At 45.2% G+C, this 72,089-nt stretch overlaps 2 protein-coding genes across 2 annotated transcripts; one reads left to right on the top strand and one right to left on the bottom strand.

Moving 5' to 3' along the window:
• Positions 1-12,125: 12,125 nt before the first annotated feature.
• On the bottom strand, positions 12,126-15,790 carry SNAI2 (snail family transcriptional repressor 2). Its single transcript, XM_004275024.3, has 3 exons — positions 15,589-15,790; positions 14,355-14,900; positions 12,126-13,416 (listed from the first exon to the last, which is right to left on the bottom strand). The coding sequence occupies exons 1-3, from the start codon at positions 15,665-15,667 to the stop codon at positions 13,235-13,237; spliced, it is 807 nt and encodes a 268-aa protein (XP_004275072.1). The 5' UTR covers positions 15,668-15,790; the 3' UTR covers positions 12,126-13,234.
• A 33,178-nt stretch (positions 15,791-48,968) lies between these two features.
• On the top strand, positions 48,969-58,476 carry PPDPFL (pancreatic progenitor cell differentiation and proliferation factor like). The gene is given in 6 exon segments (XM_033437689.2): positions 48,969-48,993; positions 48,996-49,022; positions 50,142-50,219; positions 50,322-50,405; positions 50,728-50,799; positions 54,215-58,476. Coding segments are annotated over 6 exon segments (291 nt in total). The 3' UTR covers positions 54,220-58,476.
• The last annotated feature ends 13,613 nt before the right edge of the window (positions 58,477-72,089 follow it).

Genomic DNA, 72,089 nt, shown 5'->3' on the forward strand with positions numbered 1-72,089 from the left:
AGGAGGACGCATGGAAAGCTGTGATTTATAATCACAGGCCCAAGAAGACAATCAAGTGTGAAATTAGAACATCAGCCTGAAACCTTGTGTTGATACTGCATTATCCTAAACGTGCAGACCGCAGACATGCATTATTAGGCATAGGTCTAAATTATTATTTGAATTTAGCAAAGGGAAACCAACAACGGCTGGTCAGTGTGCCTGCCCAGGGCCCCTGCCTGCCATGGTCCTTGCCGCTCTCCCGGCCCGAGTTACCCCGGAAGCCCACCCACTGGGCCTGGTGGGAGGGGTAGTTAAGAGAACTCCTGGTAGAATGCTACAAAATCTGTTTTTTTCCTTAAAAAGTTTTTTTTTTCTTCTTTAGTTCCTTTCTCTATAACTTGCTCTGGGCAAAATCCTCTCGTCAGGCTGTGGGATACATTCAAAATGAGCAGCAGAAATGACAACTTATCTTTATTTCAACATGGAAATGTGGTTTCTCCAGATGTTTCTAATGTTCCAAATAGGGATTTTCAAAGACTGAACGTTGCATCAAGGCTGCCAGCCTGAGAGACTCTACACAGTGACGGCGCTTCTGCAACACACACACACACGCACACACACACATACACACGCGCGCGCACATACATGCACACGCGCACGCACACACACTCATACACACGTGCACATGTGCGCGCACACACACGTACACGCCCCTGAAATGTAGATAGGAACTTAGATCTGTGCGCAAGTAGAGATGACTTGAGGGAGACACACTTTTTCTTCCTGGATGTAGTTCGACACAGACACTGGGCAGCTGCATTTTTTGAAGAACCATTAAGTGCACGAAAGAGCCTTAAACAATCCGGAGCATGTAGTGCTGGGTGAATCATCCCGAAAGCTGGTTTCCGAGACCACAGAAGGCAGGGGGACAAGCTGGGAGAGGCGCAGAGAGCCTGCAGCACACCACAGGAAAGTCCCATCTGCGGTCCCGCCCCCGCATGTACGGGGGAAGGAAAAGGTGGCAAGAGGGAGAGGCTGGAGACAGGGAGATAGAGCAGGCACGCGGGGCTGGAAACATGGCTTTAGTTAGAGCGTTTGCCGTTGTTTAATCATGATGAACTTTTCTGCCGGGGGCAGACCTGGAAACGGTGACCAGAGCGTGAGGGCTTGAAAAATGCACTGAGGTTGTGACAGCTGTTGGCTTCCCTGCCCCACGGGAGACAGCCGCTGATCGTACATCGATGTTCATCTGTGATCTGCGCTGCTTGGCTTCAAGGTGTCTTAGAATACCTTTCCGGGCTTACAGTGAGAAGCTAAGTTATTCTCACAATCACCAGGTCACGGCTACCTTGGGACAAAATAGTCCTCCGTGCAGTAAAAACTTTCTGCTCATCTATTCGGCCCCAGGAACATGTAGGGTGTTGGGAGGTAAAAATGTGGTCCCAGTGTCGACCCTTAAAGAATTCACAGTCCAGTGAGGAGACGGGCACAGAGGCAAACAACTGTCGCGTGAACTGTGTGCGGTGTGCCGTGGGGATAAGAACCCCGTGCAGGTCTGGGAAAGTCAGAGGAAGCTCTTTGGAAGAGGAGGCAGTTGAACTGGGTTCCAAGAACATGTGGGAATGAGCCAGATGGACACAAGGTAGGAGGGGGACCAGCGGCAGGAGGTACAGGACGTTCCAGGGTTTAGTCTGTTTAGGAAACTATAGGAAACTGTTCAGTATTTCTGGAGCACACAAATATAACATCAATCATTTAGTCATTGAGCAATCAATAAAAGCTTATGGGTTTGGGTAGTGTCTTATGTTCAGAAGTTGCCTTTGGTGTCACGTGCTGAGGAAGGTTTTTCTTTTTCATGACTGTATTTTGCTATATCAGAGGCAGATAGAGAGCCTTCTCTGCCATCCTTTCCCCTGGTTAAAGAGCAGGGTGGGCTCTTTCCATGAGAGCATGGCAAACACATGATTGCTCATTCAATGAACTCATGTTTCCCCTGGAGTTGGGCCAGTGGGCCAGAATTGCTCTCATGTTAATTTTTCCTCGTTCATGAGGATGGAGCCTAAAGCCACAGCCGTATCAGATAGTCCCCGTTAGAGGGGTCCAGGCTTGGGTCAGAATTACTTGAATGTCCCCACATGATCCCCAAGTAGACAGTTTCTGGATTTTCGAAGATTCACTGATCTTGGGGTACAGGGTCTCCCATCCTCTTTCGGTGAGTTGGGATTCTGTGAAATATTGACAGATTATCCAACGTGGCTGATGAATTGGCCATGGTGTTTTTGTGGTAGAAATGTCAATTTCCTGGGATCTCTTTATATATATTTAGTAAAAGCTATTTGTGACGACATATGAATTAAACAGCAGCTCACCACTTCTTCATGGTCTTCTGAGTGTTTACTTATTACTTGACAGAATGCAATATTGTGATTACTGGATATAAAAAGCTCGTTTGGCCAATAAGAAACGGTATTGACGTGTTGATATGGTTTATCATATCGTGAGCCTTTCTTTTAGCTGACGTCTTCTACAGATGCGTCTGGGGTTCGGATCCCACTGTGTTTGGTGGGATTCATGGCTGATAATGTTGAGCATTGGCTAATCTCAGTGTAAAAGCCATGAATAGTTTTATTTTTTTAAAGATTTATTTTATTCAGGTATAGTTGATTTACAATATTGTGTTAATTTCTACTGTACAGCAAAGTGATTCCGTTATACATATATATACATTCTTTTCCATATTCATTTATTTAGTTTTAACTTGTTATGGGAAAGAGAGTAAAACAGGGACCTGAACAGGTACGCGTCACGTTGTTTCTTCTCTTGTGAACAGTAAGGGTGGGAGGATGTCACTTCGCTGGATTAAGCAGGTTGGCTTTTAGGAAAAAGCCCAAATGGACACCAAGGATCACAGTATGTCAAACTCCAAGTAGGTTTGCTGCCAATGGTCAGCTCAGCTGCGCTGGTGAAGGGTGTGCTTGGCTTGGGAGGAACTCAGAGTGAAGCCCGTGGCCCGTGGGGCCTGTCGACCACCTCCGGAAAGCAAGCGGGCCAGCCCTCAGCCCTGCCTTCTCCTGGTTGGGGTTTTCTGGCGCCGGAAATGAATAAGGACTTTCTGAAGATGGAGTCATCTTCGTTGCCATGGCAGCTGCGCACGTGCTTCACTTCCAACCCAAGTGTCAGTATGTGCTGGTAACTCACTGCCCTTGTGCGGCATCCAGCAAAGGCGGGGGAGGGTTGTCAGGTGGAATTCACACATTCGTGAAAAAAATAAGTGAGAAACCCATTTCTAATCTTCCTTTTCAACTCTGCTTCAAAATACTTCTCTCCTGCACATCATTTTAATCCTCCTGATTGAACGAAAATGATTTTGGTATTAAAAATCACTTTATCTTTTTTTTTTTTTTTTTTTTTGCGTTACACGGGCTTCTCACTGTTGTGGCCTCTCCCGTTGCGGAGCACAGGCTCCAGACGCGCAGGCTCAGCGGCCATGGCTCACGGGCCTAGCCGCTCCGCGGCATGTGGGATCTTCCCGGACCGGGGCACGAACCCGCGTCCCCTGCATCGGCAGGCGGACTCTCAACCACTGCGCCACCAGGGAAGCCCTAAAAAAATCACTTTATCTTTGACATAGACCCAGATAACAGGTAAAGCACATGGAGAGAAAACACAACAGGAAGAGTCAGACTCGGTCACAGTGTTCTGTCCTTTGATTTTCCAAAGTGTTGATTTCTTTCCTGTTTGCAGAAGTCATCTATTCTCACATATAAGTGTGCACATTATATAAGGGCATCAGACAGGAGGTGAAAAGTTTCAAAGCTCTTGCCAAGCTCATTGGATGAAGAGCTTTTTGTATGTTTCTGTGGTTTTAAAGTCTGAGAAACCTCATCTTGACTTCTCAGCTTCTGGCGTTATCGTGGGTGGGGCTTTGAGGCTGGTGGGCCACTAGCTAGAGACTGATCCGTGATGATAAAAGGGTAGGTGCTCTGATCACACCCCTCTAAGGTGACTTTATTAACAGTGACAAGAGCAGGTGAGAAAGGCTGATGAAGAGGGAGGAGTGTCTCTCTCTAACAGACCCAGAGAGAATCACATTCTCGTTGACTTTCTTCTTCAAGTTCAACTCGAAGAAAAAAATGTGCTGAATCCGCTGTGCGCTCCTTACCCACCCGGACTCAGGAGCAGTCCACGCCGCAGCGAGGCCACATGTGGAGCCTGGACAGCCGGGCCCAGAGCCCCGGGAGCCCCACTGTGCTCTGTGCTGGGACCACAGACCAGAACGGCCTCGATTACAACGGGGCTGTGGCCGTCAGTTCTTTTTAAAACGTCATAACATTGATGTTTATGTTGTCCAACATCAATTTCCGAAGGACAAATGAAAAGGCAGCCCCTTCCTTGTTTAAGATCTGAAATTGAAAAAAGAGAATGGCTGTCTTTAAAATGGATCAGGACACCTTCCTGGAAAGTCGCCTGGGCTGTTCCACGTTGGCAGGAGAGAGGACCAAGCTGGCGTCCCCTGACGAGGCTCCCGCCCTGGGTCCGGCCAGCACCCTAGCAGCAGCTCCACCCCGGAGGCCTCCAGATCTTCCTAAATTGTAAAACTCCAAAAGTTACACTTTAGAATTGCCTTTTCTTCTAATTCTTTTTTATTGCCTCAGGAAAGCAGTAACACAAAAGATCCTTTTACATCTTCGATTTAAAACACAGAATCTAAGAGGGGCTTGTCTGGCTGGGTTCATAGAGGGAAATCTGTAGCTGATCAGTGTTTATCCCACCAGTAAAAGCCCAATTATTCCAAACGAGTTCATTCATTGTAGCTTATAAACGCAAGAAAATGATTTAACAATACTAATACATGGGGAAAGATGCCTGGACTCTCACCCAGTTTAATTTTATAAGGAAATCTTTGCAGCGATGGTAGCTATCCTTTTCTTTCTCTTTCATTCCGTAAAATCGTTGCTATCGTGCAGGGAAGCTCTGCTCCCACCTCTCCTCCACTCTGAATTTTATACCGTATCTTTTCAGCTTAATTTCAAACCCTTTGAGAGCCGCTATGCTGTAGAGGAATTTATAAAGAGTTTGGAATCGTTCAGAACAGGTGTGTGCTGTTTCCTTTTCAGCTTTTCACTGGGAGGTCTTCTCCAATCCCCCTTTCCGTCAAGTGCCTAGTCCCTGCATTGCTTGGCGAATAGTAGGACGCAGTGAACGGCAGTGAGAGAGAGGATTCTGAACTCGTCCACGACCTGCAGCAGCTGGGCCTCTGACCCCTCCCTTCCCAGGACCCTGCCCTCCTCAGAGGTGGTCCCAGACCACCTGCACCAGCCTCACCTGGGAGCCTGGGAGAAATACAGGCTCTTGGGGCCCCTGCCAGCCCGCTGATGCCGAGCTCTGGGGGTGGGACCAGCAGTGTGTGTTTCCACCTACCTGATTCCGATGCTCTCTCAAGTCTGAGAGCCACCAAGCAGCCTGTGCTCCCCCAACCCTGCCACGGCCCCTGGAGGTTCCTTCCGCTCTGTCCACCTCACCCCCGATGCTGCAGAGACACGGGCTGGGCCCCTCCGTCTGTCGGTCTTCAGGACACGCGGAGGCTGGAAGGGCCTCTAGTCCCCCCGGAGCTATGGCAGATCCAGACGTCACCCCCATTCCTGCTGCAGGAGATGGGAAGGGGGGCCGTGGTCAGCATGCTTCAGTGGGGGACCAGGTGTGCGTTTTAGGCCTGGACTCAGCAGAATGCCTTTACCCACAGTGCGTATAACTTACGATTGCGACCAGGGCAGAGGAGCAAAGCCCGACGCGCACGCGGGACAAGCACAACTGGAGAAGGGCAGAACCGCGCAGCTCCACGGACGTGCTAACACCCAGGCGCCCTCTCTGCCTCTGCCCCTGGGTCAGCCCGCGGTGTCTGTCCCACCATCGGGGAGCAGACCTCCTAGCAACCAAGCAAAGCTCAGGTTAAGCAAGATGGGGCTGTCTGGACCCGACTGATGGCCACCTTGAAGAGGACGCCCACACTGGGCCAGTGCAGCACCTAGTGATGCTTTATGGCATTTTGCACGGTATCACCCCCCAAACCTGACATTGGTTCTTACCTATTTCTTTAGGTAATTCCTGCTGAACTTGCCCTGTTAGGATTCAAACCTTACTTCATTTAGAGTCTATAGGCTTAGGACGACGTGATCTCCATTCTATGTTGTTTTGACAAATAAGGTTTTAAAACAAGTTTACTCTATAAAATAAGAGAACCCAAGGTCATCAGTACATTGTCAATAATATGAAATTTCTTCACCAAACAGTAACTAACATAAGAAATAGGGAATCCTTCATTACACATACAGCTAACCCTTGAACAACGTGGGTGGAGGTGAGGGGGTGCCGAACGCCCCACAGGTGAAAAATCTGTGTGTAACTTCACAGGTGGCCCCAGTACCTGTGGATTCAACCAGCCGCAGATCGTACGGTGCTGCAGTGTTTAGTGAAAACCATTCACTAATAAATGGACCTGTACAGCTCAAACCCGTGTGCTTCAAGGATCAGCTGACTACCATTACACGTTATTCATTCCACAATACACTTCGCAAGTAACACGATTCTCAACTTAATTATCTATCATCCTTTTATTGTATTTCGGATAAGTTTGGGTATTAGGAAAGAAAAACATTTAAGAGAGGAAAGGGTTACTTGTCATCAGTTCCGAGAAAATACTTTTCTCCTAAGAATGTCTATTTGCAATTTTACATAAATATTAATCAGTAATACAGAATTAACTTAAAATGACATAGTAAAGGTAACTAGAGAAAACTAGAGAAAAAAACCCATCAACTAATTTCCACTTGGCAGAAAGTCAAATACTTTTCAAAGATACAAGGTAATCAGGCAGGAAACGCCTCCGCAGCTGCTCCCCGAGGTGGCCACGGGCATCCCGGGAGGAGGCCCAGGGGAGCTGCTGGGTGCTGAGGGCGTCCAGGCTGGACCACACCTCTGGGTCCTGGGGGCCACCCCCAGGTCAGCCTTGCCAGTGTGGTTGCTTTTCTCCCTTTGGGGTGAAAGCACAGTTAGAAGCCTATCTGCAGAGAGCAGGGCCCAGCCTTGGGGTGTGAGTGGAAGGAGCCGGTGTGTGTTTCTGGGCCCAGAGGTGGAGGAGGACTGAAGCCATAGTCAGAGCGTTAGAGCGTCACTCGCTGTGCAGATCAGGGGGCAGGTGGGTGGTATGGGCAGGGCGGCCGGGAGGAGAGGCGCCGCTTCCGTGGACGTCGTCTGCCGTCCTCAGCTTGTGCGGGGAGCGGGCGGGCCGGGAGCTGAGCGTGGTCACAGCCCGGCTCCTCGGGGTGAGGTTCCAGGGTCAGCCTCGTGTCCATCACCTGGAAGCTGGCTCGAAATGCTCAGGCCCGCTCCCGACGCCCCGCTGAGACCCAGGGTGACCCCCCGCACACGGAGGTCTGACAGGTGGGGGCTCCGATGGACCTCGGGGCCTGCAGCTCCGCGAGATTGTGTGGCCCGAGTGGTGGCCTCTTTCACCAGCTTTTCTGCCGGATCTGAATAAAAGCGCCGCACGCCACCGGAGAGCGCTAACCCTCTACGCGTCTGCTGGGTCGCTCAGAACTAATAATGTTATGACCATTCGCTGTCTTTGTTAAAAGAGTGTCTCGCAATTTCACCTCATTTGAGTCTTTCCTTCCCACTTATTAGAACCAGCCCTTGCTCCCTCCTGACTACGTAGGGGCACAAGTCCTTCTCTGGGAGGGCGGGTGTGGGGAGGTAAGTTCCAGCCCAGAATAAACGCCTGGAGAAAGTCATCCATCCTTCCCTGCCGCCCTAACTGTCCCTCGGCCATTGTCTAAGAAAACTAGTTAGTGATAACTCGCAAATCGTCTCTACAGGTCATCTTCCCAAGCAACTGGCCGAGAGGGTTATAAGCACAGGAGCCTAATTAAGTGAGGGAGCGCCCAGAACATATAAGCACGCCGTCTCCTGCTGGCAGAAGACCTTCCACTCACGGCTATAAATGCTTCGCCAGCCCCTCTGGGGTCCCGGGACGGGGACGTGGCGCCACGTCCTCCGCTGAAGCGCTCATTGTCTGCGGCCTGGACGACGGCCAGGCCGGAAGGGTTGCCATGCGCGCTGCTTTTGACGCGCACCCGCCCACAGGGTAGCGATTACTTCCCGGACGCCCGAGGGGCCGGCCCCTCGCTTCGCACATAGCTCTGGCCCTGTGCTCGTGGACACACGTTTATCTCTGAAAATTAAACCAGAGGGTTTCCCTCCACCTGTGTCCGTCTCAGGTGAGTGGAACGCTTCTGTTCTCCATCTGCCTCTGGTGAGAAGATAAGAATGGGGGAAAGCCGTCTCATTGGAGAACTCTTGCTTCCCGTGATGACAGAACACTCATTCGTAAGTGAATTTTGCTCACAGTGTTTCCAGTATCCGAACCAGGGACAACTCCTCGGAAGTGGATCTTAGCCAGGGAAGCCTTAGACTTTTCACAATTATAACTGCCTCATTACCCCAGAGTGTCCACATTTTAGTGGTGAAAGAAATGGTGCTTGACTTGGAAGCCTTTCTCGTCTGGGGAGATAAAAGCCGGGGTGAGGAACGTGGGTGTATGAGGGAACGGCCGTGGCCTTCAGAAGATGAAGTGTTAATGGCCCAGGATGGAGGCCAGCTGCCTCTCAGCTCGGGCGAGAGAGGAAACGGGCTTGCGGGGCCCCAGGAGGGCGCAGGGGAGCCGTCGGGGAGCGGGGCCTGCCGGCGGCCCTGGAAAAAAGGGGCCAGCGGGGCTTCTCGAACGGAGCTAGACGTGGTTGGGTAATTCCTGAATTACACCGGCTCCTAAAGGCGGCCCTGCACTGTTTAATCTGGGGGCCACGTCATCTTGGTCTTCTCAGTGGCCTCTGCTGTGTGCCTGCGTCGTGGTGGCTGTGGCCTGTGTGGCCCAGCGGGCCCTCCCTCCCCACGAGCAGCGGAAGAAGCAGGGTCTTGGGAGCCGGAAGAATCTGGGTTTGGATTTCAGTTCTGCAGCTCAAGGCCTCTGCTACCCTGGCTCCATTTTCCAAACTCTCTGAGTTCAGTCTCTTTACCTGTAAAAGACCAGCAGCACCGAGAAACTGTGGCCGTTGGATGTGACCCAGGTGAGGTGGCATCCAGCTCGGGAGCAGGTGTAGCTCAGTGCTGAGTGATAGCATCATGGGCTTGACCCTGTGCTGTACAAGGCCTGTCCATGTCCGGCACTGTCAGTCCTGAGCTGGGACGCTAAGGATCCCGTCCTCTTATACACTTTAGGAAACAGGGCACTGAGGGGTTAAGTGAGTTGCATAAGGGGATCCCGTCCTCTTATACACTTTAGGAAACGGGGCACTGAGGGGTTAAGTGAGTTGCATAAGGACGTAAAGCCGATAATACAAACATATATGTTGCTTTTAAAAGCTGGAGCTCTTCCTACTGTACCACCCTCGTATTATAAGAAACAAATTCCAGACACTGAGTAAGCTTATTAGAACACGTCCCTATTACTAAAACCACAGTTTCCAAAGCTCAGGCTCTCAGAATGTCTATCAGACCTGGTCCATGTGCCCTGCATTTGCCCTTTATCCACTGTTTGGAGCATCCTCCCTACTGGCAGCAGGATGTCATCACTAAGTTAGGAGACACACCAGCATATTTGCTTAGAGGAGCTCTCAAAAATTATCAAGACTCTTTGCAATAAAGGGGAATATGTTAAATTTAGTTTAGATCTGCAGGCTATATGTCACCAATTTCTATTATTTTATTCATTTATTCATTCAACAAACGTGTTGATGTCTGTGTTCCAGCAGATGTGCTGGTTACTGGGAATTTATGCTTTAAGATGTTCTGTCTAGGGCTTCCCTGGTGGCGCAGTGGTTGAGAGTCCGCCTGCCAATGCAGGGGATGCGGGTTCGTGCCCCAGTCCGGGAAGATCCCCTGTGCCGCAGAGCAGCTGGGCCCGTGAGCCATGGCTGCTGAGCCTGTGGGTCCGGAGCCTGTGCTCCGCAACGGGAGAGGCCACAACAGTGAGAGGTCCGCGTACCGAAAAAAAAAAAAAAAAAAAAATCCTATTCGGGACTTCCCTGGTGGCACAGTGGTTAAGAATCTGCCTGCCAATGCAGGGGACATGGGTCCGATCCCTGGTCCGGGAAGATCCCACATGCCGTGGAGTGATTAAGCCCATGCACCACAACTACTGAGCCCACGTGCCACAACTACTGAAGCCCACACGCCTAGAGCCCGTGCTCCACAACAAGAGAAGCCACCACAGTGAGAAACCCGCACATCGCAACAAAGAGCAGCCCCCACTTGCCGCAACTAGAGAAAGCCCACGCACAGCAACAAAGACCCAACGCAGCCAAAAATAAATAAAAAATTAAATCTTTAAAAAAAAAAAAGAACAAAACTGCCATGCAGTGAGATAAGCACCACATCGTAAATGATATAAATCTCTCAGAAAGGGTGAATTTGGAAAAGTATTCAAAGTATGTGACATCTGAGCCACGTCTTATGTATTAGAGGACGTGTAGTCAAAGACCTTGTAAAAATGCTAAAAGATCTAAAAAATGACTGAGCTGTATTTGTAGAAAATCTCAGTGTCTGATTGATGTCCCGTAATTCAAACTCATGTGACCTTAATGAAAGTAGAATATTTAAATCATGAATGAAGTGAGAATGGTGAGGACAAAGCAGAAATATATTGCAAAAATATTACCACTAATGCTTCACTAGGAAATTAAACGAATGAACAGACTTTTCCCTTTAGAAAATTATCTGTTTGCGTTTTGGACACTAAGAAACGACTTGCCTGTAGCTCTACTGACGAGGAAAGGAAAGTGGGCTGATGTGGTTCCTGGGAGGACGAACCAGATGTCTGCAGGGATGTGACTCACCCACACGTGTCCCTTGTGGGATATTTCTACGTATTACCTGGCCTGCAAACTTCCAGGTATCATTTATATGCCATATACACTAACTAAAGCCGTCTTTTTTTGACTTTAGATTGTCCCAGACAAGCTATCAGCCATTTCTTTTACATTTATAAATTGCTCTCCAAATAATTTTGTCTTTGAGATATATATCCTGAGATATGAAAAAAATTAAACATAGAGTATTAAATTGAGGGGGTTTTTTTTTAGTCACATGCACACTCCTTATATATGTTGACTAAAATTTAAATGTAACACATAGTGGAATGTGTGTGAACATTAAGGGAATATATTGGTATTGCTAACATCTTTGAGATACTAGTTCTAGCTTTTATTTGCATCACAAGAACATTAGAAGGAAAAATAATTCTCCAAGTTCTGAGCAAACCAGAGAGAAGTGATTAATAGTGAAATAACCACACCACAGGTTTGGAGTTTGGGTTTAAACACACAGCTTGGTGGTTGTCACAGTGCCTGCGACACTTGGTTAACATCTTGACTTGTGAGTTCGTCCACGGCGTTTGGTAAGCATGTGCTTGTATGTGGTCTGGCTGGTCCTGCCCTGTTTGATTCAGTGCACGTTGGGTGTGGGTGGTGCCTCTTCAAAATACCATAAAGGGAAACTTAGCTCTGCACCGCTCAGACTGCAGCTTAGCTCATCCCACTAGACGTGGGGTTTCTTTGCACGGTTTAATTTTCCAACTTGTATAATTTATAATAAATCCATTTTTTCCTGATCTTTTCAAGCAGAAGTTCTATTTTTCTTCTTATATATCATTAAATATTTCTTTTAAAATCCTTAAACTGTTCTAGTGGCCTGTGTGACAAGCACTGATTACAACGAGTAATTTTGTAATCTGATTTCATAAAGCCAAAACAATCAAGTCATCAAGAAGAAAAATTTTTGAAAAATATTCTTGACTATTAATAAGGAGAATATTTTTAGCACTCAGAAAGCATGATTTTTGTTAAAGAGATACTGCTAACAAACTCCCATTAGGACGTGGTCTTTCTGAATGTAACAGTATTATCTTAAGAGTAAAGAAAAAATACTGACCGATTGCTTTGCTATAATCAAACACATAAAACGACACTCACATGCATAATGAACACTATTCACTTTTTCTCTTATTAACAAACGAAACAGTTCTTCATGCAGCTCTTTGGTGGTACTAATCATGAAGTAAGCAAAGTCTCTGAAAGTATACAAACAATAGATTTTAAATCAAAAATGTTTATTGTAAAAAAGAACCTTGAAAATTGTTTTTTAAAAAAGAAACGTGAATTTCACAAGTCTTCAGGTTGTTTATAGGCATTAGCTATAGACAACTTCTCACTTTCATACAAAACTCATTCAATCATATAAAAATAAACACAAATTTACATGGACTCATCAACTATACAATTAATTAAAAAGGCAGTTGCAAAGAGTGCTGTGTGGATTGCATTTCTTGTATGCGTTTAAAATAGTTTAAGTACATCACAGAGTTTCTAAAAATCCTTTGTTGCACTTATTCCCATCGTTAGAAAATCATTAAAATTTAAAAAATTAAAATTTTTAGAAAATCATCAAAAATTCTTTAAAAAAGTATGACATGGAGCATATGCACCAGGAATGTTCAAAGCTAGTCTTTCCCGTCTCCCCCAAGGCACGTATAGTTATTGGCAAAAAAAAAAAAAGAACAAAAACCCCCACTTCTAATACATTCTCCTGTGTTTTTTCTTCTTGTTCTTTCTTCCTCTCTCCCCCCCTCTCTCCCCCTCCCTCCCTCCCTTAAAAACACAGTTTAAAGCATGACCAGTAATCAAAACAGGCTTTAGCTCGAGGATGGTGACCTGACATCAGACACGTAATGAAGTAAACTCGGAATACTTTCTAAGGCACCTGAGATAGGGTCTGGCAGATTCTCCTCCTATAGGAAGTTCTATTACAAATTCCATTACAAGGCAACACTGTTCTTTTCAGTGAAATGATTTGGCAGCGATGTAAATCTTTGAATTCTTTCTTAGTAAGAAAAGATGCACAATGTGCTTTTTGCTTCATCTCTGAAGAGAAAGATTCTTGTCTTTTATCCTCTCCATCTAGCTGTCAGTAAATATATAGTAATTTTAAACTTCACATGGAAAGGATTAACTTGACACACATGGATGCCCGTGCTCTTGAAGCTCTGTGTGTGTGTGTGCGTGTGCGTGTGCGTGTGTGTGTGTGTGTGTATACATATTCTTTGGTCGGTAAGCACAAGAGAAAATGCCTTTGGACTTTTACTTGTCATTCGGAGGCGGAGTGAAGAAATGCCTTCTGCTTGAGTAAACATGGGTTGTGTCACTCAGTGTGCCACACAGCAGCCCGATTCCTCGTGTTTGTGCAGAAGAGACATTCGGGAGAAGGTTTTGGAGCAGTTCTTGCACTGGTATTTCTTGACGTCCGAGTGTGTCTGCAGATGAGCCCTCAGATTTGACCTGTCTGCAAAGGCCCTGCTGCAGTGAGAGCAGGAGAAAGGCTTCTCCCCTGGGGAGTGGGACGGGGTGGGGGTGCGGGCGGGGGGAGAAAGAAAGACAATCAGTGTTTTCAGAGGAAACGCAAAGCCAGATAACGTTTATGAGCAACCACCACATTTAGCCCAAAGCATGAGAAACAGCCACACTTGGTTCAAACCCTCCAGAACAGATACTTGTTTTAATATCTGGCCCTTTAAGACAAATGTGACTGTTGCATTAAAAAAAAAAATCAAATTAAAAAAAACTTAAGAATATGATTCCTGCCACCAGTCACGCAGAAATAATTCCTGTCGTCCCAGGGCTTCGCTTGTCAAGGCTCTCTGCTTCAGCAGGTGCAGCTAACGGTCAGCTCCTCCCCAAATTTCCCAACCTTTCCCCTTTTCCCTCCTTTCTTGTATGACAAAGCCTGGATAAACGCCTCGACTCCCTGAAGGGTAATTTTATGCTAGGAATAGAAAATTCGGCAGCAAAAACAAAACAAAAGCAAACAACGGAAAGCAGTTCAGCTCTAACCATCCAGCTTGCTGTGGGGCGAGAGACAGCACAGCAAGAATGAAACCATCCAAACCCAAAACCCAACGCCTTCATCTCTCTGTCCCCCTGATCAATTGACCGGGATAGCGCCGTTTGTACTTGCTGACTCTCGGGAGCCATTTCACAGAACACACATTCAAGCACATCTTTCCTGTTTTGCTAACTGATCTTTGAGACCAAACCTCCTGGATCTACTTTCCAAAGTCTAAATGCTTGTTTGCGGTCCCGGGAGCAGAGGGTGTTAGCAAGCAATGGAGCCCTTGGTGCTCTGACGATTTTTCGAGTCGTCAGGCAGTAGCTAAAAGTGACCATCCATCATTAAAGGCCCCGTGTCGCCACTTAATGCAAATCCGACAGCCAGCCCAGAGCTTCCTTCGGTCCATCAGTAACGTCCCTGACTAGGTTTTCTCTTACCAGTGTGAGTTCTAATGTGCCCTTGAAGTAGCCAGGGTCTGGAGAACGCCTTGCCGCAGATCTTGCAGACACAAGGTAACGTGTGGGTCCGGATGTGCATCTTGAGGGCGCCCAGGCTCACATACTCCTTGTCACAGTATTTGCAGCTGAAAGACTTCCTTGACTGGGCGTCACAGTGCAGCTGCTTGTGTTTGCCCAGCCCAGAGAAGGTCGAATAGGTTTTACTGCATAAATTGCACTGAAACTTTTCAGCTTCGATGGCATGGGGGTCTGAAAGCTTGGATTGTAATCTTTCCTCTTCATCGCTAATGGGGCTTTCGGAGCCGCTGTGGTCCTTGGAAGAGGTGTCAGATGGCGGAGGGGGGCTCACTCGCCCCAAGGATGAGGGGTATCCCGACAGAGGAGAGAGGCCGGTGGGCAGCGGGGCGTGGAAGGGAGCTGCTGTGGTCCACACGGTGATGGGGCTGTAGGCTCCCGAGCTGAGGATCTCCGGCTGGGGGATGACAGGCACGGGGTAGCCCTCATAGAGATACGGGGAGATAATCACTGGGGAGGAGAGAGGAGGGGAGAGGAGAGTGAGCTGAAACGTAGCTTCAAAAACGCACGAAGAATCTGCTTGGCCACACGCGCGGGGCGTGCTTATGAGAAGACAGACTCTGTAAGAGGCGCAGGCGTTGGGAGGACATTTCTTTTCCACCGTTGCTGCTCGCGGCCACTGTCCTTAAGGCACATCTGTGTCCCCGGCACACTGCGGTCAGCGAGCGCAGCCCAGCGAGGGGAAAACCTACCCACTCTTTTTAGAGATACAGAAAAGCTCTCTTCCATTTTATGCGTGGGCTGGTCTCAGGGCTTACGCCTGTGAGTACAAAGATCGGCGTAAATCACGCCGCTTTCTGCAGGAAAGAAGCCTTATTACATGGGGGAAAAAGCAGTAATTCAACGTTTACGCAGCGCTTCACCCACCCTCCACGTACTCATTATGCAAGTATGTACACGCTTTGGAACAGGACGATGGACGAGCCCAAGGAAGTTCTCCTAGCCAGTTCAGAGTTTGAAAGTTTTGAATTAAACCTGAGCCTGGATGATCAGAGGAATGACCGCTGTTTCGCGACCCTGTTTCGAGGCAAACAGCTCGGTCTCCAGCTCTTTTGTAACAGAAGCTGAGCGGACGCGCGCCCCTGCGTTTACCTATTTATAGATAGATGGAGATGCAGACATCGGGCCCCCCCTTTACCTGTGTGTGTGTCTAGCTCGCTGTAGTTGGGCTTCTTGGAGGCGTTGAAATGCTTCTTGACCAGGAATGAGCGCGGCATCCTGGCGGCGGCGCGGGGCGCGGGGCGCGGGACGCGCGGTCCTACAGCATCGCGGCCCCGGCAGGTGCGCGTGCGGCGCCGCCAGGTCGCGGGCTCCTCGCGGACTGAGCCCGCGGTGGCGGCGGGGAGGCCTTTTTTTCCTCTCTTTTGCGAGAAGGGTCCAATCACAGCCGAGAGGTTCAGATTTCAGCTCCTCCCTCTGGGACAGCTGTGAACAGAGGAAGAATCTGTTGTCAGACTAAGTTATTCTGGTTCCAAACGGGCTGTGCCCCGGATTTCAGTGGAGAGGAAAAAAGTGCTCGAGTCTTTTCAGCAGAAGTCATTTTCCTTCTTGCGCGCTAAGCCGGGCGTCCGTGCTCCGGGCGCGCCGGGTCCGCCTGGCCGGGCCTGGCTTCCAGATGTGGGCTCCGCGCTGGCCGGGGAGGCCGGCCCCCGGGCCCTGGAGAGGTCCGGCTAGCCCGGGGACGGAACAGTTCGCTCCTGGCTTTTGAAAAGGGAAGGTAGCGGCGAGGACAAAGCCCCAGTGAGTGAGCGGCGGGCCCCGTAGGGGGCTTCCCGGGGCCTCGCGCTGAGGATGCGCTTCGCGTCTCGGAGGCTCTGCCGAGCCGGACGCGGCGCTTCCTCGGGAAATAGAGCGGCCGTGTCACCATGTTAGCCTCGGTGCCTGAAAGAAGCGCTTTGTAGCCCCTGAAGGACCCGCGTTCGGGGAGAAGTGGGGGCACCGCAGGGATGAGAGGGAAGGATGGGTGAATCTTAACATCTCCACAAAGATACATCTCTTGTATCTTTTCATGCATCACTATGTTTTTTTATGGAAAAAAAAAAGCCTGAATGGGCCCTTGGAGACAATTGTTTCAAACATTTACCTGCTTTTATATGGTGCTGTTTCTTTCAGTATAAAGCCATCAAACTTCATGTCTGCTGCTCTGCTGCATGGTGCTTTTAAAGAAAGGGTGCTTTCATGAGTACTGCTTGGTTAAGCTTTTAAGCTGGTCTAGTAACCAGCAAAAATACCTTGATTTTGTGTATGGTATTCAATCTGAAAATACGCTAAGGTGGCTCATTGTAAAAATGACATTTCAACCGTATTTTCAAACATCTCTGTCCCCTCCAGATTTTCTCCCCACCTTTTGCTTAGAGATTAAGGAAGGAACAAATTTGCAATCAGACCACCCTACTCCTGATTCGAACAGGTGCCAGGAGAAAAAAAAAGTGAAAAAATAACAGTGTGAAGTCAAGACTTGTAAGAGGGAAGCGCGTGGCAGGCCGCATAACTTCTTAATCTCGGGGCGAGGCAGCCGTGTGCGGGGCGGGCGGGCACTCCGGATGCAGGAGCCCATTTTCAATGATCCCCCCCTCTTTTTTTTTCTCTCCCAACAGTCACTAGTTTAAACGCCAGAGAAAGGAATTTAGATGAATCTTTATGTTAGAAGGAGCGGTGTTCGTAGGCGCCAGGAAAATGTGAACATGCCTCAGATTTCTGCACAAACGGTAGACTGGAGGGGCCCTCACAGCACCGTTTCTGAGCCTCTGCTTTGGGGAGGGCTGCTTCAGATCCGGGCCTGGTTTATTGGGGCAGGGGCCCTCCTCGCCCTTCCCAGCCGGTTCCTGCAGAAGCACTTGTGTTAGAGATGCGACCCCCTTGGGAAAACGCAGATGCCACATGCTCTCACTGAGCTGCAGGTAGAGCCCGTGCACAACACTGAGCTGCGAAGGGCATCCGGTGTTTGTTTGCTGGTAATTACAGCACGAGGTAACCTGCTAAAGTTGTGTATTCGAAGAATCCATTTTAAAAGCTGAGCAGCAATTCACTCCGCTAGGAACCCCCTGGAAGCTGGGTTACAGAAACCTCATCGCGCGGACACCAGGCAGAGTCGGGAAGCGTTCCTGCACCCACTGGCGGGGAGTAGGGGTGTCAGGACCATCTGAGGAGCATCCTTACGCAGGTCTGCGGGCCCCGTGAGGCAGGGCCGCGCTCAGGTGAGTCAGGGCACAGGTGCTCCGCTCACACACCCACCGAGGGGCCAGCGGCACCAGGCGAGGCAGTGAGGATGGAAGGATGGAGGCGGGCTGCCGGGACCCCCCCCCCAAAGAACAGGACCCCCTAACAAGGAACCCGCTGTGGGGCTCTGCCACACCTGTGAAAGGTCCCCTCCTGTCGGCCAGCATCTGGCCTCGGTCACTGGCTAAAGGCGCTCTGGCCCAGGCATGGACTCTGGGCTTAAATGTGTCACTGGGGCAGCACACACCCAAGTGGGTTTTGTTCTGCAAGAAAGCAGTCCTGGGTGGACGGCTCAGACTCTTGGGAGGAGGAGGAAAGACACTGGGGCTGAGATGTTCCTGGGCCCGCAGTGTGTGTGGGGGGAGCTGGGGGCACATGTCAGCCCTTTGTGGAGCAGACACGTGAGGGGAGAAAGGACGGCCTGGGGGCAGCTTCTAGGCTCCCGGGCCCGACTCCCCCCAGGATCACGGTTCTCCTGGAGGAAGTGGGCCCTTAAAAATACCCCTCCCTGAGACTGAGCCCGCGGGAGGGGCCGCGCCTTCCCTGTGGTCTGTGGGACACTTGGGACCTTGGAAGCCCACGTGATCTAGTTCCTTAATTGTCGGGAAGGCTATTAGGATGGGCCCTGATGTGACTTACCTGACAGTCTCTTCTTTGCTCTGTTTTCTGAAGATGCTGACAGAGGTGACTTGTAGACAGCTTTGTAAAGGACAGGTCTGCGACCCCACGGTAGGGCCAGCCCTTCCCCGCAGGCTCCCCGTGCGGGTGGGACTTCTCCCGGACCCCGTCTTTTCCATGAAAGACACATTCTTGCCTCGCCGGATTGGGGAGTAAATCAGATTCCTGAGGTTTGTTTACTTTGCACAGGGACTTGTGCACACGTAGGTACGTAGGCATGTGGGGCACAGTGCAGATCGGACTGAGTTTAGGAAACAAGTCCGGCACCAGAGGAAACCACGCTGGGCCGAGGCAGAGAACGGGCTCCGGAGACGGTCGTGTGTCTTCTGGCTTCAGTTTGTGGCAGGCACCCTGGAACGGGTGGGGGAGGGATAATCTCCCTTGAAAGATACGCAGTCATGGAATGTCATTGGTTTGACTGTGCTCTCTGGAGAATATGATCGTGCCTAGCTAATTCCTTAACTATTTAGATAGTAACACAGTGGCTGTGATATGGAACTTTGAAGTCTGAATGACAAAGGCGTGAGGCCGCTCCTGGTTCGGCACGTACCTGTGTTTGTACACAGATGTGTATGCATTTGTAGTCCTAATTCATAATTGAACTCAGCTTCAGATAAAGTCAACCAGCCCCTGAAAGAGAAATAAGTATTTCCTTGGGTACCTGGGTATCTCTGTCTGTAAATTATGTTTGATACTCTTCCCTTATTTCTTTTCCAATGATATGGGGACAAATATTTCCCAGTGCAGAAGGGGAAATAATCAGAGTGAGTGTAGGATTCTGCTAATAGGTTCTGAGCTTCATGACATCCTCTGGGGATGTGGATAAAACTCATGTACACACGTATGTCTGCTCAGCGAGGTCAGCATGAGCCTCTGTGTGTGTGTGTGTGTGTGTGTGTGTGTGTGTGTGAAGGCAAGCTGTCAGGGTGTGCTGTATGGTGTGATGGCGCTCATTCTTCCTGGGTGTCTCACAGCCGCGGGTTCTGTGTGTGTCCGCCTGGCTCCAATGCGGTGAGGTCAGAAGGGGCGCGCATCTAACACACCGAACACAAAACCTTGCTGAACGCGGGAGCAGCTTTTAATGAGATGTATTGAATATTTTGTGTCGAATAACTTGTATGCAGCACCTTGTCTCAAGGCGCCGTTTTCGAGCCCCCTTTACCTCTGGTGGCTGCACTGCAGTTAATGTGCCATTCAAGGTCAAAGACATCCACGCCCACAGCGTCCTATCCGTACCTGCGGACGGGGCAGTTAGAGGAGCAGGAAGGACGGCAGAGAGCACGCTGGGGCTCCAGGATCTGTGGGTGCAGAGAGACACCTACTGGTGGAGTTGGGAAGACGCCCGGTTTCCTTTCCAATCGTCCTTTTCCATAATTCTCTGACAAGGCTGCCACCTCGGGGAAGGTGGACGCTTGGTCCGCACACCCAGGGCCTGAACCGAACTTCATTTTGCAGTTGCCCCAATTTCAGGCGAACATTATTTAAACCCTGAGTTTTTAATCTGTTCTTAATTAACAGTGACTTATTTGTGTTTGTAGAAACGCAGGTGATATTTACAAACGCACTATGCCGCTTAAAGGATGGTGAGTGAGGGGGGAAGACCTTCATCAGTCTGGGCCGTCGTGAGGAAAGCATCGTATTGGAAACTCAGGGGCACCTCGGATGGTTGTTCGCTGGGCCCCTGATGACCCACAGGCAGAGGCTCAAAGGCGGGAACGAGCATCCCAGGGCATCAATGGCCACGATGGGGCAGATTCCCACTGTGCGTCCTCCTTCACGGCTGGGCACTCCGCTACCCACCTGGTGTGCTAAGTGGGCGAGACCCTGAGGCCAGGCAGTCTGTGGAGTGGAGGGTGATATACAGGCCGCGGTTCTAGAAGGTTCCATGTGAGCTGCCCACCGTGCTGGGCACTGCACACGCATGGCTCAGTTATTCCCCAAAGTAGCCAGCCCTGCAAGGGCAAGTGAGGAGATGGAGATGCAGGGGTCAGGTCACACTGCTACTAGGGAACTGGGGCGGGGGTGGGGGGGGCACTCATCTCTAATGTGCTTAAGTTCAAGCCCTACCTATTCCACTGCTCGGTTGTAACCATTTCTATCACAGGACTGAGTCAGAGCACGAAGAGTGTCTTCCCACAGTCTTCCTCCCTAGGGAATGTTTATAATCTTCCTATTTATCATCTTCCTGTGTCCGTTCCACCCACCACAGTCTGCGCTGTGCGTCTCCCTTTTTTCCTAAGTAACACCGGGGGCACAGTTGCTTCATTTCAAACTTGATATCATTTACCCCAGGCCTTGGGTGTGGCTTCTGGGAAGACATTGGACCAGAGTCCTGAGCACTTAGCTAAGGAGCTGCCGTGGTCTTTCCCCAAAAGGAGACAACACTGATCGTCATTCTTATCCTATAAGCACCACGTGGCTTTCAAAACTGGAAGTGACTGGAAGGGACTCCAGTCTTTAATGGGACTTTGTTGGGGAAATAAGCCCACCCGTAAAGAAACAGTGTTTCCAGCTATAATGGGGGTGCCCCACAGCCGGGAAGTCCTCTTTCTCTCCGTAAGTGTGCGCGCACGGGAGTGACACGCCCGCCTTGCCCCCAGCGTGGGGCGCTGCCGTGTCGTGGACATGGCTTGCTTGTACACGTGTGGGCAGGTTGGTCTGCACCCGCTTACTAGAAGGACTGAGGTGCTTCCTCAGGGACAACAGGGAGCTGGGCTCCCAGTGGGAGCCTGTAAGAAACCCTGGGTCCCCGGGGAGGCTTCTGACCACAGCCCAGTGCCAGCCAGGCCGCAGGAGAAGTGGGGGAGCCTGGTGGGTGGACCTGGAGAGGGACGGACTGGGAGGCCCCGGGATCCTGAGGGAGGCGGAGCTGCTCCGGACCCCCCAGCGCAGAGCAGTTGAGGAGGTGTGAGCCCCGCTCCCGGGTCTGGCCGAGGACCCCACGGTGTCCACGCCTGAAGGGGTCTGGGCGCCGGCTCCAGTGGGGGCCCGGTGGGAGTGCAGGTGCAGCTGGGGAACGAGGGTCTACCGGCTCTGGGGGCTGAAGTTGTCCCCAGCAGAGGCGGGGGCGGACAGACAGGCTCGGGGAGCCAGAGGGGGAGCTCCCCGAGTCCCCTGGGCACCCACCCTGGCCCCGCAGAGCACACAGTAGGTCCGCAGAATGCCTTCCAGGTGCTCAGGTCCTGGATCAGTGCCGGTGTCACTGACATACTGAGCAGGGAGGGGACAGTATGTGAGTGTCGCTGCCCACCCGCCCCTGTGCCCAGATGCCCTGGCTGAGCCCCGGACCCGAGTCGCCCAGACATCCACCTGGATATTCACGCCAAATCCTTTCAAAGAGCAGACTTTTCAAGACGATTAGAGAAGCAAAGTCTAAATCACGCTCTGCTTATGATTTTCTCCCTTAATCGAGATCTGGGCCCATCTCCCGGCGAGCCATTTCCCAGAAACACGCGTCTGTCAGATCACGCGGTTGACACGAGGGTCCCGCCAGCTTCCCTGACACCTGTCCTCTGCGCCAGGACGGTGGCCGTCGCCAGCCAGGAAGACCCGGGCACACTGTTTGCAAGCCCCTGGGAAAGACACGTAGAGCCTTGTGGGCACTTGGGTCCACTGCTGACCAACTATTTTGCCCGGATGGAAACCTCATTTCATATGCTGTGATTTTTTCAAAGTAGACATTTTCTTAAGTTATACCTGTTTCAAAAGAAACACACACATACCACGGGCAGAGCAATCTTTTCTGAATGTGCTCTGTGACCTGCGTTTAAAAGTAAAAGTCTTATCCTGAAGCCAGCATCATAATGGTGCTCCCTCATCACCTTCAGACCTCGGGTGTAAACCTCTCGCTGGCGCTATGGAATGGCCGGTCCCCGTCGCCCACTGCCAGGGGAGGTGGTGGTCCAGTTCACGGGCAGCAGGAGAGCGTTAGCATCTATTATTAACTAGTATTAACACTGGAGCCTCCTTACTGCGACTCTGCCGCAGCTAGAGACCAACAGCGGATTGAAGAAGCCTAAGGCCTCTTAGGAGCCGGGTGGGTGGGGTTCTGCCCTCCACCCCCAGGGCAGCCACACGGACCCGGACTCTACCGGGGGGACACATCACGAGGCAGAGGCACTGCGCAACCATTCTAAGGTGATTATGGGTGGACGTCAAGGGCGTGAGAGCAATCCCGAGACGCCACGTTGTCTCGAACCTTTGGAATTCTGTTGTTGATGCTGAGTGTTGACCCAGACCAGGAGCTGTGCTTCGGAAAGGGTGACGGGAACTGAGCTAGAGAGGAAGCTGAGGCGGAGACTCAGCGTCAGGGCAGAGCCTCGGGGATGGGGGGCCGCGCGCGCCCTCTGACTCTGGCCGGGAAGGCGAGGAGAGGTGTGAACCTTCTCAGCCTCACAGGGGATGAGGTCTGACACTACTGCTTCCCGGGGTAAAGCCCTGGCAGGCAGCCTCCACGGCGCTGGGAGACAGGCCGCCTTCTGCTGGGAAATGTAAACCAGCAGCCTTTGCAGACTCTCCTCGAAAGCCGCTAAAGGCGTCAAAGTAGAAAGAAGGAACCGTTCTCTACTTCCAAGCTCTGGTGAAATTAGTGTCCTGGCCTCTGCTGCCTTCTCCATCCCGGAAGCGGTCCAGTTTAATGCCTCTGCGTGGGCATCCCCTGCACATTTAATGTTACTTTCATCCTTCTGCTCCCGTACATCAGGACAGATGTCCCCGTGCTTCGCGGAGACTGTGGGAAACAGCAGGTTCCGCTTAAAATGGCAAATGCATCCTCCACCCCAGGAGGGACCCTCACTCATGGAAAGGGGAGGACAGAAGGCACAGGATGTCTTGGTTTCAGTAGTTTTAGACCAAAGTGCAAAGGGAGACTTGGATCCCACACGCTGGAACATCCTCCACCTGGGGGAGAACTTACACAAGAAGGACCACAGTTCAACCTTGTTCCCCCGACGCTCGGTTTTCTCTCTGTGGTCGACTGAAAGGTGGCTCCCCTTGGCTCTAAGCTGCATTGGGGGAGCTCTGGAAACGGCCTGGTGGGTCTCCCCAGTTGGTGATACTCCCTGGTGTCAGCGAACGTGGGGATGAGGGTGGTCGCAGAGGTGTGGGCGTGGCCCCGCTTCCCGCCACAGAGCACCCGACAAACCTGCGCCTTTACAGGAACAGCCACTGGCCACGTGAGCCGGGGCGCATCCTCCCATCGACGGGACCCCCTCCGCCCAGTCCCTCCTGGGGGGACCGTCAGGCACCTGCAACCGTGCTGACTTCCCGGGTACAGCACAATTCTCCCTCATTTCCAAGATGAGGGTCAGCGGTTGTCAAGGTGCAGTAAGGAAGAAGAAGGACACAGGTCCCTGGGAGCCACGATCTTTAACACACAGGCTGAGGCGGGGCGCCCTGAAACGGGAGGGCTCAGAGCCAGTGGTCCACGTCGTTCCCACGACACGGATCCGAGCCACCCGTGTGTCAGGATAGAGACTCTGCACTGGAGGAAGATCACCCTGAGCCCCAGGAAGGCCCTGACTTGACACAACAATGTTGAAAATCAACATGGGTGACGCCCCAGGATTAAGTGTCGGACGGAAGGGGTGGGTGCCGTGCATGGAAGGTCCCCAGGACACAGAGCCCAGGGAGGCCTTCCCTGGAGGAGCCGGGGGGTGGGACCCCTCCCACAGGGAGTGGAAACCCAGCCACTGAAGGGCGGTACAGGGAACTTGAACGCACCGCTCAGCTGATGGCAGAGAACAAGTTTGGAAGCTGTGTACTGTGTGTTGTCTTCTGAGGGTGGGATTTTGCTGCTTTTTTTTCCTTTCTTTGTACTTGGAATAGAAATGTTGGCTACTTCCATCAGAAGTGAGTCAATGGATTCCAAAGTGAACTAAAAAATAATAATCTGGAAATTATAGGAAATGCTGTGCTCATCACCGTCATTTTCCCATGAGAACACGTGAATTGGTATGTTTTCAGGCGATTTCACCAGATACACCCACAATCAGCTCAGGCAGATGAACCGTTCAAACGAAGTATCAGCGTGACCGCTGGCACGTTAGGGTGAGGAGAGGCTCAGTTTTTGACTTGAAAAGGACGATTAAAGACGATTCATTATAACCCTTTGTTTTTAGGGGGATTATATTTTCTTAAGCTGTGTCAGCCTGGGGAGAAAAAGGGGTTTGAACAGAAGCACTTGAAGAGCGGTTCTCCTGCTTTGTCTCTCAAGCTATGTAGACAGGCTTCCTCTTGGAGAGCCCAGCGCCTGCCCGGAGTCCTGGGGCGCCTTCTTGCACCTCCGTCTTGGTGGCCGTGTCCATGCCTCCAGTGTCCACCGAGGCCACTGACCACGCCTGCAGGTTGTGGAAGATATGGTGAAACTCCCTGGATGCCCCCGGCTCCCCTCCTGTCCGAGCCAGACGCGTCCCATTAGACGGCATCCAGCCTCCTCCAGTCCCAGTCCCGAACCTGGCCTCGTCTCCGCTGCGCAGACGACACAGCACTGGACGCAGCAGCCCCGGGCCTGGGGTTCCCCGCAGCCTCCCGTTTTCCATGCCCTTGACCCAGGCCGGAGAGGTGAGGGCGCGGGGGCTGCTCAGAGGACAAGCAGCTGACACACGCAGTGCCCAGCGCCAGATGTCCTTTCCTCCAGCGCACTGCACCGGCGCCTGCAGGTTCGCATCCTTCAGTTCTCTGTTCCCTGGAGGCTTCTTGTCCTTGATGCAAACAGACACCTGGAGGCATCCCTCCCGCCAGCAGGCAACTCCTGGTGATTGAGTGCCAAGATGGACAGAGCCCAGGGCCCTGAATCCCGCCTGCCGTCCCTCCTTCCTTCCTTCCCTCCTCCCTCTATCCCTCCCTATCTTTCCTTCCTTCCTTCCTTCTTTCTTTTTTCTTTCTTCCTTCCTTTCTTTTTCTTTCTTTCCTTCTTTCTTTCCTTCCTTCCTTCTTTCTTTCTTTCTCTCTTTCTCTTTCTTTCTTTCTTCCTTCCTTCCTTCCTTCCTTCCTTTCTTTCTCTCTTTCTTTCCCTTCCTCCCTCTCTCCCTTCCTTCCTTCCTTCTTTCCTTCCTTCCTTCCTTCCTTCCTTCCTTCCCTCCTTGCTTCCTTCCTTCCTTCCCTCTTCCCTCCATCCCTCCCTATCTCTCTCCCCTTCTCTCTTTCTTTCTTTCTCTTTCTTTCTTCCTTCCTTTCCTTCCTTCCTTCTTTCATCCTTTCTCTTTCTTTCTTATGGATTTTATATCCTTATAAGAACCTGTGTATATATACATGCATATGTATTCTTTTTTTTAATAAGCACTTACTGAGTGCCTACCTTTAGCCAAGAACTGCACTAACTATATTTGTGAATCTTATTTAAATCTCCTAACAACTCTCTAGGATGGGTATATTTTACTACTTCACAGCTGATGACATTGAGAACTAGACTTCATACATATGGCCGCTGTTTTAAGTCTACTGGTTTGTATATTGCATGTTAGCAGAACGACCATTTATTGACCTCCAAGTATTTGGAAATCAGACAATAATAGCCCTCATGCAGACTGGGGTAACTGTGTTTGGTTAAGCGTGTAATAAAGGGTAATATGACCCAGCCTGACTGCCCATTAAATGATGCAGTTTTTGAGTTCAAAAATGACTGCGGACTCTGAAGTTCAGTAGGTCTGGATCTGAATAGTGACTAGTGTACATACTAGCTGAGCGGCCTCGAGCTAGTTGTTTAATTCCCATTTACTCTTTGGTGAAATGGGAATATTGATGATTCTCTCTCAGAGTTGTTGTAAGGACTTGAGATGGTGCAGGTAAGGTGCTCACACAGTATTCAGCACATAGCAGTAATAACAAGGAAGGTCCTTTATTAAGTGGTTACCATGAGCTAGATATTGTGGAAGCCATTCAGCAGGTTTTATTTTGGTGAATCCTCTCCTAATCCCTTTAATCTCATCCTGATAAAGTCAGGATAAAACCCATTTTGCACATGGGTTGCCCAACAACCCATTGGTCCCGTAGGCAAGACTCGAATCCAGTTAGTCTGGCACGCCCTATGCTTCTCCTACCGTGAGACCCGCTACGGAGCAGTCGAATGAACGACCACTGCTGTTGTTAGAGCTCACAGTGCAGCACGCTTAAAAATGACATCACTTTTTGTTATAAAAACATTTTTAAAAGGAACTACTCTGGCCGTTCAAAAATCCAGCAACAGCAGTTTTGTTTTAGAAACGCGATCATTGACCTCTTGGTGCCATGACTCTAGGGTGACCCTGGGCTCCTTTTGGTTTTGTTTTGTTCTGTTTTGAAGCATCTTCTGACAGGCTGTGGTAGAAGTAATTCTGGGGCTTCTTTTAAATAAGGTCCTGCCTCCACTCCTACCGCCTTGGGTTCTCAGGTTGGTGTTTTTCTTACTGCACAAGAGGGCAGGGGATCTGAGCCAAGGAAAGCTATGGAGACCTCTGTCATTTCCCAGCCAAATCTGAACAGTACAGTAGATCCTTGTTACGACATGACTCATCCATGGATTTGGATATATTGCTGGTCAAGCTAAGTCTTCCAAACATAACAACGATACCTGCCAACGTCTCAAATAATACGGTTAGTCTATGATTCAATTATTAGTCCTATTTACTGGGGCTGGAGGTGTGACAGCTCTGAATGCATTGTTGGAATAGAGTTTCTTACACTGTAATAAATAAGGTGGAGGGGGTAAGGGAGGGATAAATTTAATTTCCCCTTTGCTCTAACTTTCAAGGATGGAATTTATACTTTCTACATGAAGAGGTGTGTGGGGCTTCAGAAAGCTTGATGGATATATTAGTTCCTTACTTATTCAACGACTATGGCTTAGATGGCCAACATGTGCAGGGCCAGGTGTGAACAGTGGGGAGCAGAGAGCAGAGCTGATGGATCCCTGATCTCATGGGGCTTACGGTTTAGAGGGGGAGGGGTATCTCTTGCCCCTAAAGCATGAACTACAGATGAGGGCAGTTGTGGTGGGTGAAGGATGCTACAAGATTATTTAGCAGGAAATCAGATCTTCTTGGGAGTCGAGATACTTCTCTGCTGAGGTGATGTTTGAACTGAGTTCAGAGGGTTGAGGGGTGCCAGCTAAGTGAGACAGGGAAGGGGAGGAGGACATTCTGGAAGGACTAATAAGTGGCAGGGAGCAGACTGAACATCCAAAAACCAAAAGAGGCCCCTGTGTTGGAGGAAGGGACAGAAGAAAAAGCTGCAGATGAGGCCGAGTCTAGGGCCATTGTCCTGAAAGGATCATCTATATTCTGAGATAAATGGTACGGCATTGGAGGAAAATTTGTGTGTAAATATGTATGTTGACATTTCGATAAACTATAAAATGGTCTTATGTTTAGAAATAAGCCACATTTCCAGCAGGCTAGCTTGATTAAAAATAAAAAGTAAAAGCCACCACCCCGACTTCTCTCTTCCACCTGCGCTTGTTTTTCTGTGTTGTTGGACATTCTGTCTGTGAGAGATGTCTTCCCAGCATCACTCATTGAAGAGGCTGTTCTTACCCCATTGTACATTCTTGGTTTCTCTTTCATAAATTAATTGACCATATATGCATGTGTTTATTTCTGGACTCTTTACTCTGTTCCATTGTTATATATGTCTGTTTTTTTATGCCAATACCATGTTGTTTTGATTACTATATATCTAGAATATAGTTTGAAATCAAGGAGTGTGATACTGCAAGCTTTGTTCTTCTTTCTCAGGATTGCTTTAGCTATTCAGTGTCTTTTGTGGTTCCATACAAATTTTACAATTGTTTTTTCTCTTCCTGTGAAGAAAGCCATTGGAATTTTGATATTAATTGCACTGAATCTATAGATTGCTTTGGATAATATGGGCATTTTAACAGTATTAATTCTCCTAATCCATGGACATGGAATGTCTTTCAATTTCTTTCATCAGTGTCTTATAGTTCTCATTGTACAGCTCTTTTACCTTGTTAGTTAAACTTATTCCTAGATATTTTATTCTTTTCAATGCAATTCATCTACTCTAGTTTGAATGGCATTCATGCTGTGCATGTAATTCTATGTTGACAGGTTTTTTTTCCTCTCTGTTTTTTAGTAACTTACAGTTGTCTTTTTTGTTTGTTTGTTTACTAGTCAGATAGAGAGAAATAAACACCTGTGGTGTTGTTTATATTTTTAATACATCAAGCTAAACATACTCTTAACTAACAGTGAATATATTATTGATACAATGAACCAGTTCAATTCAGTTAAAGGGTAAATAAATGACAAGGCTGGTGGAAGGAAAACTCAGAGGACTTGATACTTTGAAGTCTTTTAAGATTTAAGAACAGGTCTAGGGAGTCAAATGGGTAAGAAGTTGAAGGGATGGGGGTTATACTCAGAGGGGGGAAGCTTGGGTTAGTGATTGTGGAGAGGGGTCTCCATGCCATAGTGTCCTCTCCGTGGGGTGGGGTGTGAGCACAGTGAGGAACTGCGGGGGGGGGGTGGGCAGACTCCCTGTGCAGCAGGAGGTGATGCGATTATTTGAGGATTTTGAGATTTTGATTCTCTTGCTGTTTATTATTTTGTACAAAGAATGACAGTAGCATCTACCAGGCAGACATTTGGATAGATTTGAGTTTTCTACCATGCTGTAGTTTTCTCTTTCTTTTGATAAGTCTGTTGTTTCACTAATCAATTTTTTTTTAAGCTGCCTTACCATCATAAAGTCCTCAAGGGAGTAAAGGAATCACTGCCAACACAACTACTTTTTTTCCTCTTTTTCTTGAGAAATATTTTTGGAAGGAGATACCTAGAAGGGAGGTTGTAGGTATTTTCCATCTTTCCATAGATGCATGTAGCTTTTGCTTTTTTAAAAAAACAGTTTTATTGAGGTATATATTTTACATCTCATAAAATTCAGCCATTCAAGGACTTTTAATAATCTTGCTGAGTGCTGCAGCCTCCTCCAGAAATCAGGCTTGCTTACAGCGTTTCCACACTCCCAGTAAGGTCTCTCGTGCTCCTGCCCACACCCACGGCTCCAGGCAGCCCCCAAGCTGCTTTCTGTCTCTAAGTTTCCCTTTCATGGGCATTTCGTAGACAGGGAACCACACCATATGCTGACTCTCGTATTTGCTTCTGTCACTTCACATAACTGTCTCGGAGGTTCATCAGTCTCGTAGCATGTGTCAGTACTTCATTCCTTTTTATTGCCAGATAATATTTCACTGTAAGGATACAACAAATTATTTAGCCATTCATCAATATGCTAATGGGGAACAGCTTACATCACTGTTTTGGGAACACTCTTTTCTAATATGGGCATTTAAAGCTAGATTCGAAAGCTAAGCCCTGTTTCAGTGTTTATCATAAATGCTGGTATGTTGTATTTTCATTCAGATCTACGTTGGCCGTTTGTTCACCTGTGTGTGGTGTGTGCTGTTTAGCAATCTATTGTTTGATTTCCAAATATTTGTGCTTTCCCTAAATTACCTTCGCCTTTTGATTTCTAATTTAACTCCATTGTGGTCAGAGAATATACTTTGTGTGATTTCAGTCCTTTTACCTTTATTAGGACTTGGTTTATGGCCGAGTCTATGGTCTGTCTACTCTGCGACTCTTCCACGTGCGCTTGAAAACAATCTGTTCTAAGGTGTCTGCTCCTTCAAGCTGGTGTTCCTCTGCTATAACTTTGCCAACTGTTAATTTTGCCGTGTGTGGGACAGAGTGTCCTGTTCCTTTGTGCGTCTTAAAATGTCTTGGTGAAAACTGGACGTTTAGATATGTCAACTGAAAAAAAAAAGCATAACCTAAAAGTTGAGAAATACGTTTTATTCAGTGGGCTTTCTGAGGACTATAGCCCGGCAGGCAGCCTCTCGCTAGCTCTGAGCGTCGGCTCGAAGAGGTCAGGGAGGAACCAGGCATCTCAGGTTTTCTGTGCACGGGAAGAGAAAATCTGCTGTGATTTTAAAATCTGCTTTTAAAATCTGCTGTTTCCCTGCTTCCTGGAGCCTTGTCTTCCACTTTCTCAACGGAGCCACAGTTACTTATGATCTTATTTCCCTGAGACATTTTGTCCACGTAAGAAGATTTATTTGGTGCCCACGTTTTCATCGGTCATTTTACTCTGAACACCTCCCTCCGTCCTGATACTTAACAGCTCATGCGGCATCTATGCATTGACATAGTTTTGTATAATGTTCACAGTCTGGGCTCGTCAGCAGATTCTGAGAACACTTCTGGTGGGAGTGCTGCCGAGGGGATTTGCAGCCGTCCAGTGGCAGCAGATCAGGAGATATAACACCCGTTTGTCTCATTAGTGATACTGAGTTTGATCACTTGATAATCATGTCACCATTTTAAAAACACCTTTCTCACTTGGTGGGCATCTGTAGGGGGCTCTTGGTGCAGAGGGCAGGGAAAGGAAAACGTCTTCCCTCTGCTCTCCTGGGTTCAATGACTGGGGCCTGCAAATCCAACTGATATAAGACAGATTAGCAATAGAGTTAATAGTTTTAATCGTTTTAATTACGTGTGTGCACAAAGAGTGAGCGGCTGGAGCTTGGGGCCTTTTGTGGCATCTGACGCTGCACGAAGGAGGGGCATTTTGGACTCTGGTCGGGAAGGGAGGTCAGTTACCGGATGGGGTCAGGAACTGTGTGACAAACGAGAATTTTTTAGTAAGGTTTGTTATGCAGATTTGAGCGTGTGCTTTCCATGAATATCCCTTAAAAAAGGAAACTTAGGCTCTGTTTTCAGAGCTTCTCCTGCATCTGCTGTTTCTCAAAATAATCAGCTTAAAATAATCCTTATGCCAAAGAGGCATATTTTGGGGGACATATTCTGGTCCCCTTCAAGGGGGCCATTCTTGATTAAAGGAAAGCAGAAGTATCCACCCATATGTGAGCGTGTGACTTCACATGTACATCCTTCATGGCTGACGGGTGGTGAGCTGGTGGGTATGCGTCAGCCTGGCTGCAGCGACAGCTCTCAGCTGGCCAGCCTGGGGGTCTGTGACAGGGCAGGGGCTCACGAGAGGAGACTTAGGTGCACAAGGACTTTCCAAGGCTCTGCCTGGGTGTGTTTGCTACGGTCTCATACAACACGATCTATCTAATCATGTCAACACTAATATTAAATATGACTGGAGTAAATAATCCAATCCAAAGACAGACATTGCCAGAAAGGATAAGAAAATACTTAACTGTGCTCTCTAGAGAAGACGCCCTCAGATTCAAATGTGTGTAGAGATTGGAATCTAAAAGATGGGAAAAAAAATACAGGATGCAAAGAGCACCCATAAAAAAACTGGAGTGGCTACACAACTATCAGACAAGATAGACTTTAAAACCAAAACAGATGTTACTAGATATGAAGACGGAAGTTTATTATAGAAGTGGTCCATCCATGCAGAAGTTATAGGAATTATCAATATATATGTACCTACCAACAGAGCCTTTACAGAAGAAGTGAAAGCACTTGACAAAATCCAACACCTTCTTATGATGAAGACATGCCACAAACTAGACATGGATGGGATTTTCCTCAACACGATAAAGGAAATCTATTAAAAACCCCACAGCGAACATACTTATGATGAGAGAATGGCTGTTTTTCCCATAAGATCAGGAGCAATACAAGGGTGTCCACTCTCCTCACTTCCGCCCAACGTTGTATGGAGGTTCTGGCCGGGAAATTAGGCGAGAACAAGGCATCAGGGTTAGAAAGGAAGAATTAAAACTGTCTCTACTTTGAGATGACATGATTTTGCTCCTAAAAAAATCCTAAGGAGTCCACCACAAAATAATTACAACTAGTAAACATGTTTGGCAAGCGTGCAGGACACAAGATCAATATACAAATATCGGTTGTCAATATACAAATAGTCTGTCTGTGAACCATGTGAAAATGAAGTTAACTTCATATTAGCATCAAAATGAATAAAATACTTGAGAATAAATAAACAAACAAACAAAAGACCTACAAAACATTTACTCTGAAAATTACAAAACATTTTTGAAAAAAAGAAAATCCCTCAATAAATGGACAGGTATTTTACTGTGAAACCATTAAAAGAAATATTTATTTGCGTGATATATCTAAGCAAATGTCTGAGGACAGAAGATACACTTCCTAGGGCTGGAGGGCTTGAGGGTCGGGGATGACTGGTAACGAGAAGAGATGGTTGGGGACAGTGCTATAAAGTGGACCATGGCGGTGGCTGTACAACCCTGTTAATACGCTAAAAATCATTAAACAGTACACTCTGCATGGATGAATTGTGTGACATAGGAATTACATCTCCCGAAAGCTACTGTGCATTTTTTCTATATTATAAAAAAAGATCCCTCTAAACTAAAAATTTTTAGTAAGGAAGTGTTATGTATAAATAAAAAAACTATTGAATATTTATATATAGGGTTATAAACTCATGCTGGGAACATTGCTTATTTTATTTAAAATGGTCTTGAAAATTTGAAAAGTACAGGAAACTTAAAATACGTGTGATGAACATAACTTGTAATTTCTCTCTTCTCTCGTGCTCTGCACTTTCCAGAATAAACTAGGAACCAGGATCAGGGATGCTATTCTGTCTCAGGGTGTCCATGTCTGAATTAGTTTTTCTGAATACATACATAGATTTAGGAACAAATGGAAATCTCAACTGATACCAAAAAACAGCACTTGAGAAAATCAACACGTTACCATGATAGAAACTCAGGACGGACTGGGCTAGAGGGAGGTCTCTTCGCCCTGGTAATCATCATCGATGGGAAACCACAGCTGACGGCGTACCTGATGGCAGATGACTGAGGGCTTCCCCTAAGAACAAGGACGCAGGGCCTGAAAATGCGTTTCCTTAGCACCCGGACGCGGCTGACCCACAGACCTGCATTTGGCAACTTCCATAAGGTGAGAAAAGAGTAGAATTTCTCGATTTCACGATTGAGTCACAGTGTTGATCCTGATTGTAATTTATTCACAACCTACAAAGTTCTGTCAGGATTTAAATTATGTCCTAAGAGAAGGGCAGATGTACTCAGATGGAGACTTTGTCATGTGTTTCTGCGTTTCATCCCATGGGGGCCCCTGCAACCGGCACGGGAAGCCTTCCCTTGGGGTCCAGCCCGCCCAAAGGTCCTTCAACCACTGGACATGGCCAAAGGAATCAATTCCAATCTGATTTTCTTCCAGTTAAGATACGCTTTGTTTTTGTTTTTCAGTTTATTTTGAACTTTAAAAATCTTCCTACAGGATCAAGGCTGTGTTACAAATGCAAATATCACAAACATCACACACAGGCAGGTGCTATAGGGCTGGCGTCCAGGGACCAGAGCCACTTAGGTTCAGATGGAGTAAACGCAGTCCTTCCCACTGTTGGGTCTAATCCTGGTACATCGTTGCTTTTGAGGGTCGTTCAAGGGAGACTGAAAGAATAGTGAAATCTCCGCAGGTACATCACATCAGAAGGGATGGGAGTTTTGTATAGAAGGAATGGGCTCCCCAAACACTTTGCCAATTATTTTCAGCTTATCAGCTGGACGCACGGCAGGCTTAGCAAAACCGCCAGCCCTGGAGTTTCCCTGTTTGCCTTTAAAACAAGTAAGTAACTACCAAGTGGGTTTCAACTGGATGTCACTACTGTGACGAAGGCTGTCCCAAGTGTTTAATACGAAATCATCTGTCCTTCAAAAGGCTGGAGAATAGTAACATTTTAAAAGTAACCATTTTCCTTTTACGTTTTGGTGTATTTATTCTTTTATTTTGTTGTAATCTCTTGATGTATTAAGAAATCCTAAATTAATTGATTCCGATGTTAAGTAGCCCGGTGATATGTTTTCTGGATGTATTGCTTTTTGTTTATTTATTTGATGTTTTGTTAAAGGCTAAAAAATACCAGTTTTTAATGTTTTCCCCTAAAGCTAATAGTTTTACTGGGGATTCTTAGAAAAGAAAAAAATGCTACAGTCTATTATATTTATAAAAGATAAACTGTATCACATTTTTTTAAAGCATTGGCATTTTTGGAAAAATCTGAGAAATGGAGAAAATATCTGTTACATTGCTATTAGCAGGCTAACAGAGCCTTTGTTAAATTTTTTTTTTTTTTTTTTTTTTGCGGTATGCGGGCCTCTCACTGTTGTGGCCTCTCCCGTTGTGGAGCACAGGCTCCGGACCCGCAGGCTCAGCGCCCATGGCTCACGGGCCCAGCTGTTCCGCGACATGTGGGATCTTCCCGGACCGGGGAACGAACCCGTGTCCCCTGCATCGGCAGGTGGACTGTCAACCACTGCGCCACCAGGGAAGCCCTAAAATTTTATTGTATTAATTTTCAAACTTCTTTCTATGCACAATTTATACATGTTGAAATAATGATGTCCAGGCAGAATTGTGTTCTGCTCTTTCCTTTAGCATCACGTCCTAAGACTTTTCCTGCTATTCGGTCATCCTCAGGGTCATCATTATAAATAAGAACACAAGATTCCATCATGTGGACGGATCCTAACGTGTTTTAGTATCTTCTGTCTCTGGAAATTTTGTTCTTTCCAGATGTTCACTGTTACAAATGATGCTACAATAAATATGTTTGATGACGTAGAAAATAGTCCTGGAAATGAAATTATTAGGCCACAGGCTATAAACATTTTCGTGGCTCATGATACAAATGTCAAATTTCCAGATACAAAACTGAAGCCATCTGTGTTCAGAGATGCAGCTTGTGGGCAAGTTCCTGCAGCCACACCGCCGTCCGTGTGGGACAGTGTTGCTTTAATGCTGATGCTTCTTTAGTATACAAAAAATGCATATCGCCTTTTAAATTTTTATCAGATTCATTTAAGATGTCCAAGGCCATCAGCTAGTAGCAAAGTCGAGAATAGAACCCAGGTGTTTCTGATCACAGGGCTTATTTTATTGAAAACCATGCTGTATTTCTTCTGTGATCATTTCTATTCTCATGGATGAAATTGAAATAATAACCCTCGCCAGGCTGTGATAGGATGCACGAGGTAATATGTGTGGGGCTTTAGGGAGGGTCTAGGGCATGGAAATCCCTCAAACGATGGCATTGATTATTATTTTTGTGTGCAGCCCACTCTCATGAATATGTATATTTTCAATTTTCTCTATTTGTTCCAAAGAAGTTAGAAGCCCTTTGTTATAGATCTCTTTTATTATTTTTTTATTAAAAAATTTTTTTAACATCTTTATTGGAGTATAGTTGCTTTACAATGGTGCGTTAGTTTCTGCTGTATAACGAAGTGAATCAGCTATACCTATACATATATCCCCATATCTCCTCCCTCTTGCATCTCCCTCCCACCCTCCCTATCCCACCCCTCTAGGTGGTCACAAAGCACCGAGCTGATCTCCCTGTGCTGTGCGGCTGCTTCCCACTAGCTAGCTATTTTACATTTGGTAGTGTACGTATGTCCATGCCACTCTCTCACTTCGTCCCAGCTTACCAGTCCCCCTCCCTGTGTCCTCAAGTCCATTCTCTAGTAGGTCTGCGTCTTTATTCCTGTTCTGCCTCTATGTTCTGCATAACCATTTCATTTTTAGAGTCCATATATATGTGTTAACTATGCAATGGAGCCAATGTTTATTGAATGTCTGCTCTGTGACCTTTCCCTGGAGACCTCAGACTCCACAGCTGGGCCACGTGCTTCTGTATCCTGCACTTCCCCTCCATGTGAGAGCCCTGCCTCCTGCCTGTGTGAAGTGAAAATATGAACAGACCAATAACAAGCACTGAAATTGAAACTGTGATTAAAAATCTTCCAAAAAACAAAAGCCCAGCACCAGATGGCTTCACAGGTGAATTCTATCAAACATTTAGAGAAGAGCTAACACGTATCCTTCTCAAACTCTTCCGAAATATAGCAGAGGGAGGAACACTCCCAAACTCTACGAGGCCACCATCACCCTGATACCAAAACCAGACAAAGATGTCATAAAGAAAGAAAACTACAGGCCAATATCACTGATGAATATACATGCAAAAATCCTCAACAAAATACTAGCAAACAGAATCCAACAGCACATTAAAGGGATCATACACCATGATCAAGTGGGGTTTATCCCAGGAATGCAAGGATTCTTCAATATATGTAAATCAATCAATGTGATACACCATGTTAACAAAATGAAGGATAAAAACCATATGATAGTCTCAATAGATGCAGAAAAAGCTTTTGACAAATTCAACCCCAATTTGTGCTAAAAACCCTCCAGAAAGTAGGCATAGAGGGAACTTACATCAACATAATAAAGGCCATATATGACAAACCCACAACCAGCATCGTTCTCAATGGTGAAAAACTGAAAGCATTTCCTCTAAGATCAGGAAAAAGACAAGGGTGCCCACTCTCACCACTGTTATTCAACATAGTTTTGGAAGTTTTAGCCATAGCAATCAGAGAAGAAAATAAATAAAAGGAATCCAAATTGGAAAAGAAGAAGTAAAATTGTCACTGTTTGCAGATGACATGATACTATACATAGAGAATCCTAAATATGCCACCAGAAAACTACTAGAGCTAATCAATGAACTTGGTAAAGTTGCAGGATACAAAATTAATGCACAGAAATCTCTTGCATTCCTATACACTAATGATGAAAAATCTGAAAGAGAAATTAAGGAAACACTCCCATTTACCACTGCAACAAAAAGAATAAAATACCTAGGAATAAACCTACCTAAGGAGACAAAAGACCTGTATGCAGAAAACTATGACACTGATGAAAGAAATTAAAGATGACACAAACAGATGGAGAGATATACCATGTTCTTGGATTGGAAGAATTAACATTGTGAAAATGACTATACTACCAAAAGCAATCTACAGATTCAATGCAATCCCTGTCAAGCTACCAATGGCATTTTTCACAGAAGTAGAACAAAAAATTTCACAATTTGTATAGAAACACAAAAGACCCTGAATAGCCAAAGCAATCATGAGAAAGAAAAACGGAGCTGGAGGGATCTGGCTCCCAGACTATACTACAAAGCTACAGTAATCAAGACATTATGGTACTGGCACAAAAATAGAACTATAGATAAATGGAACAGGATAGAAAGCCCGGAGATAAACCCACACACATATGGTCACCTTATTTTTGATAAAGGATGTAAGAATATACAATGGAGAAAAGACAGCCTCTTCAATAAATGGTGCTGGGAAAACTGGACAGCTAGATGTAAAAGAATGAAATTAGAACACTCCCTAACACCATACACAAAAATAAACTCTAAGTGGATTAAAGACCTAAATGTAAGGCCAGACACTATAAAACTCTTAGAGGAAAACATAAGCAGGACACTCTATGACATAAATCACAGCAAGATCCTTTTTGATCCACATCCTAGAGAAATGGAAATAAAAACAAAAATAAACAAATAGGCCCCAATGAAGCTTAAATACTTTTGCACAGCAAAGGAAACCATAAACAAGACAAAAAGACAACTCTCAGAATGGAAGAAAGTATTTGCAAATGAAGCAACTGACAAAGGATTAATCTCCAAAATTTACAAGCATCTAATGCAGCTCAATATCAGAAAAACAAGCAACCCAATCCAAAAATGGGCAGAAGACCTAAATAGACATTTCTCCAAAGAAGATATACAGTTTGCCAACAAACACATGAAAGAATGCTCAACATTACTAATCATTAGAGAAATGCAAATCAAAACTACAATGAGGGAGGTATCACCCCACACCAGTCAGAGTGGCCATCATCAAAAAATCTACAAACAATAAATGCTGGAGAGGGTGTGGAGAAGAGGGAACCCTCTTGCACTGTTGGTGGGAATGTAAATTGATACAGCCACTATGGAGAACAGTATGGAGGGTCCTTAGAAAACAAAAAACAGAATTACCATACGACACAGCAATCCCACTACGGGGCATATACCCTGAGGAAACCATAATTCAAAAAGAGTCATGTACCATAATGTTCACTGAGCACTATTTACAATAGCCAGGTCATGGAAACAACCTAAGTGACCATCGACAGATGAACGGATAATGAAGATGTGGCACATATATACAATGGAATATTACTCAGCCATAAAACGAAATGAAACTGAGTTATTTGTAGTGAGGTGGATGGATCTAGAGTCTGTTATACAGAGTGAAGTAAGTCAGAAAGAGAAAAACAAATACCGTATGCTAACACATATATATGGAATCTAAAAAAAAAAAAAAGTTTCCAGAGAACCTAGTGGCAGGACAGGAATAAAGACGCAGACGTAGAGAGTGGACTTGAGGATACAGGGAGGGGGAAGGGTGAGCTGGGACGAAGTGAGAGAGTGGCATGGGCATATATACACTACCAACTGTAAAACAGATAGCTAGTGGGAAGCAGCCACATAGCACAGGGAGATCAGCTCAGTGCTTTGTGACCGCCTGGAGGGGTGGGATAGGGAGGGTGGGAGGGAGACGCAAGAGGGAGGGGGTATGGGGATATATGTATATGTATAGCTGATTCATTTCGTTATACAGCAGAAACTAACACAACATTGTAAAGCAACTATACTCCAATAAAGATGTTAAAAAAAACAAAACCAAAACCAAAAAAAATCCTCACCTTCCAAAGCGGTTTCCATGGAACCAAACAAAGAATAAGAAAGGATGCATATATACTCAGCTGCTTTCGGGGACAATGTCATAAGTCCACAGTTTTATATTCTGTTTCAGTTAGAACTCTTTTAATATGTTGACTAGGAAAAGCATTCGGGCCAGATACAGACCCCAGAATATGGTAACATGTCTCCACTTGCGGCCATCATGTGCTAAAGATATTCATTCACTAACAAATATTATTGAGAACCCAATACATGCCAGTGTTTGAAGGTACATCGGTGAGAACTGTTGCTCAGAGAAGAAGGAAGAGAGAGGAAGGGACGGCCTGTGAACCCGAGCTGCGCCCACCAGGAGGCTGGGTGACCCGCGGGCAGCGTCTTGCTCCGTGAAATATGTGTTATTAGGCACACGTTGTAAGGATCCCGTGTCACCTGCGGTCTGAAGATGAGGACACTGAAGGTGAGTTACAGAAAATATTTGCCCGAAGTCATGTTTTCAGAAAGCAAGCTGACCTACGAGTTTCAAATCCCAGCTGCCCGTCACTTTCTCTTTCAACTGTCCTGTGACATCTGTATCAAACTCTAAATCAGTGAATGAAATCTCCATCCTTTTTGGTGGATGCAATCCATCTGGCGAATCAGTGGAATATAGGGCACATCTTGGTGATAGACCTTATCTTATAATTATATAAAATGTATAAAATTTTTTATATATGAAAATATATTAAACGGAAAATAAAAAACATGAAGTAAAAAAGCGATTTAAAATATATGTGTAATTTGGGGGCAGTTCTTCCATTGCACATATTTTGTTATTTTAACTTTACATCAGTGACATTTTGACAAAAAATATCCTAAGAAATATACTAAAGACTGCCTTTAAGTAAGTAGCCCTGCTTAAAAATTAAAGAAATAAAAAGATAAAAATTTAAAAATTGAAAGTTTTGTTTATTGGAAAGCAAATGTCAGAAAAAAACCGTCATTCACTAAGGGAACAAAAGTTTATTTTCTGGGGAATGTTGGGTTCTTCACAGACTCTGCAGGTTCACATCCATTTTTAATGTCAGGCACACAGTGGCCAGCAGAGGGCGGTATGGGTCTACAATTAGTCCCAAACCAATTAAAAATTAAGGGAAAATATTCTCACTCCCTTAATCCAAAAATCTATGCTGTAGTAGGTGAAATCTTTAAAAATATTTGTATTATATATATTGGGATCCACGATATTTGATTACTTTATTATGACAACGTATAGGAAATTTTTTTATAAACATGGATAATCTGTGTTTTAGGAAAAAATTAGGAAATGAGTGAGCTTGAAGAAAATGCTCTCTTTGATTTCTACAAGACAAAATCCACTTTAATCCGGCTTTCAGGGCTTCAAGAGGCTTTCATTCCTGACTATTTCTGATAAAGTATATTTCTATGAACAAAACAGTTCTGCGTTTGGTGATTCTAAGCTAAGCAAGTGTGTCGAAAGTTGTAGAGAAGAAAACTGTCATAGCGTCATTTTATTTTTGAAGAGAAGAAGGAAGAAAACAAGAGGAACTTGGTCTCTGTGGTGATTCCTGCTTAGGCCCTGCGATGGGACGATGGGCCGTCGCCGTGGGGTCTGCCTGGGGCTGCAGCTCTGCTGCAGTAGCGTCCGTCACCAGCCCCTGGGGGCCCTTCACTTCACCCACTCAGCCCCAACATCCGGAACTGTGTCCTGAGCACAGACACACGTGGCAGCGGCCAGGATTCACCAATAAACAAAAACGGACCTGTATGACTCCATCCTCAGCCTCAAGCCTCAGGTTAAAACAGAAAAAAATCAGGTAGACGGCAGGAAAAATCCATTGTTTTAACAGTGTATATGCAGATGTGTATATGCAGATGTGTATATGCAGGCTGATGACGTCAGGTTGGCAGTTATTTGCTCAATATACAGAAATAAGAAACAGTTATGAAACTGGAGCCTTTTACAAACAACAGCTTCAGGGAGCATAAGGCAAAATGACGATGGATGGTCAGACCACTTAAACTGGTCATTTTCTTCCTTTAATTTACAGAAATAGCATTTTCATTATGTGACAAAATGGACTTCCTCTGTTTTCAACTTTAGAAATCATTATCTTCTGAAGGCTTAAAATAAAAATAATTTAAGGTCCTGGATATGTTTTCACCATGGTGTAAAATAACAAGAAATGGTTTGTAGATTGTTTTATATATTTCAGATGATAAACTTAGGTTTCCTCTGAAGTCTGTGGTTGAATCTGTATGTCTTCAGACACTGTAAATAGATTCCAAAGGGAGAAGCCTTAAAGATACAATTACTCATCACTAATCATCAAATATACACATTCATGTAGCTCTTTTGAGAAGCTCCAAGCACTTCCTTCATAATATTTTTTATAGTTTTTGATGTTACTTAAAGTTTTGAGAAGTACTAATGTGAGACACAGGTTGCTTTTTTTTTTTTTAATTTCAAAGATACAAAGTGAAATATTTTCTAATCCAATCACATCTCAGTTTACAAGGCAACCAGTCAACTGGGTACGATTAGAAATGTGTCTGTTCCAAAGTGGTATCATATTTCATCCCAAAGCGGTATCATATTTCAGACCCCAAATTGCACACTGAGTCATAAGCATCATTTTATCATAAGACATTTAAAGATTTAACCACCAAAGAGAATCCAGAATGTCTGAAAGTACATCGTTTAAAATTAATGTTTATTATAAAAATAACTTTAGATGGATCGTACATCTAAATGTGAAATGTAAAGGTATAATACACCTAAATAAAAAAATATCTTTACAACCTTGGGATAGGCAAAGATTTCTTAGTGGGAGTACGAAAAGCACAAAACATAATTTTCTTAAATGATTAATTAGTCTTCAACAAAATTAAAACCTTCAGCCCACCAAAAGACATGATTAAGAAAAATTGAAAGGCAGCACAGAATGGAAGAAAATATTCACAAAGGAGAGAAGAATGTGTTCAAAATTTAAAAAGAGCTCCTACAAATCAATAATGAAGGGCAAACAACCCAATTACAAAGGAGCAATACACTTGAACAGACACTTTCTTTTCAGAAAAGAAAATACGGGGCCCATAAGCACAGGGAAAGGTGCTCAGCATCATCAATCATTAGGGAAAGACAAATGCAAAGCATAATTGATACCATTTCACACCCAGTAGAATGGATAATATTAAAACCTCCGCCAATAACAAACACAAGGAAGTCAGCAGTTACTGGGCTCTCAGGTGTCGGAGAGAGTGTGAAATTTTACAGCTAGTTTAGAAAACTGGCTGCTTCTTATAAAGTCAAACACGTACCTATTCCATGACCTGGCAATTCCGCTCCTAAGTATTTAGCCAAGAGAAATGAAAACACTTATCTACAAAAAGGCTTGTAAACGTGTGTTCTTAGCAACTTCACTCATAACAGCTCAAAACTGGAAACCCTGAAAAGTCTGTCTACAGGAGAATGGACAAACACACTGTGATCAAATCACAGAAGGGAGTGCTCCTCGGCAAGAAAAAGAATAAGGAATAATAAAGAAAAGAAATAAAAGAATAAACTAGTTACACATGCAACAAAGTGGATACATAAAAAAAGTGCTGAGTGATAAAAGCCATACACAAAAGAATACTTTATGCATGTCTCCATTTATATGAAATTAAAAATTATATGAAATTAAAAACAGGCATCGCTAGTCTGTGGCGATGTCACTCCGAGCAATGGCTGTTTTGGGAGGATAGGATAAATTTGGGATGAAGGAACTTCCTGGGGTGATGGAAATACTGTATGTCTGGTTGGAATGGTGCTTACACACATGTATACATTTACCCAAACTCATCCATTATGCACTTAAGGTATGTGCATTCCACTGTACATACATTTTACCTCAATACAAAGTAATGAAACTGAAAATAACAAAAACAATGAACATGCATCATTTCAACTTTCCCCAACTATAACTGTTAAAATTTAAAAACAGGTTTGAAAACATAATTATGTTCTTGAGCTTAGATTTGATTGGAGCAGAAGGTCTTCAAAATACCCTACAGGAGGGACAGGAAGGAAATGACTATTTCTTAGCATTTATGCACCAAGTACCGTGGTGGAACCTTTACGTACACCATCACGAGTCATGTTTGCAGTAACCCAGGGCAGCTCCTTTGCTGACCCTCCACCCACAGATGAGAGGTAGCGTCATGATGAGGTCACCTGCCAGAGACCAGCCGGCCAACGAGGGAACACTGGAATTCCACCTCACACCCCATCTCCTTTCCATGACACCAACGTCAGCTCCTTCCTGCTCCAAATAAGCCACAGTTGTCGGAATCGCTGTGTTCCAAGAGAAAAAATATGTGTCCTTACATCCCTCCAGAACTCCTTCCTTTCTCCCTCTTTGGACCACCGTGAAACGTTAATCTACCCGATCTCCTTGCACAGATTTGGAGCCATGCTGAAGACGTTCGGGAGAAGCTAAGACCAGAACCTTCAACATAACTCACCGTCATCCTTCAAGAAGCAGCTGTCACGTGGATGCCAATGGATTCTCCGAGCTTTCCTCCTAATTTTCTAGGGCAGGTTCCTTTCGTCCAGGGCGTTCTTTGAATGTTGGTGCTGGTGTCGTTTGTGTACATCTTTCCAGCCCTGGCTGGAGGCCCATTACCCCGTCTCCTGCCGGTGCCCTGTGTGCTCCAGGCACCTCCATACAAATATGTTTAAAACTGAACTCATCGAATTTTCCTAAAATGAGATGGTTTCTTTGTGTTTTCTACTTGGGAAATGTCTCGTCCTGTGAGCCATCCTTGGCTCCGTGGTCCGTTGGTTTCTGAGCCCCACAAACTTCACTTGTTAAAATGCTCTCATATTACTTCCCTCCTGAACACCCCCATCGCTGTTCTCATTTCCCTACCGAGCCCCCGCCAAGCCTCGCCCGGACCTCCGGGCACAGCCATCAGTGGCATCTGTACTGCAAACTCGTGGTTTCTGTTCTGAAGCCATTGACACATCCTCTTTCTTCCCACCTTTCTTTCACTTTGCTCCTCAAAAGCCACATCTGTAAAACTTTCTTCTACTGTGCTGCTGGCACAGAGCCCTTCGGCTGGATTTCTAAGTGTGGACAGAGCTTGCCCTGGGCTCAGCCCTCCACATCCTTTGCGCCTCTCTGCACACATGTCACCAGGTAACCTCAGGCAGGCTCTTGGTGTTAAGTACCGTCTTCCATGAGTGACATCCTGAACTAGCATCTCCAGCCCCAGCTCTGGCTCTGTCCTGAGCTCTGAATGGCTGTGTCCCTCTGCAGTCGATTGTGCAACAGGCATCTCAGAGTTGTCCGGACTAGAATCTGAGCACAGGTGTGACGGAGATTGGAGCACTTCATCCCCCTGGCTCCATACTTTACAGTTAGCATGTTGCTTCCAGTGGAACTTTCTAAAAAGTTACTTCAGCTACAAAGGTTTTGTCCTTTCATCACATGAGAAGGAGCTAGAAAAGAAAAACATTTTTATAATGTAATAAAGAGCCTTAAAGAAATCGCAGCCTCAGAAACCCCTTTATTCCAGGAAATTCCCTTCATGGGCTCCAGGGCGAGACACTCCCTCTGCATCTCCTCACACGATGAACCAAGGGTCTTCATCTTGAGCTTCTGTGAATGAGATGATCTCCACCCGTTGGACCATAAATAACCTTGGGGATGTTCCTTCATCTCCTCACTGTGTCTCGTTGCCCAGTCGGAGTAATGATGTCGACAGAACAGCTGTTATTGCGGCTCCGTCAGAAATGGACACGGTCCCGAGGACAGTGTCTTTCACCTGCTTTGAGTTGCATGAAGGTGGTGCAGACTCTATTTCCTGTCTCACTTTGACCCCTACACTTGTCCTCCTGTTCCCGGGTCCAGGTATATCCCATGCTGCTGGGGGAAGGGAGAGAGGGCAGAGTAAAATAGAAGGAAAACACTAACAACTTCGGCCCTAAATAAAGTGTGGATAAGGGTAGAGTGGTCACGAGGGAATGAGTCAGTGAGAGCAAAGGGGCCTTGACCAGAATTACGGAAACCTCAAAACATCTGCACACTTCCACTGGTAATCTGAAATGAGTGTGGATTCATGAAGGAGTCCAGAGTTTACCTTTGAGTTCAGTATTATAGATGCAAAACTAGAAGTTGTACCATAGATTGAAGCAATTCTGTTTTCAGCAAAAGTTTCACCAATATTTTCCCAAGATTGCAGGTAACACTATTGTTTTACAAACATTTACTACATAAGCACCTATAAGTCCACAATCTCTGCATGTTTTTGTGATTGAGGGCCTGCGTTTAAACACATACAGATGTAATACTTTAGAAAAACACGCTGTGACTCACATAACATTAACCGCTTGCGCCTTTCCGTATTTAATTATTTATAAATTGCTTTGAACGACAGATCTTGATTACATAAAACGCTGTTATAATGTCATGATGGATTTGCAATGCAAGTAAGTTTTCTATGGCTCCTGGCAACAGCTTGGGAAAGTTCTGCCAGTACTTTTTTTCTCCCCTTCCTTTCTGGTGATGAAATTCATCAAAATACTTTGCCTTCCTTGGCTGAAATTCAAAATCCACTTGAGCTTTGGATCATCTGATAAAAGTTAATACTTCATCTGAAAGTTCAACAGAGTTTATTCTCATAAGAGAAAAAAAAAAACAGATGAGAAGTGAAAAAACACCATATTTGGAAACTATATCCTCAATTAGGCCTGAAGAGTGAAAAGTACAATAAAATAAATACCACTGTTAAAACTATTCTTTCTTTTCAGGTGTAATTCTCAGAGTTAAAATTTTTATTTCAAGTAAAGAATACACAATCTAATACTTTCAACATGCTGTGTTCATTTGGACCCTTTGATAATTACTATGAGATGATTAAAATTGTATCTTTCGTCTCTACCTCTAAAGCTCATTGCTTCTCTGGTTTTAATTCTAAATAAGAAACTGTTTTGTCTGAGTTTAGTTGAAGGATCAGTGAAAAAATGACTGCAGTGTATGAAATTTTATGTCAGAAACTATGTATATTCTACTCCAGCAACAGCAGTGCCCAGATTTATGGGTAAAGATAAATCAAAATTGATATAATTCAGGATATTCAATTAAAGAGATAATTCATTCCATGTCTGAAATTAAAATTTTAGCGCTCAGCATACACTTTGTGTCTGGAATCTCACTTCACCTGGTAAGTTGTCTGAGTGATCTCGTGATGTAATTGATGAGACTGATGGTTTGAACAGGTGATGCTCAAGGCTTCCTTCTGCCCCAGAAATGTCCCCATGTGAGTCTCAGTGTCCGCTTCCCAGGGAACCCAGCCAAGGGCAGGACGCCAGCAGGGCTGGGATTTCAGAGCTGGACCACCCTTCAGCTGGCCGGCAGCTGTCTGGACCCCCTCTTTGGTGATGGGTGGAGCGCCCGCATCACCTGGGAAACTCTTGCAGGTTGATATGGGCTGAACTGTGTTCTCCCAGAATGCACATGTTCTAACCCCCAGGACCTCAGAGCATGATTGCATTTGGAGACGGAGTCTTTAAAGAAGTAACTAAGTTCAAATGTTGTCTTTAGGATGGGACCCTCATCCAATATGAATGAGTTCTTATAAGAGAGCAGATTAGGACACAGGCACACATGGAGGAAGACCCTGTGAAGACACAGAGAGAAGCCGGCTGTCTACAAACCAAGGACAGAGGCCTCAGAAGAAACCAATGCTGCCCCCAGAACTGGAAGAAAATGAAGTATAAATTTCTATTGTTTAAGCCACCCTGTCTGTGGTGCTTTGGTACAGCGAGTCCAGCAGACTGAGACCTAGGGCAACTGTTACAGCCTCTACCTGTGAGGACCTGGTCGGGGGGCCGTGTGGAAGGTGAAGCTCTAGCATCCCTGGCAGTAGATTGTTGGACCTCGGAATGAGCTGACTGCAGCTGGATGTCATTCATATGTTGGGGAAACTCTGTGAAAGGAGGAGAGTGACTATTAACCAGTGTAAGTGGGATGGTAACAGGCAGCATGTGAAGGGTGTATCATCTTCTGCAACCGCCAGGCAGAGGGAGCTGAGGTGGCCGGGGGTAGGACGCTGGTGGCCCCGGTCCACAGCCCTTCTCCGGCACCACTAGACTCCGATGCTGTGAAATGTAAGCTCATCCTTCAGGGACTCAGGTAGGTTTCTTTTCCTGGGAAAACTCACAGGAGGAAGGTGAGGGGAATGGAGGATGATTCCCACCACGGCCAGCACCCACGCAGACTGCGTGCCTTTGGGAAGCACCTGCTGCACGTGTTCATTTGCAGCTATCGTTGTCAGAGGTGCCCAGTGTGTTTAATATGGCATGTTCAATGGCCCGGATGTTACCGCGTGTTTGAGATCCCTGGCATGCCGTGTGCACACGCAGACATTTCATATTTCATGGTTGCAGCCGGGCATGAGGCAGAGGCGGTGGAGTCGCCCAGGTCTGCTCTCACGCTGCGCACTTGGTCAACCGTCTGACAGCGCAGCGTGGTAGGAAATCATCTACCAGCAAAACTCTCTTTCTTGCCACGAATTTCCATGCTCTACAGAGCAGCAATCAGATATCTATCTACTACTTCATCCATCATCAATAAACCCAGGAGGAGTAATAGTGTCTCCCATGTGATAAATAGGTCACCTTTCAGAGGCTGCCGTTGACTTTAATTAGTACTTACTCTTTCTTAAGCCTCCCTTTCTCTTCCCTTAGGGAGGCGTCCGTTAGGTTTGAAGGGTGTCCTCAGAGTCGGGCTCTCTTCTTGTTATGATCGAAGAGAAATGTTTGCATAACTTAATTCTAGGACAAAAGACTTAGTGAAAATGTGGATGGACCTCACTTTAATACTGAGCTATTGAAAAACGACGTGACTCAGAAAACAGTCGGGTAAAAATTAGTCTCGTTACGTCATGCTTATGGTGTGGAAATCTGAGCCCTGTTATAGCATTTTAATTATTAGCCAAGGATGTAATTCTCATTACCATGCACAGGAGGAATAATACATTATTTTCATCAGATTTTCAGAACACGAACTACTGTATGTGTCAGGTTTTGTACTGGGTGTTGCTAAAGGGAAAACGAATAGGGTACTCCCTGTCTTTGAGAAACTCGCATTCTAACAAATAACTCAATAAAGTGTGAGTGGTGTTACAATAGAAAGTTACAAAAACTAGTGTCAGGTGGGTAAAACCTTGGTGCCGCCAGCCAGGAGAGGGGCGCGGAGTAGTGGCCAGGGGTGGTGCAGAGCTGGTGAGGAAAATGAGAGTTATCTCCCACTCACGTGTCTGTGACGGCGTCCAGTCCCCCGGCTGGCCTGGCGGCCTGCCGGGGGCGTCCCCCACAGAGCCCGGCGGGGTGCTATCCCCAGACGGGCTACTACCCACCCCGCCCCCGTCAGACCAGCAGAGCCGAGGGCAGCGCCACATCCGGGCCCAGTCCTGCCGGGCCCAGGCCCACCTGGCAGGCTGGCACGGTCAAGGGGGGGCGGGCGTGCAGGGCTCCTGCAGCTCCACCTGTGGTGGCCTGGTGCCCACCTGCGTGTGCTCGCAGCTCCGCTCTCTGCCTTGCAGGCGGTTAACACCCCTTCCCCTGCCAGGCAGCTGGTCTGTCCCGGATCTCGGCCAGTCGGCCCTTCCATGGTGTGCCTTTTCTGAAGAAGCTTTAGAACCACGTTTACCATAAAGAAAGGTTGGAGAAGGCAGGCGGGTGAGTGATTGTCACAGCTGTGTTCACACTTCTTCTCTGACCTTTAGTGTTTCAGGTGGAGCAAGCTGTAGGCATTGTTATGGTACTTGGTTATGTATATTTTTCTTGTCTTTGCAAAGCAATTGCATTTTTTGTTCATTGCAATGTATTTGCAATTTTGTGTAAACTCTTTAATTCTCTTTATGAGATTTATTACGTGGTAAATTATGCTGCGTTACACACACACACACACACACACACACACACACACACACACTCATGGGAAAAGGAAAAGGAAATTTCAGCATTTCGTCACTGCCCCTGTTTTGCAGGCTGCTGGCCACCACCTCACTGGCCCTGCTCAGGGGACAATGGCATCAGTGCCTTCCATTGGATGCCTCTGGCCCCAAACCAGTATTATCGAAGTAAATTGTACCAGCACTGAAGGGTACCCCCAGAGAATATGATCTGAGGAGATGTTTGTGGGATATTATTAACCTACGTATTATGTCCTGCTCAGAACTTAAGGGAGAAGAATGACAATTATTTGTGACAGTGAAGAAAATAGGAATAGACCTCATCAGAGACCAATCTGAATCAATGCGGTCAAGCCCCACTGCTTGCTTTAACTCTGTTATGTTACGTCCATGAAACCACTGACACATAAATGACAATAAGCTTATACTTCATAATTATGTTTTAATTTCATGTACCTTGCATTTAATAGGATGTGTTAAAAACGGAAAATTTCACATAAATAAAATATTCATTTCTTAGAAAAGAGGAGTCACGTGACTCTGCCTCAAAGATTTTCTCATTTCCATTTTCTGCTGTGGGTAGTAGGTCAGCTTCTACCTGACCAGTTTTTTTTTTTATTTATCTATCCATCTGTGATTATTTATAGCTAAATAGAACATTGTAGCTTCTTAAAGAAACTTCAGAAATTTCCTAAAATGAAACAATCATTTCAGAACCAAATTATCATTTAAGGGATGTATCCCAGCAGGTAGAAAACTCTTATTTCGAGGGTTGTTTGTAGATAAGAGTTGGACACATTTATTGATTTATTCTTTTCACGGACAATAAATTTACATCCTTAGAAATTATTTTTATATCCTGATCTTTTAAAAGATTTACAGGTTTAAAATACAAGTATGATATGACAAATAAAATGTATATACCGTACAAATTAGTGTATATAATATACAAGAAATATTCCTAATATAGTACAATAATATTCATTCTTCATTTTGTGCTTCCTAAGATTTTGATTTTGATAACATTTATAATATATTTTAAATTCTACATTTAATCTGTGGAGAGAGAGAGAGTTGTCCACCATGGAAAGAAATTTACTTTATTAATACAAATGTAATACGCATTATTCTGGAAGACTTTTAATAGGCTGATAATTTAATCAGATTTTCAATTCATGAATTCGTGATCAGGATTAAATGATTTCAAACCATGCTGCTTGAGCGTTTATGTATAAAAATTTGTGTTTGTTGTTTACTGGCTTGTTTATTATCCTCTGTTTCCTACAGAATCCGGTGTTTCTTCAGGCGCCTCTCTAACTGGCTCTGATTCTGTTCACTTCGTAGATGATGACAAATCCCAGCGAGGTATGTCGTTTATTTCTTATCAGCATCACCCTCATTATTTCCCTTCGTTTTTAATCTCTCAAATGTGTTTGATAAGGGAGTAATGTGAATTTCATTTCGTAGGGTTACCTGAAGTGGCAGAATCCACCTGGTGGTTTAAATCCTTTTTCCAGTCTGAACAGGCAGAGAAGACCAGTTTGCTTGTGGGTAAGTTTTAGCCTTTCCTGATAAGGATATTTCCTTTTCAGAATAGAACAATACGTGTTGTCATAATTATCATGATAACCAATAAGGATAAAACCTAGTTGTCTCCTGGAAGGTAGTGAAGGCTTTGATATGAAGCGTACTTGAGGGTAAAGGTGGGGAAACAGTTTCTCCCTCCTTCTAGTTAAGCATCAGTCAGATCAGAGCACACTTTCTAATTCTATCTGTAGAGAAAAAACTGAAAACTCATATGCCGATTATTACCATGGTTTAGTGGGAATGGATCGGAGGCAAGGTTCTAAATTTGTTTTTCCAATACCTACAGGAACAAATAACAATTATCTACTCCAATATAAGGAATCACAGCTCCTCGGGGAAATGGCTGATCCCAGGACAGGTAAGAAACAGTAAGAGACAAGCCTGGACTATTTCATGACGCCAAAAAGATAGAAATGCCCCTGAGATGATGGGGATGTGTCAAAATGACACAGGAATGAGCTGGGTAAATCTGGGACTATTTCAGCAGTAAAATAATGATAATAATAGACAATTGCCTGTAGAATAAAATAAAGTCCATTTATCTATTTAGATATAAAAAATACTTGAATGAACAAATGAGAGAGAAAGAAAAGCTCTTTCTTGCAGCGGAATTCCAGTTTATAAACGTAGAAGGAATGATGGAGAATCGTTATATGGCAAACACACCAGCAACAGTTGTTCCAGGCAAGAATTACCCCAGGGCTCTAAAATAAATGGACACAAATGTGAGAAACGAGATATCACAGGCTCTCAGAGTGTCTCCCCATAAAGTACCTAAGAATCACAAAGGGGAAAAATAGTAACTTTCTAACAGAAAAACTTGTCAGACGAGCCTCAACAAAAACAAACAGAAAACAGTGAGCTAGTTGCTGGCTGTCCTAGACAATCCTGCTAGGTCCCACTGCTGGTCTGGACTGGGCTCTGGGCGCCAATCACCAGCCAGAAGATGGAATTTGTGCGTTTGGACACAACACGTTTTGAACTACTCTATCATACCGGATAGCGCAGTTGTTATTCTAATGGTTTTTAAAAAGTGGCTGTGTTGACTTTTACACCCTTCACTAATGACTAGCTACTAATTGGGGTAAAAAGAGTAAATAACAGTGCAGTCCATAGATTCTAATGTTAAAACGTCAGTGTTTTGATACATTTTCCACAGAATCAACTAAAGAGGATGCTTTGTAAAATCAAAGTAAGGCCAGTTGTTGAAAAGATGTATTCTTTACTCTGTCAAGTATAAGTGACTTGAATTATTTAGGTAAGTGTTTCATTTATTTTTCCGGTTTACCTCAATTGTAAAGACAACTTACAAAGAAGCATTTCTCAGCTAATCACCTTTGACTTTGCATTTCAGTGGGCATTGTTGTAATAGCTGACTCTTCTAGGCAAAGAATTACTGTTCTTTGTAATTCTATGTAACAGCTAATGGGTGTTCCATCTGGCCGGCAGACCCCTCTCCTGGTCTTCTGACCTGATCAAGCAGATTCTTCTGGGGCTTTTTGTTTATTTGTTTACCCCCACTGGTGTTTCCTGACCACTGTTCCCTCCGGTATTCAGTTTAGGCTATATTAGGGGAAAATAAAACCAAGGGAACTCAGCTCCGTGTCCTTCCTACCATCTGAGGACCCCAGCCATTCCTCTCTTAGAGACTTCCGGTGCCTTTTCAATATATAATGTCAGGGGTTTTAGTTTTACTTACATCTATTCCATCAGAAGTCTTTCTCTCTGTACTTTTGTCTTCAGAAATTTTCTACTTTTGCTTTTTTGTCTCCATATGAAGTTTGAAAATCTTGCCTTTTCCCCCTTATTTTTTCCAAAATGTTGTTGCTCTTCCATTGTGACTGCATAACTTTCAAGATTAACTTAGGGGGAACATCCATTCCTGTTGAATTAATTATTTTCCCCAAGATTAATGTGCTTTTCCACTGCTCGGGGCTTCATCTGCACCTCAGGTTTGTCTCAAAATTTTCCTCACATCGATCTGCATTTTAAGGGATGGTTGTGTTCCTAGATGTTTTTATAATGTGTTTCCTTCCATCTCCGCCTCTCAATGCTTGTGTTTAGTGCGTTGCAGACAAATGATTTCTGTATATTAATTTTCTATCTAGGTATGTTACGAATTCTCTTGTCACTTATAATAGTATTTCAGTAGATTTTTTAAATTAACAATAAACTGTCATATAACCTGCAAATAAATTATTGTTTTACCTTCTACCTTCTGGTTTTCGTATCCCGTTTCTTCCTCATGCCCCGTTGTGTCGGCTGGTATATCCAGAGCAGTGCCAAATAACACGACCTTTACAGCTGAACTGCACGAGCTGGGGAGAGGAGCTTTCACACTGTGTCCTTGAAAACACACTGACTTGCAACACTAGAACCCTTGCAGAGGCGATCAGGAAGCTTGTGGGCCTGTGACGGAAGTGTGCCGAATGCTTTCTCACTAAGAGGGGAAAAGCAAGAGACAGCCTTTCAGGAAAGCATGTCTGTATTCAATTGCTTTTTTAAAAGAAAAATGGATGCTAATGGTTTAAGTGCTTTTCAAAATCCATGGAGTTAATTTTAATCCATGAGCGTATGACTCAGTTCATTTAATTATAAAATTGATCTATAATTTTCTTCTCTTGTGATATCATTTTGGAGTCCTAATGTTGGCCTTATGTCTTGTAAAGAATTTGCAATATTCTTTCTTTTTCTAAGTTCTGGAAAAGGTTAAAAGTGTTGGCATGATCTTTTCCCTAACGATTTGGTGTAATTATCCAGTAAAACCACCAGAAAGTGCAGCTTTTCAGAAACCACGTGAGGTTGCCAGGGGGCAGCTCTCAGAACAGTTTCTGCATGTCTGTCTTCACTTCATCATCCTTACCCAGTTCATACAGGTCATCACATTGATTTGTAGACAATTGATCAAAATAATCTCTTGGAATTCTTTTTTTCTTTTAAGTTAATTTATTTAACTTAATAATATAAAATAAAATAATAAAAGTTAATAAAAATATAAAAATAAAATAATAAAAGTTAATTTATTTAACTTAATAATATAATAACTTAATAATATTTGGCTGCGTTGGGTCTTCGTTGTTGCGCGCGGGCTTTCTCTAGTTGCGGCGAGTAGGGGCTACTCTTTGTTGAGGTGTGCGAGCTTCTCATTGTGGTGGCTTCTCTTGTTGCGGAGCACGGGCTCTAGGTGCGCAGGCTTCAGTAGTTGTGGCTCGTGGGCTCTAGAGCGCAGGCTCAGTAGTTGTGGCGCACGGGCTCCGTGGCATGTGGGATCTTCCCAGAACAGGGCTCGAACTCCTGTCCCCTGCACTGGCAGGTGGGTTTTAACCACTGTGCCACCAGGGAAGCCCTCTTGGAATTCTTTTAATTTGCAGGGCTGTCATACTCTCTCCATCATAATATGCCTTATTTTTAAGTATTTTATCCTTGTTTTCTTCACTGGATGGTAGATATTTGTATATTTTGTTGTTTATCACAAATAACCAGCTTGCATTAGGATTTTTAGTCCTACCCTTTCTATGATGATCTTGAATTCAGAAATATTTTCGCTCGTATTAATTATTGTTTTGATTTCCTTGTATTTATTTTGTTGTTCTGTTATTTTAAAAAATTCTTCTGTTGGCACTTAGCTTATTTATTTTCATTCCATAAGAAAATTTTAAATATGGTGAGTATTTTTTTTAAATAAATTTATTTATTTATTTATTTATGCCTGCATTGGGTCTTCTTTGCTGTGAGCAACTGTGTAACGTGTTGCTTTCATTTTCCTCTTGCAGCATAAACGTTACCACAAGTTTGGCAGCTAAAGCAACACAAACTCAGGACGTCCCAGTTTTCTGGGGCAGGGGTCTCGGCAGCAGGTCCAGTGTCAGGGTCTCACAGGTGGGCCGTCCGCACTTCTGGAATCCTCCAAGCTGATGGAGATGCTTGGCAGAACTAGGCTCCTGTGTCTACAGGACGGCGGGGCCCCGTCCTGAAGCCACCTGTAGGCTGCGGCTCCATTTCCTGGTCCCTGGCTCCTGACAGCCCGTGAGCCTCACCCGCTTTGGGCCCCGTGCTCCGCGCCCCGGGCGAGCGGACACAAGAGTCCTCACTCAGTCCCGCCCTCATCACAACAAGGCCCTGGTCCCGGCTCTCTGAGGCTCTTTCCCACCAGCTGGGGACGCTTGTCCCGTTGAGAAAGGCTCTTGATGACCAAAGGCTGGATGACGTGGGTGACTGATAAACCTTTTCCTGCCCTCGTGGTGGCTGATGGGGGCTCATCCTACTGGTCCAGGTGGTGGCAGAGGGCGCCGTTAGCAGGTTGCTGAGTCAATGACCACTGCTGGTTTTTTCTGATCCTGCTTTGGCAGCGGACAGGCTCTGCCGTCTGAAGTGGTTTGTGCCTTGAGCGGGCGGTGCTGCGTTGGTCCAGCCCCTCCAAACCCCTATCGTGGCTTTAGCCCACTTATGTTGGGGGTTCAGTAATTCACTGGGATTTAGGGACGGAAGTATGGAACCAGGACTCTCCTCCAAGAAGCCCTGGGTCACGTCTCCTGGTCTAGGACTGTCTGTGTGTCTGTGATGCTTGACTTCACGTGCAGTTTGACTGGGATGTGGGGTAGTTTGCGGTTACACGTTATTTGGTCAAACATTATTCTGGTTGATCCGTGAGGGTGTTTCTGGATGAGATGAACATTTTAATTGATAGACTGAGTAAAGCATTTGCCTCTCCCCCATGCGTGTGGCCTCACCTAACACACTGAGGGCCTGAGTGGAACAGAGGACCGAGGAAGAAAGAATGCTCTCCCCTCCTGCCCTGACCTCAGACGCTGGTCTTTTCCTGCCTTCAGACTCTGATTCACATGGGAATGTACGCCGTAGCCTCTGGGGCCTCCAGCCGACCCACCTGCAGGTCCTGGGACTTCTCAGCCTCCATATTCAGGGGGCCAGTTCCTTATTATAAGGAAATAGATGTTAAAAATCCTTTGCTGCTTCTTTTTTTTTTTTTTTTTGGCTGCGTTGGGTCTTAGCTGAGACACGCAGGATGTTCGTTGAGGCATGTGGGATCTTTCCATTGCGGTCCATGGGCTCCTCTGTAGTTGCAGCACGTGGGCTCAGTGGTTGTGGCACGCAGGCTTTGTTGCCCCTCAGCATGCAGGATCTTAGTTCCCTGACCAGGGATCGAGCCCATGTCTCCTGCATTGGAAGGTGGATTCTCTACCTCTGGACCAACAGGGAAGTCCCATAAATCCTTTGCTTCTGTTTCTCTGCGGAGCTCTGACCAGTACAGGACTCTCAGCAGGCTCAGGGGAAAACTCTTACCGTGTGACCAGCTGCTTGTGTGTCTTAACCGGGTGTTGGCCCGTCCACACAGTGAGCAGGGGACAGACTACGCTCTGTGGAAGGTACTGGGGGTGGCTTGTGAAAGAGCAGTCTTGCTGGGACCCTAAATGCCTCTGCAGTGGCCTGTGCCTGGGTCCTGACCCTCAGGGTTACAGGGTCACAGAAACACCCTTGGCATCCTGTGGTGCAGCAAAGGGGTTCATTCAAGGCTGACTCAAGCCCAGGGTCCTTTAACCCTATAAAGTACCCACTGCCTTTGGGGACACGTCTAACCTTGGGGACACGTCTAACCTTGACGACACTCATTTGAGGTTCTTGTTGAGTAGAGAGAAATCCTCCTGAAATATACGAATAACAACAACCACCGAAAAATTTAAAAGAGGGAAGAAAGAACAATGAAAGAAGGGAAGACACCTGGGTTCAGCAAGGAAAGCAAAATACTGAAACAGGTCCACATTTTGACTCAGTTAAAAACACAAAACTTATTAAAAGTCTTTGCTGAAAAGATCAAAAGCCTCTTCCGTGCTCCTGCGCCCCGCCCCCCGTGACGCCGATTCTGAATGAGATTTAATACGTGGTCCGATGCATCCAGCCTTCTTTCTGGGTCCACTTCAGTGCTCAGACGTACGGCGCTCCCTATAACTTTAGGGGAGCTCCTGAATACAAAGTAGAAGACAACGAGGATGCTCATCTCAACAGTCGGGACTGTCCCCGTGGCTATGACACGCATGCCCCTGAAATCCCCCGCAGTGGGCATTGATGCTCCCATGCAGTGAGCAATGAATAAAAATTAAACTAAGTCTTTGGCTGGAAAGAACCCAGGTGCCTTACAGCGGCGCACCGTAACCTCAGCACTGCAGCCCCTCGGGAAGGCCTCAAACACAGTGTTACTGAACTACTGACTCGGGTCCATCAGCGAGGGAAGATGTTCTGCTCTCACTGCCTCTCTCAGCCTCCCAGAGGCAGCCGCCTTCACCACTGAGCACACACCTGCGTGGTACCCACGGGAGCCCCCAGCTGGCACGGTGTTGCAGCAAGGTCCTACCTGCATCCACTGTTCAGACAAACAAACAAGAGGAGCTCATTGTCACTGTAAAGTGCCCTTTGTAACAGATATTTGTTTTCTTATTTCCAATCCTGAATTCAACCACTTATTTTATTAAGGTTACAATGCCTGTAGTTTTGTTTGTTTTCATTTGTCTGGAATGTTTTTTGTGCAAAACTTTTTGAGTTTCTTTGTTTTATGGTTATTGCTTATCTACCACTTAAAGGTAGATTTTACTTTGAATTCCAATTTGTCTTTTAGCATATGAGCTTAGCCCATTTACTTTTTTTTTTTTCTTTGCGGTACGCGGGCCTCTCACTGCTGTGGCCTCTCCCGTTGCGGAGCACAGGCTCCGGACGCGCAGGCTCAGCGGCCATGGCTCACGGGCCCAGGCGCTCCGCGGCATGTGGGATCTTCCCGGACCGGGGCACGAACCCGTGTCCCCTGCATCGGCAGGCGGACTCTCAACCACTGCGCCACCAGGGAAGCCCTACATTTGTTTATATATAGTGGATAGTTCGATGTTATTTCTTAGCTCACACGTTGGGCTGTGACTCCTGCTTTCATAGATTTTAAAATAAACTTTACATCAGTGGCTCCCTGGATTTTCTTCTGTAAAAGTCTGCTCTGTGTCACTCCTTGCTCTAACGGCTAGCTAAGGCAATCGCAACTTTCACTGATGCTGTTTAGATGATCCCTATTTGCTTTCTACTCTATACAATGACGGAACTCATATAAATCTTCCTTAGTTAAAACCTGTGGGGCCACATGTTCAGAATTCAACATTTTTAGAATTTTAGATGATGGCATAATGCTTACCTACGCATTGTATACCAACATACAGACCTGAGCACGTTAATATTACAGCACGATCACACAGTGCAGGAAAAATGAGATTATAAATAGCATCCCATTCAGATCAGGTTTTGAACTGAATGATTATCTAAGTAAGTTAGTATCTTGAGAATCAGGAATTAAGAATTTCAGAAAAAGGATTGTAGACCTTTGTACAATATCTTCTTCTGTTCTTCCCACCAAGTGTATTTAACTAATTATGCTATTTTCCTTTGGTTTATCTTTATAATGTCAAATATACCTATATTTCTACCGTAGGCTTAGCAGCGTTTAAGTCTATCTCTGTCAGTCAGCTATTTTTAAACATTGAGAAAACCAGAGCTATATAGAAACTCCTACATTCTTTCTCTTTCCAATTTTAGCCATTTTATATCATTTCTACATGGCTAAGATTACAATTTTTACATTTTTTTTTCTGTAACCATAATTACCATATTTATTTCAGACTTCAGTCAAACAATTCACGTACTCAATCCTCAATGCTGGAATTTTGCCCTAATAACTTAATTGACTAATTGGTTGGCTGAAGTTCGTTCTCTGATAGTTTCCTGAAGATTGACTTGTAGGAACAATGTTCCCTGGGCACTCGCACGCTTGTGTGTAACTCCGCCTTCGCACTTCCACTATCGTTTGTCTGTGCTTGGAATTCTTGGACCATTTTCCTTTCCCTGAGGACTCTGGCCATTGCTCTGAGGTGGCCTAGGCTTGAAGAATGTATGTATAGCTGAATCCTGCCTGTCTCTTTCTTTATAGGAAGGGTAACATTTTATGTAACTGTTCAAATTACTGTTTTTAAGTAAATTCATGAAGATATTTTTACAGTTGCTTGTTTTGTGTCATTTTACCCTCCCACATACACAGGGTTTATTTTAAATGTAAAGATTCCGGTAGTTCTTTACATCTGGAGATTGTTTTCTCCTGGCTTATGAAATCGTGCTTTTGTTTCATTGTTCTAGTTCTTTCCTTGGACACACATGGGTATTTGAGTTCCATTTTCCCCATTATTTTCATATTTTCTCATAATGCTTTTCCAAGATCAAAATATAACTTATATACCGTAAAATCTTCCCTTTTAAATTGTACAGTGAATTTTAGTATATTGACAAAGTTGTGTGACCATCACCACTCCCTAGTTCTAATTTCGTCACCCCCAAAATAAACCCCATACACGTTAGCTCTCATCTCTCCTCACCCCGTCCACCCAGACCTTGGTACCTACAAATCTACCCTCTGTCTCGATAGATTTGCTTATTGGGGACGTTATAAATGAGGAATACAATATAGGAACTTTTGTGTCTAGCTTCTTTTACTTATCATAATGCTTTAAAGATTCTTCTATATGGTTAGATGTATTTGTACTTTCTTCCTTTTTATGGCTGAATGTTACTCTATTTATGGATGGACATACCAGTTTGTTTATTCATTCATCTGGGCTGTTTGCATTTTTTGATTATGAAAACACTACTATGAACATGCATGTACACATTTTTGTGCAAGCATATGTTTTCATTTCTCTTGGTCACATACCTAGGAATAGAATTGCTGGATCATATGATAACCCTATGTGAAGTGGTATCTCATTATAATTTTGATTTGCATTTCCCTAAAGACTAATGATGTCAACCATCTATTCACATGCTTATTGGCCATTTTTGTATTGTTTTTGGAGAAATTTCTATTTAAATTCTTTATACACTTTTAATCGGGTTGTCTTTTTTTTATTGCTGAGTCGAAGCGTCCTTTATATATTTTGGTTACTAAGATTTGCAAATATATTCTCCCATTCTGTAGGTTGCCTTTTTACTTTGTTGATAATATCCTTTGAAGCACAAAAGTTTTATTTTAATAAAGTCCAATTTATCTTTAAAATGCTTTCTTGTTGCTAGTGGTTTTGGTGTCACGTGTAAGAGATCATTGCATGATGAAGATTTATACCTGTGCTTCTTCTAAGAGCTGTGTGTCTTCTCAGGTCTTTCCTGGGCATGTGCTCTTATACACACAGCCTTCTAGCCTCCCAGGGACATAGCAAAGCTTTTCAAACATCTATAACCCCCTCTTTCCCCAGCTTTTCCTTTTAAGCTTTTTGGTGTTACTCTATTTTTCCCCCAACTATTATTCTCTGCCTCTGGTGGCTGCAATATTAAACAATTGCTTCTGATTCTTTTTGTCAAACAACTCCAAGGAAACTACTTCACACTGGGTGACGTCCTGCAGGGCAAGCTCTGAATCAGATCAACAGCCTTGGAAGTAGGGTCCTCCAGAGAACCAACAGACAATTAAAATCATCCCAATTCTTTGGAAATTCAGCTTTGAAGGAGCTCAAAGTCTGTTGTATCTTCTCTCGTCACTGCAAGGCTGACGGTTTTCCCCATGATGGCAGGTGTTTTCAAGGCTCGTACGGAACCTGGGAGAGGAATATGGGAATAAACTTCCACAAGTTCACATTCTTACCAATATTCAGTCTTTCTTTAAAAAAAATAAATGTTCTAGAGTGTTGCAAGCCTTTGGTTAATTTCCAAAGTTCTGAAAAAGTTGATTGGACCACTTTTGTGATTTTCCCATTGCTTTCACGAAAGTGAGTGTTTTTGGAACTCCCTCGTCTGCCATTTTCTCTGGCCTCACTTCGTGCGTTGTTCCACGTAATGCTTGTTGCCATTTCATCTGCTTCTTTCTCTTTTTCTTCCCCTCCATGTTTTCCGCTGTTTTTGTCACTTTTACTCTCCTTTAAGCTGTAACTAATTTGGTCTTGATTACCATCATGATTTTAATTTTTCCTTTCACCTGTGTTGGTTTTGTTTCCTCTCTTTTGTTACGTCTTAGCATCCTCAGCTCTTTTACCTGCTTTATGATGCTGCTATGAGGACATATTTTCTTCCTTGCTTTTTCCTTTCCTTTCGTCTTTCTTCTTTCTTTCACTTTTACTCATGTCAATAGATTTGGTCAAAATTTTCATCTGCTCTTTGGCGACGTTGTTGCCGTTGTTGTATATTCGCAGACTACAATTTGTTTACAATACTCCTTTATTTCTTGTAGAAGATTTCAGATATTCTGAGCTTGTTCCTTTATATATTCTTACTCACTTTTGAACAAAGTAAGTTATTTCTAAACAAGTTTTTTTGGTTCATTTTTGGGGGCTTTTGGGCAAGAGCTTCATGTGTGAATTGTGTGCTCTGGGCAAACAGGAATTCTCCTTTATTCACCAGGTTTCGGATACGTGCGTGAGTCCTTAAAGCCATATTCTCCAACTTAAAATTCTCCCTGCAGCGCTGTTTGCGATACAAAGTATCTCTCCTCCACCCATGTTGTACCAACATATTGTTCTTTCAAAATATGGCCTTTCCAAGCGATCTTTCCTTTGTCTGTCTCTGCTTTTTGAGACTGCACTAAAGATCAGGGACCTAATCCTTAACAGCCTCACGTCTATGACAATTATTATTACAGTCAACATTTGCTGGTCTTGAACCCCAGGCTGCAACATTTCCCAGGCACAGAGGTGATCAGTTGACTTTTTCTGAAATTCCTGGCACTCCTCTGAGTGTCTCCATGCACTTCTATTTCATCTTCACTAGTTTTTACTTTTTACCTTTCTTTCCTCGTTTTTTGTGGTCCCTGTGTTAAAAAGTCTCTTAATTTTACTGGAGACTGCTTATTCAGTTCTGTTGTTTCTCTGTCCTGTTTACCTTAGACAAATTCCAGGAGGACTATTGTAAGAGCATGATGTCATGTTGCCACATTAAAACTGGCATTTCCATTCCCAGCTCATCTTAACTTCATATACAACTGGAACAAGGATAATTAATTTTAGAATTTGCAATAAACATATGCAATATCATCACACTAGAATGCATGCTTAAAATACGGTTCACCACAGGATTAATTAATTGGAATTATCGGCTTAAAATATTTTGCTAGGTCCCTTAGGACCAATGATAATTATTTATATAACATCTTTTCCAGGATAGAAGTTAAGGTTGCAATTAGACATTAAGTGGTTTACATGAAGATAAAACATATAAATCTAAGCTTATAGCACAATTTGGCTTTGGATTTATAAATCTATAAATTCAGAATGTAGGTAGGGGTTGAATTTTCACCTTTAGCACAATCTACGTAACTTGGAAGAATTTTCTGAACTTTATATCTCACTTCTCTAATCTTCAGGATAGGAATAATTAAAAACAAACACCAAAACTCTCTTTTGGGTTTATTGTAATGATGTAATGAAATAGTGTACGTAAAGCTCCAACACAGTGGCTGGCATGAAATAAATACTTCATGCATGTTAGTTGATTTATAGTTAGCTATTTTAATATACGTAGAACATACATAATAAGAGCATGTTCTAACCAAGTGGATTAATTAGCTAAAGAGATTTTTAGGTATGGAGTTTTCTATTTTTTTAATGGAAATATTTTTTAAATGTCATAAAATATCCTGAATATTTGAAAGAAGGCAATAGTGCTTTATTTCTTGCAGAGGCCTTGCTCATACATCCTTTGATCTCCATAGCAACCCAATGAGGTACGCAGATCAGATGGGAAGAGAAACAGTAGGAATACTAATATATTTCCCCATTTCTCTGTACGAAGCAGCTTGTGCTGACGAGCCCTTACTAACAGCACCTGAAGCTGGAGTCAACGTGGTGAAGAGGAGAATATTCTTGCTTTGGAGGCAGACAGACCCAGACCTGGAATTTGCAGTCGTAGCTATGAGACCTTCAGCAGGTTCCCTGACACTTCTCCAGTGGTAACAAGACCATCTCATCCCAAAGGTTGTTCTGCAGATTGAGAAAACGATCAGTTACCTCCCCTTATTCCTCTGTGTTTTGGGCTGTTGATGGTTCCAAGGCAAACACATTTAAGTGATAATGTTCTTTACTGCCCCTAAGACTAGAGAAGCCATAGTTGAAGTGATTAGATGGATAGCGTCAGAGAATGTTAAGAGTTGTTCAGTACTTTTTAAGTGTTATTGGTAATGCAGCCTGGGAGCTTTCTGAAGGGTGTTCACTGTTTCATGCCACTCTCAAGAGCTGGGTGGTGTCTAGTGAATGCTGTGGAATTAATACACTTGTGTGTAAGGGCCAAGGTTCGCTCAAGGTCATGACTAGGTTGAGGAAGCACAACTCCCAGGTGCTTCTACGTAGACGTTGAGTCTGGTGGGTGGTGGGTTTCACCTTGGAATAGCTGTTGGTTACTTCTGTGTGGGTGCAGGGAGGAAGGAGGGATTTCCTGGGCTTGTTTCCTATGGCTCCCTGACTAATTACTGCAAACTGGTGGTTTAAAACAACACAGACTTAGGGCCTCCCTGGTGGCGTAGTGGTTGAGGGTCCACCTGCCAATGCAGGGGACGCGGGTTCGTGCCCCGGTCCGGGAAGATCCCACATACCGCGAATCGGCTGGGCCTGTGAGCCATGGCCGCTGAGCCTGCGTGTCCGGAGCCTGTGCTCCGCAACGGGAGAGGCCACAGCAGTGAGAGGCCCACGTACCGCAAAAATAATTTTAAAAAAAACCCCACAGACTTATACACTTATGGTTCTAGGGGTCAGAGGTCCAGAGCTAAACTCAAGAGGCTGGCAGGACTGTATTCCTTCTGGAGGCTCTGGGGAAGAATGGCTTCCTTGCCCTTTCAGCTCCTAGAGGCGCCCCCGTGCCTCAGCCCTGGCCGCCCTTCCCTGTGTCCAGACACAGCAGCAACGTGTTGAGGACTCACTAGGTATCATCTGCTCTCCCTCTCTGCATTCCGCTTCCAAGCGCCAGGACCCTCGTGATCACGTTAGAACCATGCGAACAATCCAGGACATTTCCCATCTCCAGGTATTTAACTGAATCACATCTGCAAAGTCTCTTTCTGCCAATAAAGTCGCCTATTTTCAGGTCCCAGGGATCAGGATGTGAAGATCTTTAGGGGTCATCATCCTGCCTACCACAGAGCTCGCTGGCAAAGATGAATTACCTTAGAACACAGTCTGGGGGCAAGGTTAGGGCACTTTTGGCTCAACGGCAGGTATGGCCAGCTGCCTCCCCCTGCTTCTGGGAGACCCTCATTTATTTTCCTCCAAACAATAGCTGCCGTGATCAAGCTCTGAACCTCCTCATACACTTAAGAGTCTGTGCTGCTGACACCCCTCACGTGCCAATGCATTTCTTCCAGTGGCCCAGGTTTAGCAAGTGGTTTATTCTTAAAGGGAGTTTAAAGGCAGTTGGAAGCAATTACCTCCTTGCAGTACTTTTCAGGATATAATACCTTGAAAAAAAAGAGGGGAGGGGTGGTTCTAGGGAAAAGAATGGTCTTTTGGGGCAGAGTCCTCTGTGGCGGGGTCTACCTTACTGTAACAAGCGTCTCTCACCGAGTTCCGGATGGCTTGTCAATCGCCCTGTAAATTCAGCACCTTGCAGACTGCCAATCCCCCACGGAACACTGTCAATCAAGACAAGCGTGCCAGCTGCGCTTCTGCATATGCCTCCTTCTCAGGTTGGCGCTTCCCGGTGATTAAACATGGTCAGAGCTGAGGATCTCTCAGCACTGAGCGTTGCAGTAACCGGGTAGGAAGCAAGCGCTTTCAGGATTCCTGGGAGAGTCTAAGACCCGGCATCAGCTTCTCTGCATGAAAAGCTGTCCAGAGCACGCAGTTAAAGTACCATGTTTTCCTTTCTGTGCATCTGCCTTAGACCCTTTCAACCTCCTTCCTACTCGTATTTCATTTCGTATGTATGTAGCATCCATGTATGTATATGTGTATTTCACTGAGTCTGCTCAGACCTGCTCAATCACACACACACACACACACACAGCCATTCTCTCTCTCTTTAAAAAGCAGTGCTTTTAAGTCTCACTCCTTTTGCTTTACATCATAAAAAACAAGGTCAGGTTCAAGTTCCTGTGGAATGAAGCGTTTCTTTTCCCCTTACGTCAGGATCAACTCCAAGAATTCAAGGAGATTGGAGCTTAAGGCAGTTAGTCTGGGTGCACATAGTAAATTCTCCATGAGGCTAGTAATCGTGTTTGTCTGTTTAGCGTCAGAGAGTAAAGGAGGCAAGAGAAAACCAAACTGCTTTCCAGCGAGTAAGTTAACCCGACGGTTCTGCTTAATCTATCAAGGAAGACAAACTGTCTTACTCTGACCTGTTGCTTCTTTTTGCCAAAATGAGTTAAAAATCCAATTACAAATCATCTGAAGTCAGTTTAAATGTGCTTTGCAAATGAGGTCAACGCACTGTCAGTTTTGGGGGCGTTACAGGTACTCATTACGTCCAGACGGCTTTGGACTATATCAACTGCTAAGCTGTTTTATCTTAACCAGCCTTAAAATGATTAAAAGGAAATTTTCAAGGAATCTAAGAAAACCAAACTAAAAAAACAGAGCGTAAAGTGGTGGTTACAGGGAGTTGTAGCTGGGGCAAGAGGAGAGATGCTTTTAGGAGGACAAACTTGCAATGGGTAGTAAATAAGCCCTAGACATCTATGCCCAGCATAGTGAATACAGACAGCAGACTGTATTAGAATCATCAAGCTTGCCAAGAGAACTGACCTTCATTGTTCCCACCACAAAAGAACTGATAATTATGTAACTTGATAGAAGTACTAATTACCGCTACAGTGGTAATCATACTATTATATATCTATCAAATCAACATGGTATGCACCTTAAACTTACCCAACATTTTACGTCAAATGTATTTCAATAAAAAACAAATTGAAAGAATGTCAAGTCATTTTTTCAATTTTTCCTTCCTTCCAGCAGAATTTATTTCCCTTTTTATAAAAACCTGAAAATTCCCCTTATGTCTTTTCTTTCCCTTTCTTTTTCTTCATTCCTTCCTCCCTCCCTCCCTTTCTTTCTTTCTCTCTTTCTTTCTTTCTCTCCTTCTCTCTTCCTTTCTTCCTTCCTTCCTTTCTTTCTACCTTCCTTCCTTCCTTCCTTTCTTTCTTTCTTTCTCTCTCTTTCCCTCCCTCCATCCCTCCCTCCCTCCCTCCCTCTCTTTCTTTCTTTACCACCTACTCTAAGACGTGCACTGTATTAGCTTCTGAGAATAGAGAACTGAAGATACAACTTCAGGCTTTCAGGAGCTCCTATTCCAACTCTCAGTGGAGACAAATGTCGAAAAGCTAACTCAGGCTATGGTGGTTAATTTTACATGTGAACTTGACAGGATCGCAGATATTTGGCTAAACGGTATTTCTGAGTGTGTCTGTGTCCTGGATGAAATTGGCATTTACATGGGTGGGCTAAGTAAAAGTTTGCCTTCTCAGCGATGGTGGGCCTCGTCCAATCTGCTGAAGGCCCAAATGGAACGAAAAGACAGAGGAAGGGAGAATGCGGCCTTTACTTACTGACTGTGAAGCTGCCATTGGTGCCCCTGGATTCCAGGCCTTTGGACTCAAAATGAATTACACTCTGGCTTTCCTGGGCCACCAGCTTGCAGAAAGCAGACTGTGGGACTGCTTACCCTCCTTAATTGCAAGAGCCAATTCCTTATGATAAACCTCTTCACAATCAATCAATCAATCCATCTATCTATCTATCTATCCTAGAGCAGTAGGAATAAATCAAAGACCCTCCTTGAGTTTTAACCTGCACAGAACATCTTCTCATGTTGTCTTCACATCTCAGGTCTTGCTTCTCAGTGTGGAGGCTTGGCCTCTTCTGTTTCCTCCTCTGAGGGAAGCCATTCTTCAGTCTGTCTAACTTAATATGTTAAATTTATATTTAATATAATTATAAATATAACAGTTTATTTAATAAACCATAGATATTTACAGTACACCTTCATCGTCTGACAAATCCCTGCCTGTATTTGTGTCTCTTTCAGATGCTCAAGGATGTTGTGCCATTTATGGGCCTGGTCCTGGACCACTACCAAGACCACTACCATGAAGTCCGTACGATTTTGCTTTTTTTTTTTTTTTGAGGTACGCGGGCTTCTCACTGTTGTGGCCTCTCCCGTTGCGGAGCACAGGCTCCGGACGCGCAGGCCCAGCGGCCATGGCTCACGGGCCCAGCCGCTCCGTGGCATGTGGGATCTTCCCGGACCGGGGCACGAACCCGCGTCCCCTGCATCGGCAGGCGGACTCTCAACCACTGCGCCACCAGGGAAGCCCCGATTTTGCATTTTATGTGTGAGCACCAGCCTCATTCTCCTTCACTCTCATTTCTCTTCTTTTGTAAACGAGTAACTTTCATACTATTTTATTAAGGCTTTCTCTCTCATAAACATCCTATGGGAATTGCACTGTATTTTTATAAATCAGTTGGGGGAAAATGTGACATTTTACAATATCAGGTCTTTGTATTTGAAAACAAGATAAGTCTTTACATTTATGAAAATTTCATTTATGGTCCACAAAGGGGTTTCAAAGTTTCCTAAGTTTTAGGGACGCAAAACTTGATTGTTAAGGTTTTTCAAGATTTCTATTTTATGTGATGGTACTATAAATTACATATTTTCTTCCGTTATATTTTTAAACAGTTATTGATTTTATAAAGAAAAACCTTATATCTATATATTAAATTTGTGATCAGCCAACTTACCAAAATGTCTTTATTTTTTTTTTTTTTGCGGTACGCGGGCCTCTCACTGTCGTGGCCTCTCCCGTTGCGGAGCACAGGCTCCGGACGCACAGGCTCAGCGGCCATGGCTCACGGGCCCAGCCGCTCCGCGGCATGCGGGATCCTCCCGGACCGGGGCACAAACCCGTGTCCCCTGCATCGGCAGGCGGACTCTCAACCACTGCGCCACCAGGGAAGTCCTGTATGACCCCTTTTTAAACCTCAGGGAGATTTTAGGCGGCACCTGATCAAAGCTTTCGGAAAGACAAAGGCCTCTGAAGGACTCACGTGTGTGCCTCGTGACGTTCTGTTTAGAAATACACTTGTAAGCGTGTTACGTGGAGCTCTACAGGAGCTCGAAGTGGAAAAGGCACATCTCAAAGCGATTTGTCCTTGGACTTTTGTTCTATTGGCATAAACCCCAATGCAATTAATAGAAAATCCACACAATTTCTAAGAGAATTGTTCTGATGGCAACTCCACTGCCTTGAACTTAAAAGCACAGAGAAGGTGCCAAGTGCAGAGAGGCCCTTGGAGCCCCAGCTGTTGATGGTCAGGAAGCAGGATGTGACTCCCAGAGAGAGACAGAAACAGAGAGAGATAGAGCCTAAGGAAGTCACATCATGCAGTCCTGGGCCCTAATCAAACACTGGTTTGATAAGGTCTTTGAACTAATCGAGCTGGAGGCCCTTGAGCTCCAGGCATGTTGACAGTGAGGTGCTCCTATGAAGCCTCCAGAAGAAACAATTATAAAAGTGGATTTAAAAAAACATTTAAAGGTGCTGGAGAGCATCCAAGAGAAAAAAAGAAAGAAAGAAAGGCAAAGCAGTGTTTATTCTCAAAAGTGCACATGGAAGGAGTCAGAGCTGTGAGTTTCTGGCTTTTTGGTGTAAGGCTGCTCCCAGGGCTCAGGCCTCTGGGCGAAGAAAACTGCAGCTCACCGTCCAACGCTGGGAAAACAGTTAACATTCAAAGAGCAAGTGTTAGCAGTGAGAGACCGCGTACGGCATGAAGCTTGAACTTGCTCAGAGGCGCAGAGGCGCTTCCAGAGGGCCCAGCAGAGAAGAGCCAGAAGCCAGGGAGAAATGCAACGTAAAGCACAGTAGCAGAAGGCTTGTGATTTTGCTGTCTTAAAATCAACGTTATTGAGGTATAATGTAAAGCAAGAATATGTTCTATTTTAAATATAGCTCATCAACTTTAACAAATGCACACAGTCTAAATCGCTACCATCGACAGGATATGCAACATTTCCACCCCCCAATTTCCTGTTGCTCCTTTACTCTATGCCCACAAGGTCCTGGCCAGGTCTGATCCGCTTTATGTCACCATTGCTTTGTTTTTTTCTAGATTTCACAGATATACAGTCGTACACGGTTAGTAGTTTTTGGGTGTGGTGTCTGTAAGTTACTGTGATCCTTTTGAGACGTATGCGTGTCGTTGACTGTGTCAGTAGTTCATTCTTTTTATTCCTGTGGGTTTGTGTGCTGACATTTACTTACCCATTCATCAGTCTATGACACACTGGTGTTTTTTCTAGCTTTCTCTCATTTGAATAAACATTTGGGTACAAGTCATTACGTGGGCATGTTTTTATATCTCTCGGGTGAGTGGCTAGGAGTGTGAATACTGGGTCACGTGGAAAGTGTAGATCTAACTTTATAAAAACACAGCAACACAAGATGAACCACTACCACCACCTACCAAACTGCTTTCTCAAGTTGCTGAACCCTCTGGAATTCTCACAAACAATATACTAGAATTCCTGTTGCCCCACATTTTTGCCAACACTTGGTATTATCAGGGTTTTTTTAGTCATTGTAATAAGTATTTAATTGAATCTCACTGTGGTTTTAATTTGTATTTCCCTTATGACTAATGATGTTGAATATTTTTTCATGTACTTCTTGTCCATTTGTATATCTTCTATGATGACGTGTCTATTCAAACCTATTACACACTGAAAAATTTTTTTGATTTTTTTTTTGGAGGGGAGAGGATAAATGTACTAAAACTAATATAGAAATAACTTCCTGCTCTAACAATAGCTATGCTTTTTGCAGTGAGTACCTGGGATGTATAAAAATGTTAAAGTGGTCTTTTTCAAATAGAAAATATAAATATGTTAAACATTTTGAGCTGAACAAGGTCACCCAGGCTTAAACTTGTGTTTGTCACACTCCACTTGTAACTTTTCTACTGGATCCAAAGCCAATTGCCATGGATGGTGGCCTTTATCTGCTCAGTTAATATTGTTCAGTTCACGTTGGGAAAGGGCTTGGCCTGACTTATTGCCACGTTTTCATCATCTTTGTGTAATAACGGTGGTCAATCCCCCATGTTTTGCTGCTAGGAAAGTAACTGGAGATTAAAAGCAAAACTAAACAACAATCCCGAAGTATGTCCAGAGCCCTTAGTACTTTACTCTGGGAGGTGACAGTCCCCAGAGGGGGCGAGAGTCTGGAGCCCAGGGAGCTCTGGACCCTCCCGTCCTCCTGGGGCAGCCGGTCACTGCCTGGGCCAGAGCAGGAGTCTGGCAGCATCTCCCTGGAGGAGGGGACCCGTGTGGCGTGAGGAGGGAAGAGAGGGGCTGGGGCCTGCGTGGTGGGTGAGGGCACAGGGAGGAGACTGGAGCTTGGTGCGTGCCCAGGGCAGGTGTCTGGGTACACGGGTCTGAGCGGAGAGACTGGTGAGGAATGAACATTCATACGGGGCTACTGGGCATCCACAGAGAGAGGAGAATGCTTTTTGTTATTCTTATTTTTTTAAATTTTTATTTTAGATTGGAATATAGTTGATTTACAATGTTGTGTTAGTTTCAGGTATACAGCAAAGTGGTTCAGTTATACGTATACATGTATCTGTTCTTTTTCAAATTCTTTTCGCATTTAGGTTATTAGAGAATATTGAGTAGAGCTCCCTGCGCTGTACAGTAGTAGGTCCTTGTTGGTTATCTATTTTATATATACTAGTGTGTATATGTCAATGGACTGGGCTTCTTCAAATGCAAATTTATGCAGAGACTGAACCCTGTGGAACTTGGCAATTCTCGTGGGTGACGAGCAAGATGAACTATTTTGTTTCTCTTTTCCTGGTCCTTAAACACTATGGCTATCAGTGTTTTCACTTGTTTCAACCAGCACCAATATAAGCTTATATATATATATTTCTATCTCTTTTTGTTCTTAATTTCTCCACTGAATTTAAAGTGTATACATCCCATTCCTGCCAACCATGCTTTGCTTTTACTCACTGCAGACGTGTCATCTGACCCACAGCTGGATGGAAGTCAGCATTTCACACTGGAGCTGTTCTTTGTCTGAGGCTCTGTCCCGGTCAGCAGGTCCCCATCCGCCGTCTGCCGAGGCCGGAATTCAAGGGACTTCTTCACCTCCAACCCTCAGCCAGTCACATCTCCCCGGCTTTACTTCTAAGCCTCCCACCGCCTGTTCTCAACCTTTCCTGTCCAGGCCCTGCCCCTCTCCCCCAGATGCCTTGCCCTCGTTCTGTCCTCCTAAAATCTCCAATCTTGGACAAGTGACAATCTTTCTGTATCTCATTTTTAAAAATCTATAAAAAACAGAGACCGTTTACTCTAGTTTTCCTTGAAAGTCATGGCTGGTACGTGTTGTTTCAGCATAATTATTAAACGGCATCCCCTTCCCCTCTCAAATGGATGGTACGTGGTGCTGTCACTCTAAGCACTGATAGTTAAAATAAAGGACTCAGGGCTGCACCAGGCAAACGGCAAGCGCTCTGCAAACGTCGTCTGTCACAGTCACAAAGGATTGTTACAATGTCAGCCTCTCCTGCCAGGCTTGCTCCCACCCCAGGTTCTAGGAGATGCCATCCCTGCACACATCTTGATCCACCTGCAACCTGCCCCCCCACCATCCCCCCACCCCCATCCACACACACACACACACACACACACACACTCAGGTAATACCAAGTCATCCTTAAACCCGCAGGCGTCTTCTCTAGGATGGACCCCAGGGATGCTTTTTACGCGCTGCCTTTGCCTGCACATCTCTTTTGGAGATCACTATGTTCTCTTTGTGTCTACTCCAGTTGATATTAGCTCCTTAAAGAGGGCGATTGTGCTTTGTTTCCTTTGGGGGCCCATGGCCTTTCATGAGTGCTGACCGCAGGGCACACCCCCCATACCTGGTGCTGGCCCCAATGTCTGTCCTCAGTGCTGAGAAAGCAGTCAGCACCTCCCCTGAGCGCAGGGGCGGCACGCGTGGGATTCTTCCCCATCCCCTTCCTCTGACTAGGAGTTTCCCTGGCAACCCATCTTTATGCGGTCCTCTAACTTCCCTGTTCCACCTCAGAACATCTAATTTATTTTCAAAGACTTGGCTTCATGGCTAAAAACTGCAGGAATCTGCCAATTTTAGACCCTCAAATTTGCAAGAGCCTAAAAAGGGCCAGTTTGTTTCTATTTCTTCATTTTAAAATACACTAAAACACAATCTGAAACAGAACCTAGAATGGTTTCTTTAAAGAGCGTGCACCACTTAATGGGAATGAATTTGTTCTTTTAATTGAGATTGCATGAGTTCACTGGGGGCTTGAAGGTGAGGATGGGAAGCAAGAAAAAGAACTGCTCTAGCTGACGTGAGCTTTATTTCCTGTTGTGACAGAGAGAGTCTGTCGCCTTTAATTTTTCTGTCTAATGCGATGTGCTCTGAGCTCCCCTACCCTGCTGATCGGGTAGGGGTTCGGTGTCATCATTTACTTTGGACGCCTTCTTCTTCCTGCTCAGTTCCCCGTGGCCATCTGAAGGGGACCCTACCTGCTCTATAACAGTCGGGAACTTTGGTCCAAGCATGGTCGTCATGGGTGTTACACTCTTGGAGAAGGTGGCCGCCTGCTC

The sequence above is a fragment of the Orcinus orca genome, chromosome 17 (assembly GCF_937001465.1).
Source record: "Orcinus orca chromosome 17, mOrcOrc1.1, whole genome shotgun sequence".
Taxonomy (NCBI): Eukaryota; Metazoa; Chordata; class Mammalia; order Artiodactyla; family Delphinidae; genus Orcinus; species Orcinus orca.

Bases quoted from the DNA above. Each gene is read 5' to 3' on its own strand.
- SNAI2 (XM_004275024.3), bottom strand. From the start codon at position 15,667: ATGCCGCGCTCATTCCTGGTCAAGAAGCATTTCAACGCCTCCAAGAAG. The intron at 14,901-15,588 runs GTAAAGGGGGGG...TCTCCTCCCCAG, and splicing joins CGAGCTAGACACACACACAG to TGATTATCTCCCCGTATCTC. The intron at 13,417-14,354 runs GTAAGAGAAAAC...CCCACTCCCCAG, and splicing joins GCACATTAGAACTCACACTG to GGGAGAAGCCTTTCTCCTGC.